Genomic DNA, 72089 nt, shown 5'->3' with positions numbered 1-72089 from the left:
TATCTTAATATTGTATAAGTTATGTAATTCGATATTTTATCTTAACATTATATAAGTTATGTAATATTATATAAGTTATGTAATTAGAAATTTTATCTTAATATTATATAAGTTATCTTAATATTATATAAGTTAAGAAATTTTAACTTTAATTTATGTATGTTATGTGAATTTTAACTTTAAAACAAATAAAAAATAACTTTGAATTAAATTATGAATGTTATGTTAGTTTTAACTAAATTTTTGTAAGTTATCTAAAATTAAACTTAAAAATAAATTAAAAGTTTGAAATTTTTTCCATGATTCAAATTAAATAAAAGAAAACAAAACAAACTAAATTTCCGTGATTAAATAGCAACTAAAGGAAAAACAAAAATTTGGAGGAAAACATATAAATATTTGCAAACTATACAGCCTTTTAACCAAATGTTTATATTATTTAGACATAAATAACCTTCATTTTCGAAATAATTTACTTGCGATATAGAATAATATGTATACAACAATTAAGCATATTTGATATCAATGAAACTGAAATGTGAAAAGAAAGTGGACTAATTTGTTATTGAATGTAACGTATAGTTCCGAAATTTCGAATAATTTTAAAATAAAATATTTTAATCCAATTCTCAGTACAATTTATTAAATTGCTGATGTTCAAGTGTTGTAATTTGAGGTGTTTAAATGCTATAAATTGAAGTGTTTAATTATTGCTAATTGAGGTGCTCAAATGATGTAAGTTGAAGTGTTTAAGTGCTGCAAATTGAATTTTTTAGTTGCAGGAAATTGAGATGTTTATCGCTGTAATTGAGGTGTATAAATGTTGTTAATTGGGATGTTAAAGTGTTGTAAGTTGAGTTGTTTAAATGCTGTCAATTGAATTGTTTAATTGTTGTAATTTGATGTGCTCAAATGATGTAAATTGAAGTGTAATTGCTGCAAATTGAATTGTTTAGTTGCTAGAAATTGAGATGTTTATCGCTGTAATTGAGGTGTATTAATGTTGTTAATTGGGATGGTAAAGTGTTGTAAGTTGAGGTGTTTAAATGCTATAAATTGAAGTGTTTAATTGTTGTAAACTGAGGTGCTCAAATGATGTAAATTAAAGTGTTTAAGTTCTGCAAATTGAATTGTTTAGTTGCCAGAAATTGAGATGTTTATCGTTGTAATTGAGGTGTATTAATGTTGTTAATTGGGATGTTAAAGTGTTGTAAGATGAGGTGTTTAAATGCTATAAATTGAAGTGTGTAATTGTTATAAATTAAGGAGCTCAAATGATGTAAATTGAAGTGTTTAAGTGATAAAAATTGAATTGTTTAGTTCCTGGAAATTGAGATGTTTATCGCTGTAATTAAGGTGTATAAATGTTGTTAATTGGGATGTTCAAGTGTTGTAATTTGAGGTGTTTAAATGCTATAAATTGAAGTGTTTAATTGTTGCTAATTGAGGTGTTCAAATTATGTAAGTTGAAGTGTTTAAGTGCTGCAAATTGAATTTTTTAGTTGCCAGAAATTGAGATGTTTATCGCTGTTATTGAGGTGTATAAATGTTGTTAATTGAGATGTTAAAGTGTTGTAAGTTGAAGTGTTTAAATGCTATAAATTGAAGTGTTTAATTGTTGTAAATTGAGGTGCTCAAATGATGTAAATTAAAGTGTGTAAGTGTTGCAAATTGAGTTGTTTAGTTGCTGGAATTTTAAATGTTTATCGCTGTAATTGAGGTGTATAAATGTTGTTATTTGGGGTGTTAAAGTGTTGGAAGTTGAGGTGTTTAAATGCTATAAATTGAAGTGTTTAATTGATGTAAATTTAGGTGCTCAAATGAAGTAAATTGAAGTGTTCAAGTGCTGCAAATTGAATAGTTTAGTTGCTTGAAATTGAGATGTTTATCGCTGTAATAGAGTTGTATAAATGTTGTTAATTGGGATGTTAAAGTGTTGTAAGTTGAGGTGTTTAAATGCTGTAAATTGAAGTGTTTAATTGTTGTAAATTGAGGTGCTCAATTGATGTAAATTGAAGTGTTTAAGTGCTGGAAACTATGTTATTTGGATTTGGATGTATTAAATGGGTTTTTTTAAAAAAATTTATTAAACATCAGTCATCAATTAATGAAATCCACAAAAACATATTTTTTTCTTTTCTTTCTTTTTTTTTAGTTTTTAGGGTGATTGATAAAGAAATGAATTTCAAGTTTTTTTACTTGCAAAGATAGTTGTAATTTCTATTTTGTGCTTTGTAAAGATCCTTAATATGTATTGTTCATTTTTTGTTGATAGTGTGTTATTGCTTCCTTTTTTTTCTTTAGCTTGTTTGATTACTTCCTCCACCCACAGTTGAGCGTCCTGTATTCACTGAATAATTATAAGTTCTTTAGCAATTAAATTCTTTGATTTTATTTTACTGTTATTGATATTAGTATTAGAGAAATGTGACATTTTTACTACGAATTGAAGATATGTAACACTTTAATATCTTGCAGTAACGGCTCATCTATCTTTAATAGTACAAAGTGTGAGGCGTAAAAGAATTGGTCTTACATTGACAATATGGTTGCAAATGTGTACAGTTGCGAGTTGGTTCTTAGTTACATTGGGTGTCATCCATAGCCTACATACTTATAGACCAAGGATTAGATCCTATATTTTAGATTTTTATGCAAAACGAGATTATGTGAAAAGAGTTTTATATGGTAGTGATGAGACCAGTATTGAACAAGTTAGGATGAATAGAATTACCTTTTTTAAACTATGTGAGATGTTACAAACTTTAGGGGAATTGAAGTTGTCAAGGAACTTGCTTGTTGATGAGCAAGTGGCAATATTTTTACATATCATTTCTCATCACCTTAAAAATCGAGTTATCGAGCATCACTTTAATAGGTCCGAGGAAACTGTTAGTAGATCATTTCACAATGTTTTAAATGTTGTCATACGCTTACAAGATGTGTTATTTAAAAAGGCAGAGCCAATTACAACTAATTCTACAGACCCAAGGTGAAAATGGTTTAAGGTATTGGAGTGAGTTCTATATATAGCTTGTACATAATTTAGTTGATTTAGATTTAAATATAGTATCCTAACTCAAGGTTTTATACATGTGATGTAGAATTGCTTAGGTGCTTTAGATGGAACCCACATCAAGATTAGGGTTCCAATAGTTGATAAACCTAGATATCGAACGCAAAAATGTGACATAGCAACAAATATGTTAGGTATTTGTACACCTGATATGCATTTTGTTTATGTTCTTCCTGGTTGGGAAGGTTCTGTTGCTGATGGATGGGTTCTTCGAGATGCCATTAGTAGGAGACATGGACTAAAAGTTTCTCATGGTAAAGTGCAAAATTAGAGGACTTTGAATTAATCTTTAAGATCATACTTTTTTGGGAAAATAACCATGACAAATAGCTTTTTTTTATAGGTTGTTATTATCTAGTTGATGCTAGATACACAAATTGTGAGAGATTTCTTACACCTTTTAGAGGACAAAGATATCATTTGAATGAGTGGAGTCAGGGTTACCAACCAAGTACTCCAGAAGATTTTTTCAATATGAAACATGCTTCAGCACGTAATGTTATTGAAAGATGCTTTGGGTTATTAAAACTTAGATGGGGAATACTTAGGAGTCCATCATTCTATCCTGTGAGGGTGCACAATAGAATCATTATTGCATGTTGTTTGCTCCATAATTTTTTTCGAACCTATATGAGTCTTGATCCTATTGAAGCGGAGTTGGGAGAAGGATTACCTAGTAATGTGATAGATGACGATGAGCCGAATATCGTAAATATTCATCCATCGGATGCATGGGCTACTTGGAGGATGGAACTAGCCAACCAAATGTTTGATGAATGGCAAGCATCTAGAAATTAGTTAGGTTTAGGGTAAAAATAGTAAACGGTAATTTGTTTATGTTATTTCATGTATCTAGTTTATGAAACTTTGGTGGTGTTTGAATTATTTTTGTATTGTACTAGACTTGTTGAATTATAATTTATTTTCTTTTGATTCATCATGTGTTATAATTTATAAAGTGTTGACCTTTTGATTCATAATATTGAACTTAATTTTAATTTGTTTTTTCTTAAGATAGTTATGTCAGGTTTTTCACAATCAAGTGTTTCTTCCCAAAATTCTCGAGGAACCAAAAGGAAATGGGTTCCAGAAGAAGATGTTGCGTTGGTTGCCTGTATGGTCGACTTGCACAATGTTGGAACCTTTAATGCTGATACGGGATTCAAAGCTTATTATTTAAATGAGTTGGAAAAAATGTTAGAAAAATTTTTATCCAATGCCATGTTGAAGGCTAAACCTAATCTTGAATCGAGGATTAGGACATTGAAAAGGGATTGGTCAATCGTTTATGACATGCTTAGTGGAAAAAACAATAGCGGTTTTGGTTGGGATGAGCATAGGCAACTTATTGTTGCTGAAGATGCGTTGTGGAACTCATATATAAATGTAAGAATTATTTCAAGTCTTTATTATCTTATTTTGACCAAACTTATATCTAATATGAATTTCTCATTTTTATAGAGTCATATAGAAGCCGGTCAATTCAAACATCGTAGTTTCCCTTATTATGACCAACTTACTGCCATCTACGCAAAAGATCGAGCCACTGGGAAGATGCTCAAACAGCCACTGATATTATTAAAGAAATAGATGTTGAGGATGTAGCTACTACAAATACTCATGAAGAAAGAAACGATTTCTATGGATGCGAAGCTGATGTTTCTTTGGATGACATGGATCTTTCAGCTACACAACCGCAACCAGCTAGAAACCAAGGTGATTCCACATTTTCAAAGAAGAAAAAAAAAGATTTTTTATGCAAGTGATCATATTTCTTCTACTTCATTACATTATGCTGCCACTTTATTGGCTGAAAACATATGGGTTGTTAGCATTGAAATCAGTAGGAGTATTGCCCCCGAAGTGCTAATTCAACAAAAGTAAGAAATGACCTTTCAAGAAAGAGCTCTAAAATTATATCCAATATTATGTGAAGTAGAATGTTCAACTGAGGATGAGCGCAATCGTGCATTGAGCCAAATTCTAGATCCTCCAACGCAAATACTCATTTTCTTTAGTTTACCTTCTTTTATGCGATTGGAATGGGTCAGAAGATTTCTTGCTGACCATTAAAAATCATGGTTGTGTTGATGATATTTTGGTAATTTTTTGTGTTTGTAATATTTGGATGGTATAATGACATGATAGAATGTCATTACAATGTTGTAACTTTTTTATGTTGAAAATTTTATAACATATGGATTATGACATATAAACTAATTAAATCATGTAAATTTTTGTTGATATATGAATATTATGTTTGAATGTGAAATATAATTCTTAAGTTATTTATTACTTCTAATATTTTATTTTTTATTGTAGAATAATTAAATTATTTGTTTCACTAATGATATTTTAAGATATTAAATATGTATTGTAGTTTAAAAATAATAAAGTAGATTATATATTATTTTTATAGTATTATATATTATGATTTTTTAATTCATATAATAATTATATGAAGAATTTTATTAAATTATATATTATTTTATTAAATTATATTTAATAATAATTATATTAAAATATGGTTAAATTATTTATTATTTTTATTAAATTATTTTTAATAATAATCTCATTAAAATTTAATAACAATAACAGTAATCATCTACCTAAAAAAATTCTGCTAAGGGTATTCTAGTCATTTTAGTTTTTTTTCTTATGCTATTACAACATCATTCCATTCAACCAAACACAAGAATACTATTACAGTTCTATTCCATTTCATTCAACCAAACAATTGAATTACTAATTACAGTTTTATTCCATTACAGCTCTATTCCATTACAGTGAACCAAACGTACCCTAATTTGTTTTCCTATCTGACTTTTATTGGGTGTTGTCTTGCTTTTGTTTGGTTTGGGTTTTGTCTTAACATTTGTTCTGTTTGGGTTTTGTTTGTTATTTGTTTTGGACTTCCAAGTCCAGTTGAATCAAAATGGATCTATTTCTCAAAAAAATTATTTAAAGCTATTAAAAACAATTTAAATGTGTTTAAACCAACTTAAATTTGGTTTTTCTAAATTTGTCTAAAAATTATTTAATTTTTCAATATATTCTTAAAGCTACTAAAATATTTTTTTAAATATATTCTTAAAGGATTTAAATATATTTAAAAAGATGGAAGGGATTCATATTATGCCAAATGTCATAAACATGAAGTGTCAATACTAAATTTTTTCAAAGAAAGTTCATTAGTTCTATGAATGAGATTATACAATTTGATAAAAAGAAAAAGAAATCTGACATTGTTATCTTTTCATCACAATTTTTGAAAACAACAAATAAATATACCCACAAAACAAATCTGTAAACTGAGAGAGAGAGACATACCGAATGAATGAGTAAAACAAACAAAAGGAGAAAGTTGGTGAAAAGGAGAAGAAAAAAAGGGTGGACAGTAACTAATCCAAATACTAGCATCGCAGCTAAACGAAATAAGGGAAAAAAGTATATTGATTGGAGAAAAAAAGTATTTTTGTGAATACTATTATTTATCTAAAATCTTGTAATAATATAGGCTAATTTACCAAAAAAAGCCCTTTTTTCTAAATTTACCGAAATGGGCCGATTTTTTGATTATTTACCGGAATGGTTTATTTTCCGAGAAATCGCGTCCACGTTAGCGCGATGTCAGGGTACATGTCAGGACATCGCGTCCAGGTCAGCGCGACCTGCTGACGTGGACGCTATGTCCTGAAAGGTAGCGCGTTCCCGGGGACGCGATTTTGACGTTGATTTTACGTTTGGGTTTTCTGGCTTTTAGGATTTAGGGTGCAGGATTTTTAAGGTTTAGGGGTCCCTGAATAAATTATTTCGAGTTGACGTTTCTGGTCAAATAGTATAAAATCGCTTCTACCAGGATGCTATTTGAGAAGAAATTGTGAAATCGTGCCCTCGTGGACACGATTTCGCTACAGTTGGTCATGTAAGAAATAATTTTTTTGACATTTGTGAGCAAATAGTATAAAATCGCTTCAACTAGGATGTTATTTGAGAAGAAATTGTGAAATCGTGCCCTCGTGGACGCGATTTCGCTACAGTTGGTCATGTAAGAAATAATTTTTTTTGACATTTCTAAGCAAATAGTATAAAATCGCACCATCGTGGACGCGATTTTGCTACAGTAGCAAGTTTGGGCTGAGGCTATAAATTAGGCAGAAAATGTTCTTAGAATGCATAAGTCATAGTAGAAACATTTTAGAGAGGCTAAGAAAGTTAGAGTTTCAAAATGAGTGAACGTATTAGTGTTGTTATTTACTACGATGGTGAGGTTTGCCACACCGAGAATGGTGTTGTTTTTTCTCGGAGAATACGGTGCGACTGTCATTTAACCAGAACATAGATTTGACAGAACTTCGTAAAAGAATTAGGCGTAAAATATTTGGAACGACGCCAATGAAAGTTCTGTCAATCACGTATCGATTTTGTTCTTGTGTTGATCCGGTGACATATGACTGTTCGACATAAAAGGTGCTCGTAGCTTGGAGGCAATGGTGCAGACTCATCTTGCTAGCGGAGTAACTTATATTGAGTTATATGTACAATTTACGTCGCCAACTGATGTACTTCCGTCTGGTGTTTGAGATGTATACACGACCCCTGGCTGACACTCGGTTAGCGGGTTACAAAATACGGAACAACCCATGTTCGGTAGCGGTGTCGAATTCACATCCCCCGCAAGACACTCTATCGGTGGATGGGACATGTACGTCAGTGGCTCGACGTTTGACGCTGGAAATACGTACTGGGGAACTGTGACAGCCCAAAATTGACCCTAGTCGGGAAGTGGTTTCGGGACCGCTAAACCGAGTCACCGAAAGGTTTGAATGTGATGTTTATTGTCTAGAATATGTAATCATGAATGTGTGAAAATTTCAAGCTTCGATTTAGTCGATTGCATGTGAATTTAGTCAATAGGACTTATATGAGAAAATTTTAAAATGTGATAGGTCAATGCATGAGGACCTATTAGTGCATGTGGAAGAAAAAAGGGACTTGCATGTCAAATTCCCCTTCCCTAATATGTAGTGGCCGGCCATGCTATGGGTGGAAACATGTCACCAACATGTTGTGTTAGTGATGTATGGTAAGGAAAATAAAATAATAGCATGATAATTAAATAATGAAAGGAAGGGTGATGAAAAAAAAAAGAAAAAAAAATAATAATGGTCTCATGCATACACCCCATTGCCGTGAGCTAAAGGAAGGAAAAAGAAAGGTTTTGTTCATCCTTTTTCAACCTCTTTTGACCAAAAATCCTAAGGAAGAGGATTAGGAGGAAGTTTGGCCATGCATGTAACTAGATTGAGGTATGTTTAATGTTATTCTTTGAGATTCATGTATATTTTAAGTTGTAAGTTCAAAATCTACCTAGCCATGGTTCAAACTTTGTTAAATGATGGAGATGACATTCGGCCATGAATGTTACGTTCTTGGTTGGTATTTTGATGTCTTTGGTGATGAGGTAAGGAGATGGTTGACTTTGGGTGTTTAATAAAAGGGTTTGGATGTGAGAGTGTGTGAGAAGTAGAAATGAGGAGTCTTAGCAACTCCATGAAGGTTCGGCCATGGTAGTTTGAGGATTAGAGATTTTATTTCTTGTTAAAAATTTGATGAATCCTAGTGTGTGAAGTGTTTGAACCAACTAAGGATTAATAGATGCATGGGTACAAAGTAGGAAGAATCGGCTACTATGGTTGACACCAATGCCGAATGTAAAGATGTTATAGTAAATAATGTATGTGATTTGAGTTGATAATGTGAAAAAGGATAATTAGATGTATTATAAATGATATAAAGATTTTAGAAATTATTTTGGTTAGGTGTGTGTATGATTAAGTATATTCGGCAATATACTTAAAGTGAGTACTTGATATTATATGGGAGTATGTATATTCGGCCACATGAGTAAATATATATATGATGTTAAATTTGATTATGTATAATGGGCATTAAGATGTGGAACTTAAGAAATGTAGTCATATGTGGAATTACATGATGTTATAGTTGACATTGTACACACATACATCCATTCGGCCATCAACATGAGTAATTAGTGAGGATGGTTGCCGAATATACAAACATACATAAGCATGTGTAATTGAATTATGAATGTTTAACAAGATGGTTAAACTAGTGAATTATTGATTAAGCTCAAGGAGCTAAAGGAGGAGAATCAAGCAAAGGCAAAGAAAAGATCACTGAGTAGCCGAGTTGGAACCGTCTTACCCAACACAAGGTAAGTCATTAAGCATGTAGTTGGTATTATTTCAAATGGTCATAATGTTTATGTATTGATGCTGAATGGAATGAATAAATATACATATATATATATGCATGTACGTATGTGATGATGAAATTGTTGAATGAAAAGAAAAGAGGTAAGATGTACTGAGTTGTTGATCTCGGCACTAAACGTGCGGGTATAACCATTTATGACCATGAGATTGGCGCTAAGTGCGCGGGATTAAATTGTACAGCACTAAGTGTGCGATTTGACTATGTTGCACTAAGTGTGCGAAATGAATATGATGCACTAAGTGTGCGAATTGACCATGCGGCACTAAGTGTGCGAGTTTGACTATGTAGCACTAAGTGTGCGATTTGATTTCGTAGCACTAAGTGTGCGAGTTGATTATATAGCACTGTGTGTGCGGACTCAATATACATTCGTGAATCATTATGGACACTATGTGTGCAACACTATTGAGTCGATCGCGGACAGCGGATCGGGTAAGTGTCTTGAGTACATGGCTAATAGGTGCTATGCTTATACTTGGTGTTGAGCTCGGTAAGTTTGAACCTATGTGACAAATATACTTGAAGTCACGTACATAAAATTTATCGTAGGATGGGTGAAAGGCCGTTTAGTCGTTTGATTGTAACGAAAATAAATTGATTTATGAAAATGCTTCAATGTCCTATTGATGAGTATATGGAATGTGAATGCATGAATTGATATGAAACTGAATCGATAGGTTGGAGGAACTATGGTATGGTTCGGTATGGATGGAGTAAATTGTCTCGTTCCATTTTGTTTCCTCTTGTGATAATGTTATTGATGGATGGTAGTGCATTGCTTATGACTTACTGAGTTATAAACTCACTCGGTGTTTCCTTGTCACCCATTATAGGTTGCTTGGACTCATCTATTTTTGCGGGGTCAGGCCGTCATCGAAGTCATCACACCGGATAGCAAGTTTTGGTACTTTCTTCTTAGTTGGCTAGAAGAACATTTTGGCATGTATAAGCTATTACGTTGTGTTTGAACTTTGGCATGTAAACTTTAAGCCATGCGAAAATGGCACGAATGTTCGATTGAGTTGGATCAAGGGTAGGCATGAAATGGACCTAGTTACTTTCGTAACAGATGCTGGCAGCAGCAGTGTCATGAGATTGAAAAATCACTAAAAATAGTAGGAGTGGAATTAATTGATGAATAAATTATGTAATCGAAGCTCGATGAGTCTGTTTTCATGAGGAAGTAACGAAAAGATCATATGGGCAGTATATTAAGAGATAATCAGATTTTTGTGGGACAGGGCCAGAACGGTTTCTGGATTCCCTGCTCCGACTTTGGAAATTCATTATAAATTAACCAGAGATAATTAGGGGTGGTACCATATATGTACAGATTCCTCTCTGAGTCTAGTTTTCATAGAAACAAATGGCATCAGTATTGAAGCCCCGTGTAGGGAGATATCCAAGTCGTAATGGGCAAAGGTCAGTGTAGTCGACCCCTGCAACATGGGAGACTTTGACTAATAAACTGTACTAATTGGCCTGACCAAAAATTCTAGAAAAAAATACATAGATGGGCACATGAGTCTAGTTTTGGGAAAAATTACGAAACTGATTTTTGAGTTACGAAACTCAAGATATGATTTTTAAAACGACTAGTACACAGATTGGGCAGTGTCTGGAAAATAAATTTTATAAGGGGTTAAAGTCAGTTAACACCTCGTGTTCGACTCCGGTGTAGGTTTCGGGTTCGGGGTGTTACATTTGATTGGTATCAGAGCTATGGTTTAGTCGGTTCTAGGACTACCATAGCGCGTATGAGTCTAGCTATACATGCCGAATGTTAATGTTTAAATGTGTGATGACTTCTGACGGTTGAAATGTTTTTGTTTTGATTAGTAAATGGACCCCGGTGAAGAAAGAACCCTAGCGGATGACGTTGAGAGCATAGCGGCTGCTCCTGCACAAGGGACGCCGCCTGTTGAACCTCAGTCATCTGCGAATAATCAAGGTGAGGGGGCTAAACAAGCCTTCTTTACCATGATGAATGAGTGGGTCGCGCAATATGCCCGAACCAACCCGGCTGTCCAACAATTCCCAAATTTGAATAATCCACCCCAAGAGCCTGTAATGCCATCAGTCGCTGATCCTGTGAGGCTGAGTAAGCCACCTGTAGACTTGATTAGGAAGCGTGGGGCCGAGGAGTTCAAGGCCATAGTAACTGATGATGCCGAAAGGGCCGAGTTCTGGCTTGATAACACCATTCGGGTGTTCGATGAATTGTCATGCACACCCGACGAATGTCTAAAATGTGCTGTATCTTTGTTACAAGACTCAGCCTACTATTGGTGGAGGACCTTGATTTCCATAGTCCCGAACGAGCGAGTAACTTGGGACTTCTTTCAAACGGAATTCCGAAAGAAATTTATTAGCCAACGGTTCATTGATCAGAAGCGTAAGGAGTTCTTGGAACTCAAGCAAGGCCGTATGACTGTATCTGAATACGAACATGAATTCGTAAGACTCAGTAGGTATGCCCGGGAGTGTGTAGCTGATGAGGTTGCTATGTGCAAAAGATTCGAGGAAGGATTGAATGAAGATTTAAAGCTACTAATGGGTATTTTGGAAATAAAAGAATTCGTAACACTAGTCGAACGAGCCTGCAAGGCGGAAGAACTTGGAAAGGAGAAGAGGAAGGCTGAATTTGAAGCTAGAGATTATCGTAAAAGATCGACAGGTAAAGCTCCGTTCTCAGCTGTAAAGAAGTTCAGGGAGGACATTAATAAGTCGAGGGCGACTGCGGGAATTTCCATCAGGGCAAGACCATCGATGGGCTCCCGAGCTACTTCGGTAGCTAGTGTGGGCAATAATCGTCACGAGAAACCTGAATGTCCCCAATGTGGAAGACGACACCTAGGTGAATGTTAGGGCAAGTCTACTAGCGGGGCCTGTTACGGATGCGGTTCGAAGGACCACTTCATTAGAGATTGCACGGAGCTGGATGAGAAGAATAAGATTCAAGGTGCAAGACCTAGTGGAGTGACATCTAGAGGTAGACCACCGAGAATTTTAGGAGGCAGGGGTGGTAGTCAGAGGGGGGCCTCTGATATGGCCGATCGAGCTGAGAACCGTACTCCTGCTAGAGCATATGCCATTCGCGCACGAGAGGAGGCATCCTCCCCCGACGTCATCACTGGTACCTTCACTCTCTTTGATACTAATGTGATTGCATTGATTGACCCTGGTTCTACTCATTCATATGTATGCGAAACCTTAGCAACCAGTAAGACTCTACCTGTTGAGTCTACTGAGCTCGTAATTCGAGTATCAAACCCTTTGGGTCAATGCGTACTTGTTGATAAAGTGTGTAAGAGATGCCCTCTAATAATCCGAGAATCCTGTTTTTCGGCCGATTTGATGCTTTTGCCGTTTGACGAGTTTGATGTTATTCTTGGTTTGGATTGGTTAACCGCGCATGATGCGGTTGTGAATTGCAAAAGCAAGACTATCGATTTGAGGTGCGCAAATAACGAAATAATCCGAGTTGAGTCTGCGGACTTAAGGGAGTTGCCAGCTGTAATATCAGCAATGTTGGCCCAGAAATATGTAAGGAAAGGGTGCGAAGCATACCTCGCGTATGTACTTGATGACAAGGAGTTAGAAAAGAAACTCGAATCGGTGCCGGTGGTTTGTGAATACCCAGATGTTTTTCCTGAAGAGTTACCGGGTTTGCCACCTATTCGGGAGGTAGAGTTTGGTATTGAGCTTGTACCTGGAACTACGCCAATTTCGATCACTTCGTATCGTATGGCACTAATCGAGTTAAAAGAGTTGAAAGCTCAGTTGCAGGAATTGACGGATAGAGGTTTCGCTCGATCGAGTTTCTCACCTTGGGGTGCACCAGTATTGTTCGTGAAAAAGAAGGACGGAACCATGAGGTTGTGCATTGACTATCGACAACTGAATAAAATGACGATAAAGAATAAGTATCCGTTACCGCGTATTGATGATCTGTTCGATCAATTAAAGGGAGCATCGGTGTTTTCAAAGATAGATTTGAGATCGGGTTATTATCAGTTGCGGATTCGAGATTCGGACGTACCCAAAACTGCTTTCAGAACGAGGTACGGTCACTACGAGTTCTTAGTGATGCCATTTGGGCTCACTAATGCCCCTGCGGTGTTTATGGATTTGATGAATCGGATCTTCAGGCCGTATTTGGATCGGTTCGTAGTTGTGTTTATTGATGACATCTTGGTCTATTCAAGAGATGAGACCGAACATGCTGAGCATCTGAGGCTAGTGTTGCAAATTTTGCGGGATAAGCAGTTATATGCTAAGTTCAGTAAGTGTGAGTTCTGGTTAAGAGAGGTTAGCTTCTTGGGTCATGTGGTATCTGCATCGGGTATTCGAGTTGACCCGAGCAAAATTTCAGCCATACTTAACTGGAAGCCTCCGAGAAATGTTACCGAAGTCCGGAGCTTTCTAGGGCTCGCCGGTTATTACCGACGATTTTTCAAAGGTTTCTCGATGATAGCCACACCAATGACGAAGCTACTTCAAAAGGATGTTAAGTTCGAATGGACGGAGAAATGTCAGAAAAGCTTCGATCAACTGAAAACTCATTTGACTGAAGCTCCAATTTTGGTGCAACCCGAATCGGGTAAAGAGTTTGTCATTTATAGTGACGCATCCCTACTTGGGTTGGGTTGCGTATTGATGCAAGAAGGTCGAGTTGTGGCCTATGCGTCGAGACAATTGAAGCCACACGAGAGAAATTATCCGACCCATGATCTCGAACTAGCCGCCATTGTGTTTGCATTGAAAATATGGCGACATTATTTGTTTGGTGAGAAGTGCCATGTGTTTTCGGATCACAAAAGTCTCAAATATTTGATGACTCAACAAGACTTGAATCTGCGACAAAGACATTGGCTTGAGTTGTTGAAAGATTACGAGCTTGTCATTGATTACCACCCGGGAAAGGCTAATGTGGTTGCGGACGCCTTAAGCCGGAAATCACTGTTTGCTTTGCGAGCAATGAATGTACACTTGTCTGTTCTACCTGACAATGTGTTAGTAGCTGAATTAAAAGCCAAACCATTATTGACTCATCAAATTCGTGAAGCTCAGAAAGTCGATAATGAATTGGTTGCAAAACGAGCTGAGTGTGTTCCGAACAAGGAATCGGAGTTTCAGATTGATGATGATGGTTGTTTGAGGTTTAGAAGTCGTTTGTGTGTTCCAAGGAATTCGAAACTCATTTCGATGATTCTGAACGAAGCCCATTGTAGCCGAATGTCAATTCACCCGGGGAGCACGAAAATGTACAACGACTTGAAACGTCGGTTTTGGTGGCATGGTATGAAACGAGACATCTCCGACTTTGTTTCGAGATGTTTAATATGTCAACAAGTGAAAGCGGAACATCAAGTGCCTTCAGGGTTGCTTCAGCCGATCATGATACCCGAGTGGAAATGGGACCGAGTCACAATGGACTTTGTGTCCGGACTGCCATTGTCCGCAAGTAAGGATGCGATTTGGGTTGTTGTTGATAGGCTGACTAAGTCGGCTCAATTTATCCCCGTGCGTACGGATCTTTCATTGGATAAACTAGCCGAATTGTATGTCTCTCAGATTGTGAGATTACATGGAGTACCTATTTCTATCGTGTCGGATAGAGATCCGAGATTCACCTCACGATTTTGGAAGAAATTGCAAGAAGCTTTGGGTACCAAGCTGCATTTTAGCACCACTTTTCACCCCCAAACCGATGGTCAATCCGAGCGGATAATTCAGATACTTGAGGATATGTTGAGATGTTGCATCCTCGAGTTCAGTAGTTCATGGGAACGGTATTTACCTTTGATTGAATTCGCTTACAACAATAGTTTTCAATCAAGTATTAAGATGGCACCTTATGAGGCTTTGTACGGTCGTAAATGCCGTATGCCATTGTTTTGGACCGAGCTTGGTGAAAGTAAAATTTTCGGAGTTGATTTGATTAAAGATGCCGAACAAAAAGTAAAGGTAATCCGCGAAAGTCTGAAGGTAGCCACAGATCGTCAAAAATCGTATGCGGATTTAAAACGAAAGGACATTGAATATCAGGTGGGAGATAAAGTGTTTCTTAAAGTGTCACCTTGGAAGAAGGTACTCAGATTTGGCCGTAAAGGCAAGTTGAGCCCGAGATTCATTGGGCCGTACGAAATTTCCGAACGAGTGGGGCCGGTTGCATATAGATTGATTTTGCCCCCTGAACTTGAAAGGATGCACGACGTCTTCCATGTTTCAATGCTTCGACGTTATAGATCCGATCCGTCACATGTGATTAATCCCTCGGAAGTTGAAATTCAATCTGACTTAAGCTATGAAGAAGAACCGATTCGTATCCTAGCTCGTGAAGTGAAAGAGTTGCGAAATAAAAGGGTTCCGTTGGTTAAGGTGTTGTGGCTCAAACACGGGATCGAGGAAGCAACCTGGGAACCCGAGAGCTCGATGAAAGAACGATATCCAAACCTATTTACCGGTAAGATTTTTGAGGACGAAAATTTCTTAAGTGAGGGAGAGTTGTGACAGCCCAAAATTGACCCTAGTCGGGAAGTGGTTTCGGGACCGCTAAACTGAGTCACCGAAAGGTTTGAATGTGATGTTTATTGTCTAGAATATGTAATCATGAATGTGTGAAAATTTCAAGCTTCGATTTAGTCGATTGCATGTGAATTTAGTCAATAGGACTTATATGAGAAAATTTTAAAATGTGATAGGTCAATGCATGAGGACCTATTAGTGCATGTGGAAGAAAAAGGGGACTTGCATGTCAAATTCCCCTTCCCTAATATGTAGTGGCCGGCCATGCTATGGGTGGAAACATGTCACCAACATGTTGTGTTAGTGCTGTATGGTAAGGAAAATAAAATAATAAGCATGATAATTAAATAATGAAAGGAAGGGTGATGAAAAAAAAAAGAAAAAAAAATAATAATGGTCTCATGCATACACCCCATTGCCGTGAGCTAAAGGAAGGAAAAAGAAAGGTTTTGTTCATCCTTTTTCAACCTCTTTTGACCAAAAATCCTAAGGAAGAGGATTAGGAGGAAGTTTGGCCATGCATGTAACTAGATTGAGGTATGTTTAATGTTATTCTTTGAGATTCATGTATATTTTAAGTTGTAAGTTCAAAATCTACCTAGCCATGGTTCAAACTTTGTTAAATGATGGAGATGACATTCGGCCATGAATGTTACGTTCTTGGTTGGTATTTTGATGTCTTTGGTGATGAGGTAAGGAGATGGTTGACTTTGGGTGTTTAATAAAAGGGTTTGGATGTGAGAGTGTGTGAGAAGTAGAAATGAGGAGTCTTAGCAACTCCATGAAGGTTCGGCCATGGTAGTTTGAGGATTAGAGATTTTATTTCTTGTTAAAAATTTGATGAATCCTAGTGTGTGAAGTGTTTGAACCAACTAAGGATTAATAGATGCATGGGTACAAAGTAGGAAGAATCGGCTACTATGGTTGACACCAATGCCGAATGTAAAGATGTTATAGTAAATAATGTATGTGATTTGAGTTGATAATGTGAAAAAGGATAATTAGATGTATTATAAATGATATAAAGATTTTAGAAATTATTTTGGTTAGGTGTGTGTATGATTAAGTATATTCGGCAATATACTTAAAGTGAGTACTTGATATTATATGGGAGTATGTATATTCGGCCACATGAGTAAATATATATATGATGTTAAATTTGATTATGTATAATGGGCATTAAGATGTGGAACTTAAGAAATGTAGTCATATGTGGAATTACATGATGTTATAGTTGACATTGTACACACATACATCCATTCGGCCATCAACATGAGTAATTAGTGAGGATGGTTGCCGAATATACAAACATACATAAGCATGTGTAATTGAATTATGAATGTTTAACAAGATGGTTAAACTAGTGAATTATTGATTAAGCTCAAGGAGCTAAAGGAGGAGAATCAAGCAAAGGCAAAGAAAAGATCACTGAGTAGCCGAGTTGGAACCGTCTTACCCAACACAAGGTAAGTCATTAAGCATGTAGTTGGTATTATTTCAAATGGTCATAATGTTTATGTATTGATGCTGAATGGAATGAATAAATATACATATATATACATATGCATGTACGTATGTGATGATGAAATTGTTGAATGAAAAAAAAAGAGGTAAGATGTACTGAGTTGTTGATCTCGGCACTAAACGTGCGGGTATAACCATTTATGACCATGAGATTGGCGCTAAGTGCGCGGGATTAAATTGTACAGCACTAAGTGTGCGATTTGACTATGTTGCACTAAGTGTGCGAAATGAATATGATGCACTAAGTGTGCGAATTGACCATGCGGCACTAACCGTCTTACCCAACACAAGGTAAGTCATTAAGCATGTAGTTGGTATTATTTCAAATGGTCATAATGTTTATGTATTGATGCTGAATGGAATGAATAAATATACATATATATATATGCATGTACGTATGTGATGATGAAATTGTTGAATGAAAAAAAAAGAGGTAAGATGTACTGAGTTGTTGATCTCGGCACTAAACGTGCGGGTATAACCATTTATGACCATGAGATTGGCGCTAAGTGCGCGGGATTAAATTGTACAGCACTAAGTGTGCGATTTGATTTCGTAGCACTAAGTGTGCGAGTTGATTATATAGCACTGTGTGTGCGGACTCAATATACATTCGTGAATCATTATGGACACTATGTGTGCAACACTATTGAGTCGATCGCGGACAGCGGATCGGGTAAGTGTCTTGAGTACATGGCTAATAGGTGCTATGCTTATACTTGGTGTTGAGCTCGGTAAGTTTGAACCTATGTGACAAATATACTTGAAGTCACGTACATAAAATTTATCGTAGGATGGGTGAAAGGCCGTTTAGTCGTTTGATTGTAACGAAAATAAATTGATTTATGAAAATGCTTCAATGTCCTATTGATGAGTATATGGAATGTGAATGCATGAATTGATATGAAACTGAATCGATAGGTTGGAGGAACTATGGTATGGTTCGGTATGGATGGAGTAAATTGTCTCGTTCCATTTTGTTTCCTCTTGTGATAATGTTATTGATGGATGGTAGTGCATTGCTTATGACTTACTGAGTTATAAACTCACTCGGTGTTTCCTTGTCACCCATTATAGGTTGCTTGGACTCATCTATTTTTGCGGGGTCAGGCCGTCATCGAAGTCATCACACCGGATAGCAAGTTTTGGTACTTTCTTCTTAGTTGGCTAGAAGAACATTTTGGCATGTATAAGCTATTACGTTGTGTTTGAACTTTGGCATGTAAACTTTAAGCCATGCGAAAATGGCACGAATGTTCGATTGAGTTGGATCAAGGGTAGGCATGAAATGGACCTAGTTACTTTCGTAACAGATGCTGGCAGCAGCAGTGTCATGAGATTGAAAAATCACTAAAAATAGTAGGAGTGGAATTAATTGATGAATAAATTATGTAATCGAAGCTCGATGAGTCTGTTTTCATGAGGAAGTAACGAAAAGATCATATGGGCAGTATATTAAGAGATAATCAGATTTTTGTGGGACAGGGCCAGAACGGTTTCTGGATTCCCTGCTCCGACTTTGGAAATTCATTATAAATTAACCAGAGATAATTAGGGGTCATACCATATATGTACAGATTCCTCTCTGAGTCTAGTTTTTATAGAAACAAACGACATCAGTATTGAAGCCCCGTGCAGGGAGATATCCAAGTCGTAATGGGCAAAGGTCAGTGTAGTCGACCCCTGCAACATGGGAGACTTTGACTAATAAACTGTACTAATTGGCCCGACCAAAAATTCTAGAAAACAATACATAGATGGGCACATGAGTCTAGTTTCTGGGAAAAATTACGAAACTGATTTTTGAGTTACGAAACTCAAGATATGATTTTTAAAACGACTAGTACACAGATTGGGCAGTGTCCGGAAAATAAATTTTATAAGGGGTTAAAGTCAGTTAACACCTCGTGTTCGACTCCGGTGTCGGTTTCGGGTTCGGGGTGTTACAGGAACTGCATCAAGTTCTAGTGGATGGAAATCTACATCCAATTGGGGACGTTATCAAATGCCCAGAAGAAGGGATGACGTACTACCTACGACATCAACCGATGAGGGGATGTCGTACGCTGCAGATGATTGTGGGTTAGAAGATGACTCCGATGTGGATCCACCTCGAGAGCCCGGGCCGGATGGTACAGAGGTGGGATTATTTTCTGAACCGAAGCCTATTCCAACAGAAGGTGAAGATGGTGAAAGGAGTTCAGATGATGAAGAAAATCCACGATTCAGAGCATACTCACCTCCAACCCACATGCATAATGTCAATCTATCAGCGGATGATGCGTTAGAGTTTCCATATCTACCACACTGGATGCGCGATCGTACAAGTTCGGGGGTAGATTTCGATGAACTAGAAGTTGGTAATCAGTTTACCAATAATGATAGTTTTATTGGTGCTTTGAAACAGCATAGCATCAAAAATGGTGTTAATTACCACGTCGTTAAATAAATATCTGATAAGTTTGAAGCGAAGTGTGCGGTGCAAGACGGCACATGTTCATGGAAAATCGTCGCCTTGTTAAGGAAAATGACAGGGTTGTGGGAGATAAAAAAGTACAAAGGTCCACATACATGTGCTGTAGGTACAGTATTGAATGTATCTGAATAATAATTTTATTTTGCAATGTTGCATTATTTAATGTACTCCCTCTGTAGGTGTTTCACAAGATCATCCCAAAATGGATTCAGCTATGTTGGCTAGCTTAATACTGCCCACGATAAAAGCAGATCCTAGGACTTCAGTGCCGGTGATAATTGCCAATATCTGTAGCCAAATGGGGTACACGCCCTCTTACCGTAAGGCTTGGATAGCTAAGCAAAAGGAGTTGGAGAAGCTGCATAGTGGGTGGGACGCCTCATATAATGAAATATGGCAGTGGTGTCAGGTGCTAGAGAGATACGTCCCAGGTGCCATCACAGACCTTAAAACGGAACATGCGTACTGCAACGGCCGATTGCTACGAGGATGCCAAGTGTTCAAACGCCTATTTTGGACCTTTAAGGAATGCCGAGATGCATTTCCATACTGCAAGCCGTTGATACAAATTGACGGTACTTTCATGTTCGGTAGGTATACTCATCGGCTATTGGTTGCAGTGGCACAGGACGGCGGTGGGAGAATTCTTCCAATTGCATTTACAATAACACCGGGGGAGTCATCTGATGACTGGGATTTCTTTCTCTCTAGGTTAAGGAGGCATGTGTGCCCCCAACCTGATATCTGTGTTATTTCAGATTGGGGCACCGGTATACTAGCTGCATTTGATCGAGAGGGAAGCTTGTGGTAGCACAGACACCATAGATATTGCCTAAGACACGTTGCTTCGAACTACTACAGGCAATATCCATCTAAGAGTGAACGACGACAAGTCACCAACATGGGTATTTACTTTATATCTGTATTATTTCATTTGTCAATTTGAATTAGTTTTATTGGTAGAAGTGATATAAAATATTCGCTATGAACTTATATTGGCAGGGTATGAAATAAATAAAGATCGTTTTCACGAGATGTTGACAATTTTACGATCCCAAAACGAAGAAGGGGCGGACTACCTTTGTAACATACGTTTCGAACAGTGGGCACAAACATACGACGAAGGCCTACGATATGGCCATATGACGTCGAACCTGGCAGAATGCATAAATTCTATTCTTAAAGGAACGCGCCATCTACCGATAACATCGGTTGTGCGAGAGACATATTTCTGTTTGGCGGCGCTATTTCCAAAGCGAGCAGCAACTTATGCAGGCCAGATGCAGGGTGGCCATGTATGGTGCAGTAAGGTAGTTCAAGAAATTAACAAGGTGAAGGCGAGGGCAAACATCATGCACACAGTGTGTCACGATCGAGACAATTTATGGTTTCGCGTGACGGAGTTTGACAGACCGCACCAAGGTGTTGTTGGCGGGCAATATTGTGTACACTTGCGAAACAGGACTTGTGACTATGGGAAGTTTGATGCACTTCGTTATCCATGCGCTCATGTTATTGCATCTTGTCAGAAACTCCGTCTGATCCGCTGAGTTATGTGGACGAAGTGTACAAATTAGAAAACATGTACAACGTATGGAGACACGTTTTCCCATCGGTCCTAGATGAACATAAGTGGCCGCCCGTATCTCTTGCTCCTTTTAAGCTGTTACCGGATAGAGAATTGCGTTGCAAACCAAAGGGTCGACCTTGCTCCATTAGAATATGGAACAATATGGATATCCGAGAAACAACCAGTCAACAGAAGTTGTGCGGATGGTGTAGAAACCCAGGCCATACAAGTCGATCATGCCCTAATCGCAATAGTTGAATGTAATTTTAGAAAAAATTATCAAATTAGTTTAATTTCTTAATTGTTAGTACCAGTCAAAACATTTTACCAAATCTAACATTATGTAAAACTATGTAAAATTATTAAGCCCAAAAACTTTTGTTAATGGTTAGTAAAATTATCAAACTATGTAAAATTATTAAGCCCAAAAACTTTTGTTAATGGTTAGAGTTTTTAATTAAATTAAGTTAGGGTTTTAGGGTTTTTAATTAAATTAGGTTAGGGTTAGGGTTTTTAATTAAATCAAGTTAGGGTTAGGGTTTTTAATTAAATTAGGTTAGGGTTAGGGTTTTTAATTAAATTAAGTTAGGGTTAGGGTTTTTAATTAAATTAGGTTAGGGTTAGGGTTTTTACTTAAATTAGGTTAGGGTTAGGGTTTTTAATTAAATTAGGTTAGGGTTAGGGTTAGGGTTAGGGTTTTTAATTAAATTAGGTTAGGGTTAGGGTTTTTAATTAAATTAGGTTAGGGTTAGGGTTTTTAATTAAATTAGGTTAGGGTTAGGGTTTTTAATTAAATTAGGTTAGGGTTTAAGGTTTTTAATTAAATTAGGTTAGTGTTTAGGGTTTTTAATTAAATTAGGATTTTTTTTACATCAAATAGAACTTCTATTTAATTATATCAAATAATATCAAAATAACTCGGAAAAATTTTTATGCGTATTACATAAAATAAACTTCTATTTCATTACATAAAATAATAAATTTTAATACGGTAATCAATGTCTATGCCCGGGGGATTCGGTTCCACATGGCGGCCGTCGACAGTTACGCGCTGGATTCCTCCTTCCTCTAGCTTCAGGCGACGGTTGTTCTTCCTCTGGCGCTGATTATTGTTCTTCCGGTTCGGCATCTGGTTGTCGGACTTGGGACGATGATCCACCTTCAAAGAATAGTGTATGTGGAGGTGTTTGCATCATGAACGTCGACTGTGTTTGAAAGCCATGCGTTGCTGGCGATTGTTAAAAAGGAGAGCTCTACGACGACCCCCCTTACGACTCCTCCTACGCCACTGGCCTAATTATCGGTGGTCCGCTTGACATAACAGGAAATGGAGCTGATCCGGGCATTTGGCTCCAACCTGCCATAGGATTCGGAAAAGGATACATGTACAGGTTAGGGTACATATAAGGGCTAGGAAACACACCTGGCATCATAGGGAAAGGCGATTGCGTGGGTATCATCTATTGAATTGCTGCGTCAGGTGACTGCGTCGCGCCTTTCCCTTCCGCCACGTATTTGTCGTTGCCTCTCCTCTGGCGTAAGTAAATACGGCTTGCCATGGATCCTAAACCATGGCATGTATTCTGGAACGCACGCTAACTCCAGAACGATGATTTCTTCCCGAGTAGGTAGATATTCATGCCGATTTTCCCACATTTCCGTGTACTCTGACCAGTATCTAGGCCAATCCGTACCTAATAGCCGAAGGTCGATTTTGTGGTGATCGTCAAACACCTCAGGGTCCTCAGGAATTGGTTGTCTACATCCAAATTGTCGTAGCACTCTGTCTGTCTGGTGGGGCTCCACGGTTGCATAGTTGATCAACACCACTTTCGCGTGCCAAGCGTTCGGATTTTGTAAAAACTTTTCCGGGATTACTGTCCGGATTGTCGGATCCTCGTATGGTGTCCATTGAAACTACATGAACATGATAGAAATATTAGTTATATACATAATACAAAATACAAAATACTAAATACTAAATACTAAATATCAATCCACTAGCGAATGTATGGAAATATCTATTTGCAATAATACTTACTTCTGCTTCCGACCGTTGCTCCAATAGAAGCTGTATATCTTCAAGTTCAGACGGTAATCCACGATAACTTGCCGGATGGTTCCACCTAATTAAATAAATTTTTAGCATACTTTTATTATTACAAAATCTACATAAGAATTCCAAAATGTAATATAAAATTTACCTCGTTACGAGTGAGAATGTATATGGGTGGTTCACTCGAGGACATAGAAATGGAAAGCGAAACCATGCCCATGATTGCAGTAGTGACAGGCAACCTCCGATGTTTGCTCTCCTCGGTCGCGTCGCCCCGCACATCTCCCAATATAATGTTGCCAAGACGGCAGACCCCCAACTAAATTCACCAGCTCCTCTAAAATCAACGAGTTTTAGCAGCCACCTTAGATGTACACGGCTCCGTGATGTGTCGGGCATCAGATAACCTCCAATTATTTGAAGAATGTATGATCAAGCATATCGGATTCTTTCAATTTCGGTTGAATTTGCATTCGGATCGGGGAAGGTGGCACGTAACCAGCCCATCTTCACCTTACCTCCATCCATTTTATCCGGAACAGCGCCCAAAAGCTCGTAGCACACCGCCTCCCAATTGCTAGATTGGGCAGACCCAGTGACTGGGTGTCCATCCAACGACAATCCCAATTGCAAATGGACATCTTCTAGAGTGATAGTGTACTCTCCACATGGAAGATGAAATGTGTGCGTCTCGGGTTTCCACCTCTCGATCAACGCACTGATCAGTTTCGGCTCCAACTTGCATCCTCGGCCTACCGTCGCCACATGCCAAAAACGCGCTTCCCGCAGGTAGTTCTCTACTAACGGTGATGGAGGAGCATGCATATTCTGGATATTGCATTCCAATACCCGATCTTCAGACTTTTATAACAAATAATAAATTAATAATTATCTAAAAATACATAAATAAAAATATCTTAAATAATATTTAAAATTTAAATTTAATACTTACCATTTTCATTTGGTCCACCGATATGTGATTGCTATCAAGATGAATCAATGATCCGGCCATTGATGAAAATATAAAAAAATTTAAAATTATTTTAAAAAAATAAAAAAATTTAAAATTATTTTAAAAAATGAAATTGAGGGGAAATTGAAATTTAATATGGATTTGAGAGATTTTTGGAAGGAAATTGAAAGGATTTTGGAAGGAAATTGAGAGTTTGAGAGGATTTTGGAAGGAAATTGAGAGAATTTTGGAAGGAAATTGAGATAGGATTTGTTTGTGGAAAAAAAAGGGGTGAGGAGGGTTTTATAGTTTTGTTTTTGACCGTTGGGGTGGGGGGCAACGGTCAAATTTTTGACCGTTGGGGTACTGTTCACGCGCGGGGGACATCGCGTCCACGTCAGCGCGACCTGCTGACGTGGACGCGATGTCCTGACACGTACCCTGACATCGCGCTGACGTGGACGCGATTTCTCGGAAAATGGACCATTCCGGTAAATAATCAAAAAATCGGCCCATTTTAGTAAATTTAGAAAAAAAAAGGGCTTTTTTAGTAAATTAGCCAATAATATATATCATAAGAAAGAAAAAAACAAATATCATAAACATAAAACAATAAATTTTTTTTAAAAAAAGCATTAAATTAAACATTTATTCAGTTCTCAATAATAATAATAATAATAATAATAAAAGAAGTAGTAAATCACTCATCTAGAAACTAAGGAAATTATTTCAAAGACCTTAATTTTTTTCGTAATTATAAGTAAAAGGTCCAAGTCTAACACCAATTTTCCCGTTACAATGCTTTCAAAAACCAAATAAACTAGAAAACAAACCCTCAAAGCCGAAGTCATTAATTAAAAAACAGGACGAACAATGACATCATCCAGAACAGGACCGCAGATATGGCCATAATCATCCAACTTTGTATGGTAATAGGCACTGAAAAACGTAATCCTGGTCCTAGCAGAGATGGCTTGGAATCTAAAACTTGCAGTCTTGAATCCACCTTTCCCTTGGGATACGTATGGGACCTGGAGAGTTTCCTTGCCTGCAAATGCTTGAACCATCATGGATCCATGGCAGCCGTTCTTGGCATCTCCGACGGTGAATGTGAGAGTGTAGAATTTTTTGGGAACGGTTCTGATGATTTGGGCAATGGCACTCTCTCTTCCGGCAACCAGTTCAACGGCGAAGAGTCCCGAAGGAACGGAGAAGTGCTTTTTGTCGATGTATTTTACTGGTTTTAGGGACTCAATTATCCAGCCAACGAGTGGGGAGATTCTGTCTAACTTCTTTGGAGGCAGGAGGACCCCTGTTGAGAAGTTCTTGAAGGTATGGGGACCAGTCTCAAATCCACCATTTTTAACAAGGTTACCTGCTTTCAGTGGAGGCAGTATGTTAATACTGGGTTAAGTTAAAAATTAATATAAAGCAGTATTTCAACATATAAACAATCAAATTAAAATAAGCAATATTTTAATATTACAGTTCATTTAAACATAAAAACAATAGATTTAAAAAAATCAATATTTTTAAAAAATTATAAAAATATTAAACTTTGATAGACCTACTTATATTTTTTGGAGGGTCATAGTATATCTAGAAAGGGTTAAAATGTAAAAATTTTAAACCTAGTCCCGGGCCTCTACTAGGCTCCCCCATTACCTGCTTTCAAAGACTAAAACCATAGTTAAAACGACCCCCAGCAATGTTGTTCCAACAGTACTGCACCGTCGATCGGAGCATAAGTTAAAAAGTTTGGGGTTGGGGTATAAGTTAATAATTACCTCTGGTATATGTTGCGGGAGGCATTAGTTTGATTGCTATGGCATCCAATAGAGGTCCGCATGTAGGATCTTCTTGAATCCCAGGGTTATGAAATGTGACCCTCACAATTGGAGCTATTGCCTTGAAAGCCAAAGCAATGGTGTTGCCTCCATCAGTGCTATAGAGGGTCTGAATGGAGATGTCGGTGGTCTGACCAGGGACAGAAATCCGCAGCACCTCATCTTGAGCACAAGTCCTTGTGGCACCAAAGGTGAGAGAGTAGACGTACCCTGCTTTCACTTCCACCTTCTGAGAGATGGAAGCCTCGTTGCCAAGCCTCGCAGCATGGGCTCCACGAGGGATGGCAAAGTAAAATCCTCCAGGTTGAGGACCCCCTGACACAAACTCCACCAGCCCCTTCATTTCCCAGCCTGGCAGTGAGTATTTTCCCACTATCACTGTTTTGTTTAGATTCTCTTTTTTGGGTGCTTGTTCAAAGTTACCATTGTTTAAAAATCCTGACCATTGTTACCAAGAGAATAATATAGTTAGTTACACTAGTGGTACAGAACTACAGTGTGTAAAATAGAAGAAGAAGAAGTAAATGTGTTTTAGGTATACTATTTACCATCATTGTATGGCCGCCGAGTGAGTGGAGTAGGAGAGCCATTGCACAGAGAGAAAATGACAACGAAGCAAATAGAGAGTAGCCAAGCCATTGAGTTGGTCTAGAATTGTTTAAAGTAAAGTAGGCATTGAAAAGGGTCAGCGACTGTTATTTTTATACGCAAAAGTAGAAAGGAGTACGAGGTGAGAAACACAGAATGGGAAGGGGTTAAGGGGTAAGGGTACCATGTTAAAGTGGCACCAATTTAGCCGTAAGTGGTGTTGCTTTGTCTCTCTATTTAAAAACCTAACAGCACGATTGGTTCGCTGTAATAGAATAGAGGCGTAATGGAATAGAGGCGTAATAGGTAATTCTTTTGTTTGGTTGAATGTAATGGAATAGAGGCGTAATGGTATTCTTGTGTTTGGTTGAATGGAATAGAGGTGTAATAGCATAAGGAAAAAAGTTAAAATGACTATAATACCCTTAGCAGAAATTTTTTAAAGTAGATGATTATTGTTATTGTTATTAAATTTTAATAAGATTATTAATATAAATAATAAATAATTTAATCATATTTTAACATAATTGTTATAAAATATAATTTAATAAAATATATAATTTAATAAAATTGTTAATAAATATTCTTATATAAATTTACTAATAAAATCATAATATATAATACTAAAATATAATTTAAAATAATTATTATTAAATATAATTTAATAATAATAAATAATTAAATAAAATTCTTATTCTTATATGAATTTTTAAATATAATTTATAATATACTTTATTATTATTAAACTGCAATACATATTTAATGTGCTAAAATATCATTTGTGGAACAAATAAGTTAATTATTCTACAATAAAAAAATATTAGCAGTAATAAATAACTTTAGAATTGTATTTTGCATAAACATAATAACAATGAATATTAACGAAAGGTTAAATGAGATTCATGAAATTCTATGTCACAATCCAAATGTTATACAGTTTTGCCACATCAAAAAGTTATATGACATACCATCCCAAATATTACAAACAGAAAAAGTTACGAAAATGTCATCAACAAAACCATAAATTTTAATGGTTAGCAAGAAATCTTCTGACCCATTCCAACCGTACATCAGAAGGTAAACTAAAGAAAACTACCATTTGAGTTGGATGATCTGGAATTTTAGTCAATGCTTGAAACCGTTCATCCACAGTTAAACCTTCTATTTCACATAAGATTGGATATAAATTTGCCGCTTTTTCTTGGATGCCCTGGTGAACTACCACATCGGAGGCAATACTCCTACTAATTTGTTCGCCAATGGCCCGCATGTTTTCAGCCAATAAAGTGGCAGCATCAGTAACTGAAGAAGAAAAATGACCAGTTGCATCAGAATTCTTTTTTTTTCCTCTTTGAAGATGAGGAACCCCCTTGGTTTTTGTCTGTTTGCGGCTCCGTGGCAGAAACATTCATGTCATCCAAAGAGACATTAGCATCGCAATCATAGTATTTGTTTCTGTCTTCATTAATATCTGCAGAAGGTACATCCTCAACATTTATTTCTTCAAAAACGTTAGCGGCTGTTTGATCGTCTTTCCCAGTCCCTCGATCTTTTGCGTATATGGCAGTAAGTTGGTCGTAGTAGGGGAAACTAGGATGTCTGAACTGACTGGCTTCTTTATGACTCTATAAAAACGAGGAAATCATATTAGTTATAAGTTTGGTAAGAATAGGATAATCAAGAGTTGAACTCATTCTTACCTTTAAATAAGAGTCCCAAACCGCATCTTCAGCAACAACGACCTGCCTATGGTCGTCCCAACCAAAACCGCTATTGTTTTGGCCATTAAGCATGTCATACACTATTGACCAATCTCTTTTCAGTAACCTAATCCTTGACTCGATATTAGGTCTTGCCTTCAACATCGCATTGGGTAAAGCCTTCTCTAACATTTTTTCTAACTCGTTTAAGTAACCGGCTTTGAACCCCGTATCAGCGTTAAATGTCCCAACATTGTGCAAGTCCACCATGCAGGAAACCAGTGCTGCATCTTCTTCTGGAACCCATTTCCTTTTGGATCCTCGAGATGATTGGGAAGGAACATTTGATTCTGAAACACCTGACATAATTATCTTAAGAAAAAAAACAAATTAAAATTAAGTTTAATATCATGAATCAAAAGGTGAACACTTTATAAAATTAAAATTGAGTTCAATATCATGAATAAAAAACTCAAGACTGTATAAAATTATAACACATGATGAATGAAAAGAAATCAAATTATATTTCAACAAGTTTAGTACAATACAAAAAACTCAAAAACACCACCAAAGTTTCGCAAACTAGATACATAAAATAACATAAACAAATGAACTCAAACTAATTTTCTCCCTAAACCTAACTAGTTTCTAGATGCTTGCCATTCATCGAACATTTGGTTGGCTAGTTCCATCCCCAAGTAGCCCAAGCATCCGATGGATGAATATTGACGATATTCGGTTCATCGTCATCTACCACATTAGTAGGTAATCCTTCTCCCACCTCCGCTTCAATAGGATCAATACTCATATGGGTTCGAATAAAATTATGGAGCAAACAACATGCAATAATTATCCTATTGTGCACCATTACAGGATAGAATGATGGACTCCTAAGTATTCCCCATCTCATTTTTAATAACCCAAAGCATCTTTCAATAACATTACGTGCTGAGGCATGTTTCATATTAAAAAATTCTTGCGGAGTACTTGGCTGATAACCTGACGCCAATCATTCAAATGATAACGTTGTCCTTTAAAAGGTGCAAGAAATCCCTCACAATTTGTGTATCCAGCATCAATTAGATAATAACAACCTATAAAAAAAATTCTTAATTATTAATTCCCAAGAAAGTTTAATCTTAATGAATAATTCAAAGTCCTCTAACTATCCACTTTACCGTGAGGAACTTTTAGTCCATGCCTCCTACTAATGGCATCTCGAAGAACTCGTCCATCAGCAACAGAACCTTCCCAACCAGGAAGAACATAAACAAATTGCATTTCGGGTGTACAAACACCTAGCATATTTGTTGCTATGTCACCTTTTCGCGTTCGATATCTAGGTTTATCAACTGCTGGAACCCTAATCTTTATGTGGGTTCCATCAAGAGCACCTAAGCAATTCTATATCACATGTTATAAAACCTTAAGTTAGGATACTAAATTTAAATCTAAATAAACTAAATTATGTACAAGCTATATATAAAACTTATTCCAATACCTTAAACCATTTCCACCTTGTGTCTGAAGAATCTGCTGTAATTGGCTCTGGCTTTTTAAATAACACATCTTGTAAGCGTATGACAGCATTTAAAACACTATGAAATGATCTGCTAACAGTTTCCTCGGACCTATTGAAGTGATGCTTGATAACTCGATTTTTAAGGTGATGGGAAATGATATGTAAAAACATTGCAACTTGCTCATCAACAAGCATGTGCCTTGACGACTTCAATCCCCCTAACGTTTGTAACATCTCACATAGTTTGAAAAAGGCAAATCTATTCATCCTAACTTGTTCAATACAGGTCTCGTCACTAGCATGTACAAGCCTTTTCACATAATCCCGTTGTGCATAAAAATCTAAAATATAGGACCTAATCCTTGGTCTATAAGTATGAAGGCTATCGATGGCACCTAATGTAAGTATAAACCAACTGACAATGTTACAAATTTCCAACCATATTGTCACTGCAATTCCAATTCTTTTACGCCTCACAGTTTGTGCAATTAAAGGCAGACGAGCCATTACTTCAAGATATTAATGTGTTCCATATTGTCAAATTTATTTAAAAGGGTCACATTTCTCCAATCATAATTTCAATAACAGTAAACTAAAATTAAATAATTTAATTGCCAAAGAACTTACAGTGATTGCGTGAAAAGAAGACGCTCAACTGTGGGTGGAGGAAGCAATCAAACAAGCCGCTTCAATAGAAAGCAATATCACACTATCAAAGAAAAATGAACAATACTAGTTTAGAATCTTAACCGTATTTTTTGACAACAATGTTACAAATTTAACATTAACAAATCACATTTTTCTTTTAAGAATTTTTAGAAGCACTGTCAATCATAATAACAATGAATATTTGTTTTTCTTTCAATCATAATTTTTAGAAGCACTTTCAAGCATTCAACCCCTTCATTTAATTACGATTTTAACGGATTCACCTTTAAGTTGGTAATAGTTTAAAATTATGGAATAATTAACGTAATTAGATTTTCAGAAAAAAGTTATAATTTAAGTTATAAATTTTGTTTAGTATATTACTTAAAACTACATAGTGAATATAATTAGATTATTTGATAAGATAATATAATCTTAAATGAAATATAATAAAGAAATGGAATTTACTCTCTATTAAATACCTATAAAAATTATCCAAAATAAAAATATTCTTTCATTTAACACATAGAACTTAATTAATGAAATATCTTATTTCAAAGATATAGACGAGAAACATGCAGGTATGTCCAATGATATGATGTTAACTCAAATATATGTCATTGTTGTGAAATATTGAGAGTTGAGAAAAGATTTTCCAATGAGAGTATATAAATGGGAATCATATAAGACCTTTTGAACCAACGGCCGTGTTTTTGACACTAGAGATTGGGAATTGTTTCAAATGTAGATTACTCGAAAACCAAAACTCTATTACCACATTTGGGTGTTGGATAAATAAATACGAATAAAAATAAATAATAATTTATATTATAATTAAATTAATTTTAAAATTTATAAATAATTAGAAATTATTTATTTGTATTAATTCTATAAAAAAAGATTATTTCATTTTTACTTGATATAAATAATAATACTTTTATACTAATTTAAAATTTTTTAGTAAATAATTTATTAAAGTATATTCATTTTGCAAAATTCTTTTTATTTTTTAATAATGTACGAAAAAAACAATTCTATAAAACATAAATTATTTATGGAATATAAAAGCTTGTTGACCTTACTTAATTAAGCAAATATAGAATCTTATTTTTAATAAGGAAATTATTGCAAATAAATGTTATCATTTGTTTATATTTATGTATAAATAGGTAACACAAGAAGAAGAAGAAGAGGAGTTTTTATTATTAAGAAAGGAAGTTACGCGGCAAACCTCTCATTAAAAGAAATACATCACTTTTTTCACAAAACATTACTATGGAGTAAACCATAAAAAAAACAGTCCAATTTACTAGAATTGCAACTATAAAATACCTCTTGAAATGCAACTAGAGATTCAGCTTGCCAACGATTTATGTCTCGAGCAAATCGGTAGGTAACAGTCCAATACCTACAAAGGAATCACAGTCAATCAGCCAATCCACCTAGTGACAGACAGCCGCATTTTAAGCAAAAGAACGAGCCAAAAAACGAGCAAAAGAAAATAAATAACAAATAACAAGGGCATAAGCATGCAATTCATTCAACAATATGAGGTCCAATTTTTACATGGAACGAATTTTAAGTACAGTTTTACAACTAAATAGAAATTGATGAAGGTAATACATGGATTTCATAACATAGACAACGCCAAAGCACATTGATATATACCAAGCCACAAGCAGAATAAAATAATTAAGAAAGGAAGTTCGAGTGAGTTTGAGAGAATAAATGGACTCCATTTTCTTTTCATATGACTCCTGCCGAAACCACGCTAGCAATAATTATTTGAAGGAAGATCTTCCTACATTTTAAGGATGTTATTAATTATTATCTCACATCAGTATTAGATTGAATCAACTATTACTATAGTATGGCATTTAAAACTATATATGCTAGTCTGTCTCAATTGTAGTCTGTAATTCATATTAGTAAATTCATAGTTAACAAGAAGGAAAGAAATGTTAGAAGCTCTGAACATTCGTTGTCACCATTCTGCACCAAAATAACCACACTAAAGCAGCTTAAACTGTAATCATCAGAATGGCATGTAAATATTTGTTCAGTATTACTGAAGTAGAACTAATGAAAGGGGGAAAGACGGTGTGGAGCTCAATTGAAAGGGGAAATAAATTGTGATGAAGAAAAGAGGTGTGATAATTGGGTGGTGTTCGTGTGTGAAAAGGGCAATAGTGTTTTTCTTTTTAAAGGCCGTAACTCGACTCACCAACTCCAGCAGAGAAGGGCAGAACGCTACAAAGGGAGTGACTTTGGTCGAATTGTTTAGTTTTCAGAAACCTTTGATGCCAATTGAGCTTTTAAAAGTGAATCATGATACTGCAGCAATTGAGCTTTCCAAACAGAAACTCAATGCTCCAATAGCAGACAAAGAAAAAGCAAACATACCTCTCATTCTTGCCAAATGAAAATCGTGCACCAAAATAGAAAGCAACTTGGTTGACATTGCCAGTGAGATTGACATAGTTCATAAGATAAGACCCATACACAATTTGGTTGAGATCATACAACTATTCGATAGCATTACAACTCCATACTGCACTGGAGTTACTAAGGGCCAATTAACAGCCAAAAATACAATCCCATTGCAGAAAACTGCTAATAACAATGCATTCAGCTAAGGGTACGCATGAGTATAATCAAGATGCAAATCACATGAGAAAAAAAAACAGAATGATAATCCTTCAATCAAAATGTTCAACAAAGCCCTCAGATCTCATAGCTATATCTGTGTCAATAAGAAGATAAATATAATTATAGATAGAAAGAATAGAGAAAGAGAACAGGGAAAGAGGAGAGAGTTATCGACAGGAACCAGAAAGGGTAGAGAAACAGAAGGTGAGGAAGAGGAAGAGGAGAAAGAATTGAAAAACAGATGATGATAGTAAATGCTCTAAAGCGAAAATTGGGCAAAATCCAGTAAACCAAATCAGTTCTAAAAATAAACAACATTCGGCCGGTGGGAATAATCGGTGGGAATAATCGGTGGGAATATAAACAAATAAAAAAGAAAATCATGAGGAAGAAAATAATCCGAGATGAAAAAAAGAGAAGAACAACTTACCGAAACAGTTGGGCTGGAGATCTGAGACGATGGAGTGAAACGGGAGCGGCGATTTCGGGAGGGACGGAGAGGGAGAGGGTGGAGGTGATTTTGCAGAAACAGCTTCTGTTGATGTTGGTCGATTTCAGCGATTTCGGAAGGGAGGGAGAGGGAGAGGCTGCAGGTCGATTTTGGAGAGGGTAAAACAGAGAAGGTTTTCGGGAATGCATCCGTAATAGGCCATTCAGCGTTTTTGGAAGGGAATGCAAATCGGCCAGGAAGCGGAGAATATTGCGTTTACATCCGTAACCGCATAAGCCCGTAATAGGGCTTTACAGTGAACCAAACGCAGGAATGGGTGGGGCGCGCGTAATAGAGGCGTAATCGCATACCCAACACGGTGAACCAAACAAGCAGTAAGTTTCAATTATTGTACGCTTGCATGGATGCGTTGGACCTCCTATGATATGTTTTTTTTTAAGAAATTCTGTATTAAGAGTTTGATTATATTTTATCTTTTTTACTAAAAAAATAAGTAAATTAGTTCATATACATTAATCAAAAAGCAAAAAACAAATCAGTCATTTTGTTAAAAAATTTATCTATTTATATTATTAAAAATTGGTCCATGTACGTTAGCATAAAATACATGTGGCACGTCATATGTCATTACTTGGTAATTCCTTTAGCCATGCTAATTTTTAAAAGTACAAATAGATTAAATTTTTTAAAAAAATGATTAATTTACTCTTTAGTCTAATACACCAGAATTAATTTATTCATTCTTTTAATAAAAAAATAAAATACAATTTAATTCTTAATATTTTTCTCATAATTCAATTTTGTTTCAAACATTACACAAATTCTTAAATAGAGTAGACAATGTAATAACCAAAATTCAAACCCTAAAGCTTAAAAAGTCACTTTAGTATATTATTTTTAAAGGAATCACTTACTCCTTAAGAATAGTGAAAAATTAGGGTGCGTTTGATTCGCTGTATTGGATTAGAGGTGTAATAGCTAATCCACTGTTTGGTTGAATGTAATGGAATAGAGGCGTAATAGTAATCTTGTGTTTGGTTGAATGGAATAGAGGTGTAATAGCATAATGGAAAAAACTAAAATGACTAGAATACCCTTAGCATAAAATTGTTTTGGTAAATGATTATTGTTATTGTTATTTAAATTTTAATAAGATTATTATTATCAGTAATAAATATTTTAATCATATTTAAACATAATTATTATTAAATATATTTTAATTAAAATATATAATTTAATAAAATTCTTATAATTAGCATAAATTTGTTTTGGTAAATGATTATTGTTATTGTTATTTAAATTTAATAAGATTATTATTATCAATAATAAATAATTTAATCATATTTAAACATATTTTTTATTAAATATATTTTAATTAAAATATATAATTTAATAAAATTCTTAATAATTAATATTCTTATATTAAATTACTCAAATCATAATATATGATACTATAATTAATATTAATATATTTTAATTAAAATATATGATTAAATACAATTTAAAATAATTATTATTAAATATAATTTCATAAAATGTTCTTATGAATTTACTAAAATCAATATAATTTGAGAATTATATTCTGCATAAACATAATTAACTTATACTAAGAAAAAGTTAGATGAAAATGAAATTGTACATCATAATCCATATGTTATATAGTTTTACAACATCAAAAAGTTTGAACATTGATATTTAATGGTGAGAAAGAAATCTTCTGACCCATTCCAATCGGGCAACAGAAGGTAAACTGAAGAAAACGATCATTTGAGCTGGATGATCGGGAATTTTACTCAAAGCATCATACAGCTGATCGTCGGTTAAACCTTCAATTGACCATAAGGCTGAATATAAATTTGAAGCATTCTCTTCCATCTTTTCTTCTGACTTCTGTTGAACTACCACCTCGGAGGCAATACTCATACTGATTTTATCGCCAACGGCCTCGATTTTTTCCCCCAACAAGGTGGCAGCCTCCTCAAATGAAGAATACACATTATCACGAGCATCAGATTTCTTCTTTCTCTTGTTTGAAGATGAGGAACCCCCTTGGTCTCTATATCCTCGCGGATCTGTATCAGAAACATCCATGTCGTCTAAAGAGACGTCAGCTTCGCAGTCATAGAATGTGTTTCTCTCTTCATTCATATCTGTAGTACGTTCATCCTCAGTATGTATTTCTTCAAGAACATCAGCAGCTGTTTGAGCGTCTTTCCCAGTCGCCCGATCTCTTGCGTATATCGCAGTAAGCTGGTTGTAGTAAGGGAAAGAACGATGTCTGAACTGAGAGGCTTCTTTGTGACTCTAAAAAAATGAGGAAATCATTTAAGCTATAAGTTTTGTAAAAAAACAAACAAATACTTGATTCACAACTTACCTTTACATATGATTCCCAAACTGCATCTTCAGCAACAACGAGCTGCCTATGCTCGTCCCAACCAAAACCACTGTTGTTTTGGCCATTAAGCATGTCGTAGACAACTGACCATTCCCTTTTTAGGCACCTAATCTGAGATTCAATATTTGGTTTTGCCTTCAACATTGCTCTTGGTAAAGCCTTTTCTAGCATTTTCTCTAGCTCGTTCAAATAACCGGCTTTGAACCCGGTATCAGCATTAAATGTTCCTACATTGTGCAAATCCACCATGCAAGAAACCAAGGCTGCATCCTCCTCTGGAACCCATTTTCTTTTGCTTCCTCGAGAAGCTTGAGAAGAAGCATCCGTTGGTGGAACACCTGACATATTGTTCTTAAGAAAAAAAAATAAAGTAACATTATTTACTATTTTGAATATCATTTAATTGTTGGGTGAACAATTTATAATATTATATCGGTAGTTCAATACTAAATTTAAATTTATAACACATGCTGAATGAAAAGATAATTAAATTATAATTCAACAAAGTTTAGTACAATACAGAATTTTAATCAAAGACCACCAAAGTTTCATAAACTAGTTACATAAAATAACATCAACAAATTAATTCAAACTGAATTTGTCCCTAAACCTAACTAATTTCTAGATGCTTGTCATTCATCGAACATTTGGTTGGCTAGTTCCATCCTCCAAGTTGCCCAAGCATCTGATGGATGAATATTTGTGATAGTCGGTTCATCGTCATCCACCACATTAGTAAGTAATCCTTCTCCCACCTCCGCTTCAATGGGATCAATACTCATATGGGTTCGAATAAAACTATGGAGCAAACAACATGCAATAATAATTCTATTGTGCACCCGTACAGGATAAAACGATGGACTCCTAAGTATTCCCCATCTAAGTTTTAATAAGCCAAAGCATTTTTCAATGACATTACGTGCTGAGGCATGTTTCATATTAAAAAACTCTTGCGGAGAACTTGGCTAATAGCCCTGACGCCACTCGTTTAGATGATATCGCTGTCCTCTAAATGGTGCAAGAAATCCCTCACAATTTGTGTATCCAGCATCAACTAGATAATAAAAACCTATAATATAAATTGGCTAAAAAATGATTAATTCAGCAAACAAAGTTTGATCTTAATGAATAATTCAAATTCCTCTAAGTATACACTGTACCATGAGGAACTTTTAGTCCATGTCTTCTACTAATGGCATATCAGAGCACGCGTCCATCGGCAACTGAACCTTCCCAACCAGGAAGAACATAAACAAATTGCATCTCAGGTGTACAAACACCTAGCATATTTGTTGCTAGTCACCTTTTCGGGTTCGATATCTAGGTTTATCAACTGTTGGCACCCTAATCTTTATGTGGGTTCCATCAAGAGCACCTAAGCAATTCTATATCACATGATATAAAACCTTCTGTTAGAATACTAATTTAAATCTAAGTCAACTAAATGTTGTACAAGCTATATATAAAACTCAGTCTACTACCTTAAACCATTTCCACCTTGTGTCAGAAGAATTGGCTGTAATTGGCTCCGGCTTTTTAAATAAGACATCTTCTAAGCGTATGACAACATTTAAAACACTATGAAATGCTCTGCTAACAGTTTCCCCGGATCTTCTAAAGTGATGCTTGATAACTCGATTTTTAAGGTGATGGGAGATGATATGTAGAAACATTGCCACTTGCTCATCAACAAGCATGTTTCTTGACGACTTCAATCCCCCTAACGATTCTAACATCTCACATAGTTTAAAAAAGGCAGTTCTATTCATCCTAGTTTGTTCAATACAGGTCTCGTCACTAGCATATACAAGTCTTTTCACATAATCCCGTTTTGCATAAAAATCTAAGGTATAGGACCTAATCATTGGTCTATAAGTATGTAGGCTAAGGCTGGCACCCATTCTAAATAAGAACCAAATCGCAATTCTACAGATTTCCAACCATATTGTCACTGCAATACCAATTCTTTTACGCCTCACACTTTGTGCAATTAAAGGCAGACGGGCCATTACTGCAATATATTAATGTGTTCCATATTGTCAAATCGCAGTAAAAGGGTCACATTTCTCTAATCATAATTTCAATAACAGTAAAATACAATTAAATAATTTAATTGCCAAAGAACTTACAGTGATTGTGTGAAAAGAAGACGGTACACTGTGGGTGGAGGAAGCAATCAAACAAGCCGCTTCAGTAGGAAGCAATATCACACTATCAAAGAAAAATGAACAATACAAATTTAGAATCTTAATGAGTACATTGCAACAAAGCGTAACTTCAACAACACAGATGTGTATAAAAACAAGGCTATTCAATAGAATAGAATACCATAAAAGAGACTAACAGGCAATGATTAAATAGAAAAATAAATATAGTTAAATAGACTAAGTTAGAAACAAAGCAGTATTCCAACATTATTTATAATCTATTTAAATAAATATATTTAATAAATGATATAATTATATAATTATATACCATAAAAGAGACTAAGCAGGCAATGTACCGTGGATGAACTTATGACTTGTAAGAAACAAAAAGGCAGAAAATAGAAGAGGCATTATGGTCAAGTTGAATAATGTTGGAATACTGCTTTGTGACAAAGGTGACAAATAGGTAACTGTGGTTTTCAAGTATAATTATATAATTATAGGTAACTGTGCTTATAATTGTTTCAAGTATAATTATATAACTAGTATATATTTCAATTATTTCTTTTGTTAAAAAAAAGGGGGAATTGGTTGTTTTCAAGTATAAAAAATATGTATAGAAACATATTTGACTTTTTTATTTAAATTTATATGTATTATATATTTATTATATTATAAATATATTTTTAAAAAATTACAAATAATATATATTAAAAGTCATTTAAGTTCATCAATTTGGTTATGAAAATTTATATTTTGATAACTGACCAACTTAACTTTTTTTAATACAATACTGCAATATATTAAAACCTTTCCCGACTTTTAAATTAGAGAAAAAAGAATTTAATTAAACACGTTCAAATTAACTACCTATAAAAGAGACTAACAGGCAATGACTAAATCAAAAACTTACACATACTTGAACAACTAATGATGTAGTTTAACCAAAATAAATTGCTATAAAAAAAGTACATGGATACAGGGTAATGTCAAAACTCAAAACAGCACACCATATTCCTTTCTTTCCCTTCTTCCTTAACTAGCTGCCCTTATCTGTCACTTTTCAGGTTTGGTTACTGCTTGCTTAAGACTAAATAAGGTTGATTCAGCTGGATAATAGATAGCTAATAACTAAATATGTAAAACAAAATTACATCTCCTCAAATCATTCCAATTAATAAACAACAATACAATTTCAAGCATTGAATGAGGAACAAAATGATCACATAGTTTAAGCAACAAAATCCAGAAGGTAAACAAAATGATGAGCAAAATAAGCACCATCATTTGCAGCCTACGGAACAAAATGAGGAGCAACAAAACAGAGAAACATTGGATTCCAAATATGCAAATCCAGAAGGTAATTAAAGAGCATCATCATTTAAGGATGTATAATAGAAGTAAGAAATTTCAAGCATATACCATCTATATCATATGATAAGTCCACACAGTAAGTGGATGCATAGCCAAAGAACCATAAAATATCAAGACTCTTGTCTCTCATCTGGAACTATACTACCCATCAAGGGGACACCCACACATCCCCACACCCATTTTCAATTACTACACAACAAAGCTGTTGTTTTCATTACTCTTTTTACTAAAAAAAAACACTTTTTCCCTTTATGCTGTAAAAATCTGTTGAATGATTGAACCAACCCGGATGAGCTACATATTCCAAGTTCCAGACTCCACCCTGCACCATTTTTCTACCCACGTTGGCCCAACAAAATTTATATATAACTCAACAATACAATAGAATATCACATGGTTTTCTTGGCCAAGAAAATCTGGGCCATGCTTCCTTTTTTAATTAAATATTAACATATGTTCCTCCACAACACTCTTCCCCTAACCAAACAATGCATTGTTGGGAGGGGCTTTTGGAGCCCACTGTACATCGCTTTCTATCTCCACTGTCGGCAATCAATTGTATAATATGGTTTAGCCCAGACTTTGAGGACATTTTCTTGTATGTTGTGGAGTTTAAGTGTTGAAGTCTGATTGGAGAGCAACATTATTTTTGGGTATCAAAAGTTATGATCCTGATTCAAGCACGGATAGCAGTGAGTAGTTTATATACATGTAGAAAGGGAAAATGAAAAGGGAATATTTTCTTTGTTCAATCGTTGGGTGAGTCTGTGAATAGAGAAAAGTTAAGTTGAATGTTGGAGGTGGTCTACTTCAGCAATTTTAGGAATCTTCCCTACCAGAGGCAGAGAATACCCAAATTTATGGTGAAAAGAGAAACCATGATAAGTTCAGGTATGCAATTAGTTTAACAGAAAAGTTAGAAAAATATGTTACTGGGAAATTGGGCAGAACAACATAGATGCCAGATTTTGGCCTTATTCGACGGGCAGAATCTGTAAACAAATTAACATTATTCTCATATAAATATTGAACTGCATGTGGAACGTGCATCAGGGAGCAAAAAAATTTGAGAACAACGAGCAGGTACGGTACCGAGAAGAAAAGCCTAAACTGGGTCTAAACTTTGAGTACAAAGTTCGACACCAGTAGAGTTACATGATTAAACTTTCTAAAACCTCATGTTAAAGGTAAATGCATGATTCAATTTCTAGAAATGTTGAATCTTTCGTCATAAAAAAACATAAAAGGGAAAACATGTTGAAAGAATGTTAGGGCAGACAATTTTTACCTTGATTGAATTGGAAAGCTTTTCTTAAGGGTTTATTTGGAGATACTTGTTATTGATCTCTACTCACTGCATTTGAAGAACACAAGTCTGTTTTGATGGCCAAAACAGTGCTCTGAAAAGGTGCAAGAAATCGGGAAGAGAAATCGGGAAGAGAAACAGTGCTCTGAAAGTGAAACAGGAAGAGGCCGATGGATGAAACATGAAGAGAAATCGGGAGCTTCTTGATCTTGAGAGGGAGAGGCTGGAGATGGCTCTTGTATTGGAAGGGTAAAACAGGCCAAATCACAATCGAGAGAGTTAAGCGGAGCTAATCTGAACTTTTTGAAGGGAATAGAAATGGGTCTTTCATTAGTAATACACCCGGAATGTATTAGACCCGTAATAGGGCAATACATTCAACCAAACATATGCATAGGTGGGGCCCACTGATTATGGGTGTATTGGCATAGCCAATACACCCAACCAAACATGTTGTTAGTATTTGTTTACATCGGGTGCACATGTACGTGGGATTATGGCGGGATGATTCCATTCTCGCATTTGAAAAACCAATCAAATGGATTTTGATTAATCCAAATATAAAGTAAGCAGTACAGGTTTTCGTACAAGCTTTGACTTTTTGTAAGCCATGTGCCGATCTCCGAGCTCCCGTAAGGCCACACTAATGATTTCTTTTGTTTATCCAATTAATCACCAGTTCTTTATTGCTTTTGAGAAGTATTTTTCAGAAATATTTTTGAGAAATTTGAGTGTTTGGCATTGCTATCAAAAAATACTTTTGAATAATAAAATGTTCATTTTAGACATGAGATTATAAAGTAACAAATATGTATTTAAATAATGTTCAAATTAGTTAATATTATGATATTTTAGCAAAAATATAAAAAAATAATTTATTATAACTTATTGTTAATATTTTAATATATAATATTAATTTTAAAAATTTCTAAGTAATTAATATTAATTATTTATAAAAATTAATTAGAATATATAAACTATATTTAAATATTTAAATATAAAAATTAAATATTTGTAATTAGATATTGACACAATTATATTATTATAAAAAGTATTTTTTATTTTTAATTAATTCTTTTAACACATTTTATTATTTTATTTTAAAATGTATATGAATATATAACTCATATATTTACTAACATAACATAGAAAACATAAACCTAACGAATTAAAATATTACATATATTTGGATAAAAGTTTTAAAAAGGGGTAATATTTATATAATATAAATACTAAAAATCAAGAAATCTATCATAGAATATAGCCAATACAATGTTCCAATTTCCAATGATAGGCTGATTCAAATTCAAAGACATTAAATATAGAAATAAGCTAATTTTAATAGTAAAAATATATATTCGAAAGGTCCTTAGAAGATATTATCCCAAATCCATGTCCAAATACACCTCAACATGGTTCAACCAGACATGGAGTAGTAAAAGTAACAATAGTAAGGAAAACTGCAATTGAACCAGCTTTAACCATAAAGACCATCTGCATTACTATGAAACTATGGCTTTTGGATATCAGTAGTTGAAGAATCTTTCTGCGTGGTTTGCGAGCATCAGAATTGGAACTTAAGTTACTATTGGTTCCAGTCTTTGAATTGGAGGATTCCCCTGCCTTAAAGGAAGAACTACTGCTTTTTGAAGTGTTGCTAGATGTGGACATTTTCGTTCTTCGTATTGATGAATTTCGGCTAGATGAAGATCCAAACCTTGATTTTGCATGTACTGAGTTTGAAAAAGAATTACTTGATGGCCTCGGAGGCGGCATTAAAGCTCTCGTAGATACCTGTTTCTGTTATAAGTTCCAGCATGCAAGAGAAAAACGGAACACAAATATGTTAAAACAGTTAAAAATAATTTATTTTCTTAAAACCACGACAATTCTATTCGATTCTGAACCTGATTCCTTTCAGCGCTAGACATGCCGAATGTCGCTATGCTAGAAGCACGTTCCCTGCACAGAAATAGAAAAATATGTTTAACTGCACTTTTCCTTGCAACAAAAGAGGTGGAATAGAGATTCCCAACTCTAACCAACTACAAAACTTACTCCAACTCTTTAATTTGCAAAATTTTTTGAAGTACTCATGTCTAACACACTTTCGGATACGAGTCCATTTAACCCTCCAAATACACAAAAAAAACTTGGAAAATACACAATATACCTCTGTAGCATGCATAACCATATCAGACACACCCGAGTCTAAGTAACATAGCTACAAAAAACTTGCAGTGAAAGACTGAAGTTAAATACAAACAGAACCTACTGCTTCTGCAAACCAGAGTCCAGGTCCACAGTGACCATGAGTCAATGTTCATGTAAAACGAAGTTCTAATGGCAGTTATATCAGTCATATCAGTACTAATAATACGAAGGAACAAAAATATCATCAACTAAGACTTTCCATCTATGAAGCATAAACACTTTGTCAAGGGTGCGTCCAAGTCCGTGCTTCCCTTCCCATCAAGAGAAGAAGCAAAGTTCAATGGAGCAGTTCAACTCATAGATACAATACGTACCTTGTACTTTCTGTCCATTCATCATCTGCATCAGCTTCCTCACTCGAGCTTCCAGTCAAAAAGAAATCTTCATCGCTCAAATCCAACAGCCCATCATCCTCACTCCCTGTCTCTGTTAAGGGAAGTCCAAATGAAAGACATCATTCTTTTGAGTATGACAATAGAAGTTAATAAGAACAAAATAAACATGTAAAACAACACCCGATACAAAAACACATGATACATCCATGACCATTCTCTTTGGTTATTGATTATTGGGGAAGTTCAACAAACAGAAGGAGAGCAAAATAAGATAATGAGAGAAAGGAAGATTGAAACAAGAAAATAAGCCATAGTTGAAATCATTTGTCTCAAGAAATACCAGGAAATCAACAGCTTCAAACTCTTAATCAACAGCAAATCAACTGCAAATCAACAGCTTCAAAATATTAAACTGAAGAGGACCTAATAAAATAGAAGAAGAAATATAAAAGAAACTCTCACCTGCTGCGGAAGAGGAACAAAGAACGGAAAATAGAGTTTTGAAAGTCGAAAATGGGGAAAAGAAATCGGGTATAAAGCTCCAATTTCACCAGCAGAGGGGAAAGAACATTTAGGGAACCAGCAGAGGGGAAAAACGTTTGGGGGAGAAGACAGGGGTATTTGGTCAATTTTCATCCAAAAGTAGTTACGGCAGAAGAAAAGGAGAATTTTTTAGCTTCTCCATCTAGAGAGAAGCACTTTTTTGATGGAGAAATTTTAAGAGGAAAGGAGGCTGTTCTTGGCTCCTTTTAAGAGAAAAGCACTTTTGGGTAAAAAAGTCATTCTCAAACGGGATAAAGAACGGGGCCTAAACTGTTAGTTGGTTTTTTTTCGATAAATGGAACTCTAAGATTTATACACATTATTTAGAGGCATCAATTGGGCAATTTACCAAAAAAAGTCAATTTTTTTTAAATTTATCAAAATAGGCCCGATACTTTATTATTTACCAGAATGGGCCCCTTTCCCCTAAATCGCCTCCACGTCAGCGCGATGTCAGGGGATGTGTCAGCAAAGCACAGCCACGTCAGCGCACTTTGATGATGTGGCAACAAAGCGCGGCCTTGAGAGCGCGATTTGTTGCCACGTCAGCAAAGCGCTCTAACGTGGCCGCGATTTAGACCGCGCGTGAACAGTGCAACGGTAAAAAATTTGACGTTGCCCCTCCCAACGGTAAAAAAAAACTATAAATACCCCCACCCTTTTTTTCACAAACAAATCCTCTCTCAAATTTCCTCTCAATTTTCTCTCAAATTCCTTCCAAATTTCTCTCAAATTCATATTTAATCTCAATTAGCTCTTAATTTCCTTTTAATTTTCTCTTAAATCCCTATTTTTAAATAATTTTAAATTTTTTAAACCGAAAAAAAATACTCTTAAATCTCTAATTTTTAAACCGAAAAAATTTGTACGATTTTAGTAATGGACGGAGGATTGACTCGTCTTGATAAGCACCACATATCCGTGGAACAAATGAAGATGGTAAGTGTTAAATTTAATTTTTAAATATTATTTAAGATTTTTTTATTTATGCATTTTTAGATAATTATTAATTTATTATTTATTATAAAAGTCTGTAGATCGGGTATTGGAATGCAATATCCGGAATATGCATGCTCCTCCATCACCGTTGGTAGAGAACTACTTGCGGGAAGCGGGTTTTTGGCACGTGGCGACGATAGGCCAGGGATGCAAGGTGGACCCGAAACTAATCAGTGCGTTGATCGAGAGGTAGAGACCCGAGACGCACACATTCCATCTTCCATGTGGAGAGTGCACTGTCACTTTGGAAGACGACAGCCTGCAATTGGGATTGCCGGTGGATGGGTACCCAGTCACGGGGTCTGCCCAATCTAGCGATTGGCCAAAAATGTGCCACGAGCTTTTGGGCGCTATTCAGGAGAAAATGGACGGAGATAAGATCGAGATGGGCTGGTTGCGAGACACATTCCCGGATCCGGATAAAGATTCAACCGAAATAGAAAGAATCCGATATGCTCGGGCATACATTCTTCAGTTAATTGGAGGTTATCTGATGCTGGACTTGTCACGAAGCCGCGTACATCTGAGATGGATGCTGAAACTCGTTGATTTTAGAGCAGTCGATGAATTGAGTTGGGGGTCTGCCGTCTTGGCCACATTATATCGGGAGATGTGCGGGGCGACGCGACCGAGGAGAGCAAAAATCGAAGGTTGTCTGTCACTATTGCAGTCATGAGCACGGTTTCGCTTTTCATTTCTACGTCCTCGAGTGGACCACCCATATACATTCCCACTCATAATGAGATAAATTTTATATTAGATTTTACAATTATTATGCAGATATTTAAAAATAAAAGTATGCTAAAAGTTTATTTAATTAGGTGGAACCATCCGGTAAGTCATGCTCGATTACCTACCGAACTTGAAGATATACAGCTTCTATTAGACCAACAGTCGGAAGCACATGTAAGTATTAAATAAAATTGATATTTCCATCATTCGCTAGTCGATTGGTAATTAGTATTTAGTATTTAGTATTATGTATATAACTAATATTTCTATAATGTTCATATAGTTTCAATGGACACCATACGAGGATTCGGCAATTCGGGCAGTAATTTCGGATGAGTTCTTACAAAATCGAAACGCTTGGCACGTGAAAGTCGCGTTGATCAACTAGGCGACCGTAGAGCTGCACCAGTCAAATAAAGTGCTATGACAGTTTGGATCTAGACAACCGATTCCCATGGAACCCGAGGTGTTTGACGATCAACACAAAGTCGATATTCGGCAATTGAATACGGATTGGCCGAGATACTTGTTCGAGTACATGGAAATGTGGGAAGATCGGTATGAATATATACCTACTCGGGAACCAATCATCGTTCCGGAGTTAGCGTGCGTGCCGGAATACATGCCATGGTTTAGGATCCATTGCAAGCCGTATTTACTGACGCCAGAGGAGAGGCAGCGGTAAATATGTGTCCAAAGGGAAAGGCGCGGGCCTCTAAATCCAAGACGAGGAGACAACGACGCTGGCCCTTCAACGAGGCCCAAACATTCACCCGACCCATCATCAGCGGCCATGCAATCACCAGGCCAACGAGAGCACCGACACAGTCACCCGACCCAGCAGTTCAACTGATGATATCCACGCAACCGCCTTTTCAGATGATGCCAGGTGCGTTTCTTAGCCCTTTTATGTATCCTAACCTTTATATGTATCCTTTTCCGAGTCCTATGGCAGGTTGGAGCCAATGACCCGGTTCAGCTCCATTTCCTATTACGCCGAGTGGACAGCCGATCTATAGGCCAGCGGCGCACGAGGGATCGCAAGAGGGGCTGTCGGGGAGCTATTCTTTTTACCAATCCCCACCACCGTAAGGGTTTCAAACACCATCGCCATTGGTGATGCAAACACCTCCACATTCACTATTCTTTCAAGGTGGATCATCGTCCCAACTCCGACAACAAGATGCCCTACCGGAAGAACCAGAATCCCCGCCGGAAGAACCACAACTATCGCCGGAAGCTGGACAAAGGAGGAATCCAGCGCGTAACCGTCGACGGCCGCCATGTGGCACTGAATCAGGCGGGCACAGAGATTGATTTTTGTATTTAAATTTATTTGTACAAATATTTTGAATATTTTGATATTATTTGATGTAAAAAAATAGAAATTTTTTTGAGTTATTACTTAAAAACCCTAAACTAATTTATTAAAAATTTATAAAATTATAATTCATAATTTATAATTTGTAATTAAATGCATAATTTAATTGACGAACCATAAACCCTTAAACTAGAAACCCTAACCCTTAAATTAAAAACGCTAACCCTTAACTTAAAAACCCCAAACCTTAGACCTAAAAACCCTAAACCCTAAACTTAAAAACCCCAAACCCTAAATCTAAAAACCCTAAACTTAAAAAACCCCAACCCCTAAACCTAAAAACCCTAACCCTTAACTTAAAAACCACAAACCCTAAACCTAAAAACCATAAACCTTAAACTTAAAAACCACAAACCCTAAACTTAAAAACTATAAACCCTAAACTTAAAAACCATAAACCCTAAAACCTTAACTTTAAAACCCTAACCCTTAAGTTAAATATAATTTGATAATTCTACTAACCATTAATACAATTATCAGTTAATATTTTTACATTCACATAATGTTAGATTTGAAACAATGCTTTGACTGGTACTAACAATTAATAATTTGATATAATTTGATAATTTTAGTAACAATTAATACAATTATCAATAAATAATTGAAAAAATATAATTTATTTACATTCAACTATTCTGATTAGGGTATGATCGACTTGTATGGCCTGGATTCCTACACCATCCGCACAACTTCTATTGACTGGCTGTTTCTCGGATATCCATATTGTTACGTACTCTAGTCGAGCAAGGTCGACCCTTTGGTTTATGACGCAATTCTCTATCCGGTAACATCTTAAAAGGAGCAAGAGATACGGGCAGCGACTTATGTTCATCTGGGACTGGTGGGAAAACGTGTCTCCAAACGCTGTACACGTTTTCTAATTTGTTCACTTCGTCCACATAGCTCATCAGATCTAGACGGAGATTTTGACAAGCTGCAATAACATGTGCGCATGGATAACGAGGTGCATCAAACATCCCACAGTCACAAGTCCTATTTTGCAAGTGTACACGATATTGCCCGCCAACAACACCTTGGTGCGGTCTGTCAAACTCTATCACGCGAAACCATAAATTGTATCGATCGTGACACACTATGTGCATGGTGTTTGCCCTCGCCTTAGCCTTGTTAATATCTTGAACTACCTTACTGCACCATACATGGCCTCCCTGCATTTGGCTTGCATAACTTGCTGCTCGCTTTGGAAATAGCACCGCCAAACGAAAATATGTCTCTCGTACAACCGATGTTATCGGTAGATGGCGCGTTCCTTTAAGAACAGAATTTATGCATTCAGCTAGGTTCGACGTCATATGGCCATATCGTAGGCCGCTGTCGTATGCTTGTGCCCACTGTTCGAAACGTATGTTACAAAGGTAGTCCGCCCCTTCTCCATTAATTGAACGTAAAATTGCCAACATCTCGTGAAAACGGTCTTTATTTATTTCATACCCTGCCAATATAAGTTTATAGCTAATATTACATACCACTTCTACCAATAAAACTAATTTAAATTGACAAACGAAATAACACAGGTATAGACTAAATACCCATGTTGGTCACTTGTCGTCGTTCGCTCTTAGATGGATATTGCCTGTAGTAGTTTGAAGCAACGTGTCTTAGGCAATATCTATGGTGTGTGCACTGCCATAAGCTTCCTTGTCGATCAAATGCAGCTAGTATAACGGCGCCCCGATTTGAAATAATACAGATATTAGTTGGGGGCACACATGCCTCCTTAACCTAGAGAGAAAGAAATCCCAGTCATCAGACGACTCCCCCGGTGTTATTGCAAATGCAATTGGAAGAATTCTCCCACCGCCATCCTGTGCCACTGCAAGCAATAGTCGATCAGTATACCTACCAAACATAAAGGTACCGTCAATTTGTACCAATGGCTTGCAGTATGGAAATGCATCTCGGCATTGCTTAAAGGTCCAAAACAGGCGTTTGAGCACTTGGCATCCACGTAGCAATCGGCTGTTGTAGTACGCATGTTCCGTTTCAAGGTCTGTGATGGCACCTAGGACGTATCTCTCTAGCACCTGACACCACTGCCATATTTCATTATATGAGGCGTCCCACCCATTATGCATCTTCTCCAACGCCTTTTGGTTAGCTATCCAAGCCTTGCGGTAAGAGGGCGTGTACCCCATTTGGCTACGAATATTGGCAATTAACACCGGTATTCAAGTCTTAGGATATACTTTTACCGTAGGCAGTATCAAGCTAGCTAACATAGTTGAATCCATCTTGGTATGATCTTGTGAAACACCTATAAACGGAGTACATTAAATAATGTAACATTGCATAATAAAAGTATTATTCAGAAACCGTCAATACTGTACCTGCAGCACATGTATGTGGACTTTTATACTTTTTAATCTCCCACAACCCTGTCTTTTTCCTTAACGAGGGTAGATTTTCCATGAACATGTGCCATCTTGCACCGCACACTTTGCCTTAAACTTATCAGATTTGGATTTAACGACGTTTTTGATGCTATGTTGTTTCAAAGCACCAAAAAAACTATCCTTGTTAGTAAACTGATTACCAACTTCAAATTCACCCAAATCTACCCCCCGAACTTGTACGATCATGCAATCGGTATGGTAGATCTGGAAACTCTAACGCATCATCTGCAGACAGATCGACATTATGCATATGGGCTGGAGGTGAGTATGCTCTGAATCGTGGATTTTTTTCTTCATCTGTACTTCTTTCAGCATCTTTAGGTTCTGTTGGAATAGGCTCCGGTTCAGAAAATAAGCCAACTTCTGCACCATCAGGCCCGGGCTCTCGAGGTAGATCCACATCGGAGTCATCTTCTAACCCACAATCATCTGTAGTGTACGAGGTCCCCTCACCAATTGACGTCGTAGGGAGTACATCATCCCTTCTTCTGGGCATTTCATAACATCCCCAATTAGATGTAGATTGCCACCTACTAGAACTTGATGCCGTTCCCCAGTACGTATTTCCAGCATCAAACATTGAGCCACCAACGTACATGGCCTATCCACCGACAGAGTGTCTTGCAGGGGATGTGCATTCGACACCACTACCAAACATGGGTTGTTCCATATTTTGTAACCCTTTAACCGAGTGTCGGCCAGGGGTCGCGTATACATCTTGAACACCGGTCGCAAGTACATCATTTGGCGATGTAAATTGTACATATAACTCAATATAAGGTGCTCCACTAGCAAGATGAGTCTGCATCATTGCCTTCAAGCTACGAGCATCTTTTATGTCGAACGAGTCATATGTCACCAGATCAACAGAAGAACAAAATCGATACGTGATAGACAGAACTTTTATTGGCGTCGTTCCGAAAAGTTTACACCTAATTCTTTTACGAAGTTTTGTCAAATCTATGTTCTAGTTAAAAACCAGTCGCACCGTATTCTCCGACAAAAAAATAACACCATTCTCGGTGTGGCCAACCTTACCATCGTAGTAAATAACATCACTAATACGTTCACTCATATTTGAAACTCTAACCTTATTAGCCTCTCTAAATTGTTTCTACTGTGACTTATGCATTTTGAGAACATTTTTTTCCTCATTTATAGCCTCAGCCCAAACATGCTACTGTAGCAAAAGCGCGTCCACGTGGGCGCGATTTCATAAATTCTTCTCATAAAGCATCCTGCTAGAAGCGATTTTATACTATTTGCTCAGAAACTTCAACTCGAAATTATTTCTTCCAAGACCAACTATAGCAAAAGCGCACGAGGGCACGATTTCAGAAATTCTTCTCAAATAGCATCCTGCTTAAAGCGTTTTTTATACTATTTGCTCAGAAACGTCAACTCGAAATAATTTTTTCAGGACCTACTATAGCAAAAGCGCGTCCACGTGGGCTCGATTTCACAAATTCTTCTCATAAAGGATCCTGGTAGAAGAGATTTTATACTATTTGCTTAGAAATGTCAACTCGAAATTATTTCTTCCAGGACCAATTGTAGCCCAAGGTGAAACACTCGGTCGAATGAAACCGCAATCTAACAATTCATGCAACTGTGCTTTCAAATCCTTCTACTCAGTTGGAGCCATTCTATACAGAGCTATTGAAATTGGAGCTGTTCCCGGCACAAATTCTATTGCAAATTCAACTTCTCTATTTGATTGTAGCCTTGGTAATTCTTCGGGGAAAACATCAGCATACTCTTTGACTATCAATACCTGATCGATTTTTGATTTTGTCACTCTCGAATCGAAGATATATGCTAGATAAGCTTCACACCCTTTCTAATCAACTCTTCAGCTGACAAAGCCAAAATTACATTTGTTGTACTATCTGTCCCATTAGCCTTTACACAAATGCATTCACCACTCGGATGTTTCAAACCTACCTGCTTCCTTGTACAAATCATTATTTCCTCATGCTCAAACAACAAATCCATTCCCAAAATAAGATTAAAATCATCAAATGATAATAACTTCAAATTAGCAAGAAAGTCATAACCCCGAACTTTTAATGGACATAACTTACAAATCTGGTTAACTAAAACACATTGACTAAGTGGATTTGTTACCTTAACAGTATAATCAGTTGACACAACCATTATATTCTGTTTGTTTACTAATGCAGTGCATATATATGAGTGTGTTGACCCCGGGTCAATCAATGCATATATATATCAATATAAAAAATAGAGAAAGTACCAGCAATAACGTCTAGAGCAGAAGCTTCTTCTTGAGCTCTAATTACATATTCTCTAGTAGGTGCTCTAGCTTCAGATAGTTCAGTTGTATCACCAGTTTTTTCTCGACCAGCTACAACATTTCTTCTGTTTCTAGGTTGTCTATCTCTCTGTAGAGTAGCTTTAGACTTTACAGTCTGATTTTCTGAGTTATTATGCCATTTTGGACAATCTCCGAGTAAATGATTAGGAGATCCACATAGAAACAACTCTCAGCTTAGCTCGACATTCACTAAAATAAATTTTACTACATATTCACAAAATGTCTTCTCTACATTTCTCTCACTACCTATACTAGCGTTCGATGAATTTACAAACCTCAAATTACTCTATCTAGGTCTATCTCTACCGGTAAATGTTGAAGGAGTGGTAGACCGGCTAGAATCATTTTGAAAATTCTTCGACGGAAAAGTTTGAGCTGATTTGGATGGTCCTCTTTTATTGAAATCTCAAGATCTCATACCTAATTTTGTTTTACTTTTGTAGATTTCTTCCATTTTCTAAGCACGTTCCGAGAGCTCCACAAATTCACGTGATTTAAATACTACAGCGACATTCAGATTTCATCATTAGACCTGTATTCAAATCTAATGCACATCTCATCTTCAGTTGATACAATATTTCAGGCATACTTGCTTAACTGTACAAACTATTGTTCATACTCGGCTACTGATCGATTCCCCTGTTTCAATTCGAGAAACTCTTTCTTTCTCTTCTCAAGATATAACCGGCTAACTTATTTCTTCCTGAATTCTGTTTGAAAGAAGTCTTAGTTAATACGGTCATTAGAAGTCATTATGGTTAAAGCATCCCACTGTGAGTGTGTTTTGTCTTTTAACAACGAAACTCCACATCTTAAATAGTCTTCAGGTGTACACATCAATTTTGTGAAAACCCTCTTCATATTCTTCTAACTAGTATTCAGCTTTTGAAGGATCATCATCAACCTTACCCCTGAATTCTTCAACTCCACACTTCCGAATTTTATCAACTGAAAGGTAAAAACTATAGTAGGCATAGGGTTTTAAGGACATGAAGGTGCTGGAGGAAGCGCAGTAGGTGGTGGAGGTTGTGGAGTCACAAGGTCTCCTCGCTTAAAATCATTGAACCATTGGTTCATTATGCCATAAGATACACTTTTCATTTCGTCACCAAAAGATTGAGGAGTTGATGCACTTTGGCTGGCTTCTGAGTCGGAAGCTTGAACATTACTTTTTGGTTCATTAAGTACGGCCCGGTTTGATTCGGCCGACATCTTTTACCTATAAGAAAATACAGCGTTAGAACAAATCAAAAGAATAACACTATCGCAGCCATATATGTGGAATGCATATTCTAGACTCATTACACGCTATGTTAGTCCTAGAATTGACTAAATCATAGTTCTGATACCACTAAATTCACACCCCTATCCTATCTCTGTTGCTAGATTAAGGTTACAGAGTATTACCGACTAAAATAGAACATTTAACTTCACAACATAAACAATTATACAAATTAAATGCTAACATATAAAAATTGAATCTAATCATGGCAAAAAAATACACTTTTGGGCCATAAATCGAGCATACAGGGCCCTAAAAATAGTTTGGGAACAATCTAAGATAAAATTGAAACAGATCAAAAAATTCTAGAAAAACATGAAAATTTGAGATACAAGGGTCGCACGACCATGTGGCCAAGCCGTGTGACATAGCCCAAACCGTATGAACATTCGAAGTCTAGACACACGACCATGTCCCAACCCATGTGTTTATCTATATGTATATTTGAAATAGGGCCACACGATTGTGTCATAAGTTGTGTGCCAAACTGTGTGTGCATTAGATGTTGGGTCACGCGACATGTCATAAACCTAACCCTAAAATTATAATGACACGCAACCGTGTGGAGTGACTGTGTGTGGCACACGACCATGTGACAGCTTGTGTCCCAAGCCGTGTGCTCCATTTTTAACCCCTTAATTAAGCCAATTCAAGCACTGTTTCTTGTACAATAAGACATCCCATAACTAGCCTATTTCACATGGTTAAAATCACATTCAAAACACCAAATACATGCCAAATATTCATCGGTCCTATGTCTAATCAATATTCCATCAAAAGACACCTCAATTCACACACCAATTCAATTCAAGAACAAAGTTACGATTAAGAATTAAGCTTTATCATTAGTTAACCATTCATGCCTAAAATCGTTAGTCAAAAATTTACCAAACATATGGTCATTCACAAAAAAACTACCATTTCGAAAACATCATCATTTAACATATATATAAGCCACTAAAGAGCAACTTGACCAAAATCAACACAAGTACACACTCAAATTCAACCACATTAACTAGTTATAACAAGTTAACTTATCACTTTACATATCAACAACTTAACACCTATATATATGTCACATCAGTGATAAACAAGAACTACCAACAAGGCTAGATAGTTTGAGCTCCAAATCGATCCGTCCGGTCAATCTGCAAAATGCCAACTACAAAAGAAACACAAATGAAACAAATAAAATTAACAAGCCTAATAAGTCCATAGTCTAAACTTCATTTAACTTACCTTAACCAAGACAAATAAACGAGTAGATAATTTATAACTCATGATAATAAAATACAAGTTCACACCATATTAGTATTTATTAATATAAATATATAAATAACATAATAACACCTTCTCAAAAGACTTAACCAATTCCACCAAAAAAATTCCCTCAATGTAACCATCCACATATATAAACAAGAAATTCATAGTAACATTTTTCACTTAACAACACCATAGATATGCAATAGAATTAAGCAAGTAGATAAGTTGTAAATCAATTAACACATAGCCCAATGAATTATAGTAATTTGACTTAGATACTCAGGTAACTACACAATACCAAAGGTATCATAGATATGTAATAGAGGCACCGAAGTACAGACAAAGGGACAAATGTGCAATCAGAGGCACCGAAGTGAAATCTCGTAGAAGTGCGAATACTAACCTTATTGGAATGTCAATCGTATCCTAATCGAATACTACGTTCAAACGGGCATTTAACAGAATCCTTAACATTATAAATTAGAGGTACTTCTACAATATCCATACACATGCTATAAATCAATTACATTCATTTCAATGTCAACTAACCATATTATTCACCAACTATGGAATAATCAATTCTCATATGTACTTAATTGTAAACATTTTATAATTTCAATTTAATACCATAATTCAATCTGGATACAGTTTAACCAAATCATAATATCACAAATTATATAAACATATAAACATATTTATATATACAATGAACTTATCTACAGTTCACTTTCGGTTAATTCACAGGAACTACTCCGTAATTTTCCCCTTTCCATGGTTATTGTCTTTTTGACTCGATTATTGATCTATATAGCAATTAAATTAAATTTATTAAATTCAAATACATCACAAACTCAATTCAATGCATGAGACCCTTAATTTTTCATTATTTACACATTCTCCCTAAACTTTTACATTTCTCACTAATTAGTCCCTAAACCCGAAATTCTAAATTTATCAAAATTTCACAATTTCCCCCACTAGCTGAATTTCTTCCTATAATAAAACAGTTCATAATTATTCACAATTCACAAAAATTCCATGTAAATTTTAATACTTTAACAAATTAATCCTTTAACTAAAAACTAACAAAAATTACTTTACAAAGTAATATTAATCAACAACTAAGACTACAAATTCACCATTTAACATAAAGAATAACTAAGATTCAAAAATGGTGAAATCCAATATCTTTAACAGTTTAAAAAATGAAGGTACGTGTAACACCCCGAACCCGAAACCGACACCGGAGTCGAACACGAGGTGTTAACTGACTTTAACCCCTTATAAAATTTATTTTCCAGACACTGTCCAATCTGTGTACTAGTCGTTTTAAAAATCATATCTTGAGTTTCGTAACTCAAAAATCAGTTTCGTAATTTTTCCCAGAAACTAGACTCATGTGCCCATCTATGTATTTTTTCCTAGAATTTTTGGTCAGGCCAATTAGTACAGTTTATTAGTCAAAGTCTCCCATGTTGCAGGGGTCGACTACACTGAACTTTGCCCATTACGACTTGGATATCTCCCTGCACGGGGGTTCAATACTGATGCCGTTTGTTTCTATAAAACTAGACTCAGAGAGGAATCTGTACATATATGGTACGACCCCTAATTATCTCTGGTTAATTTATAATGAATTTCCAAAGTCGGAGCAGGGAATCCAGAAACCGTTCTGGCCCTGTCCCACAAAAATCTGATTATCTCTTAATATACTGCCCATATGATCTTTTCGTTACTTCCTCATGAAAACAGACTCATCGAGCTTCGATTACATAATTTATTCATCAATTAATTCCACTCCTACTATTTTTAGTGATTTTTCAATCTCATGACACTGCTGCTGCCAGCATCTGTTACGAAAGTAACTAGGTCCATTTCATGCCTACCCTTGATCCAACTCAATCGAACATTCGTGCCATTTTCGCATGGCTTAAAGTTTACATGCCAAAGTTCAAACACAACGTAATAGCTTATACATGCCAAAATGTTCTTCTAGCCAACTAAGAAGAAAGTACAAAAACTTGCTATCCGGTGTGATGACTTCGATGACGGCCTGACCCCGCAAAAATAGATGAGTCCAAGCAACCTATAATGGGTGACAAGGAAACACCGAGTGAGTTTATAACTCAGTAAGTCATAAGCAATGCACTACCATCCATCAATAACATTATCACAAGAGGAAACAAAATGGAACGAGACAATTTACTCCATCCATACCGAACCATACCATAGTTCCTCCAACCTATCGATTCAGTTTCATATCAATTCATGCATTCACATTCCATATACTCATCAATAGGACATTGAAGCATTTTCATAAATCAATTTATTTTCGTTACAATCAAACGACTAAACGGCCTTTCACCCATCCTACGATAAATTTTATGTACGTGACTTCAAGTATATTTGTCACATAGGTTCAAACTTACCGAGCTCAACACCAAGTATAAGCATAGCACCTATTAGCCATGTACTCAAGACACTTACCCGATCCGCTGTCCGCGATCGACTCAATAGTGTTGCACACATAGTGTCCATAATGATTCACGAATGTATATTGAGTCCGCACACACAGTGCTATATAATCAACTCGCACACTTAGTGCTACGAAATCAAATCGCACACTTAGTGCTACATAGTCAAACTCGCACACTTAGTGCCGCATGGTCAATTCGCACACTTAGTGCATCATATTCATTTCGCACACTTAGTGCAACATAGTCAAATCGCACACTTAGTGCTGTACAATTTAATCCCGCGCACTTAGCGCCAATCTCATGGTCATAAATGGTTATACCCGCACGTTTAGTGCCGAGATCAACAACTCAGTACATCTTACCTCTTTTCTTTTCATTCAACAATTTCATCATCACATACGTACATGCATATATATATGTATATTTATTCATTCCATTCAGCATCAATACATAAACATTATGACCATTTGAAATAATACCAACTACATGCTTAATGACTTACCTTGTGTTGGGTAAGACGGTTCCAACTCGACTACTCAGTGATCTTTTCTTTGCCTTTGCTTGATTCTCCTCCTTTAGCTCCTTGAGCTTAATCAATAATTCACTAGTTTAACCATCTTGTTAAACATTCATAATTCAATTACACATGCTTATGTATGTTTGTATATTCGGCAACCATCCTCACTAATTACTCATGTTGATGGTCGAATGGATGTATGTGTGTACAATGTCAACTATAACATCATGTAATTCCACATATGACTACATTTCTTAAGTTCCACATCTTAATGCCCATTATACATAATCAAATTTAACATCATATATATATTTACTCATGTGGCCGAATATACATACTCCCATATAATATCAAGTACTCACTTTAAGTATATTGCCGAATATACTTAATCATACACACACCTAACCAAAATAATTTCTAAAATCTTTATATCATTTATAATACATCTAATTATCCTTTTTCACATTATCAACTCAAATCACATACATTATTTACTATAACATCTTTACATTCGGCATTGGTGTCAACCATAGTAGCCGATTCTTCCTACTTTGTACCCATGCATCTATTAATCCTTAGTTGGTTCAAACACTTCACACACTAGGATTCATCAAATTTTTAACAAGAAATAAAATCTCTAATCCTCAAACTACCATGGCCGAACCTTCATGGAGTTGCTAAGACTCCTCATTTCTACTTCTCACACACTCTCACATCCAAACCCTTTTATTAAACACCCAAAGTCAACCATCTCCTTACCTCATCACCAAAGACATCAAAATACCAACCAAGAACGTAACATTCATGGCCGAATGTCATCTCCATCATTTAACAAAGTTTGAACCATGGCTAGGTAGATTTTGAACTTACAACTTAAAATATACATGAATCTCAAAGAATAACATTAAACATACCTCAATCTAGTTACATGCATGGCCAAACTTCCTCCTAATCCTCTTCCTTAGGATTTTTGGTCAAAAGAGGTTGAAAAAGGATGAACAAAACCTTTCTTTTTCCTTCCTTTAGCTCACGGCAATGGGGTGTATGCATGAGACCATTATTATTTTTTTTTCTTTTTTTTTCATCACCCTTCCTTTCATTATTTAATTATCATGCTTATTATTTTATTTTCCTTACCATACATCACTAACACAACATGTTGGTGACATGTTTCCACCCATAGCATGGCCGGCCACTACATATTAGGGAAGGGGAATTTGACATGCAAGTCCCATTTTTCTTCCACATGCACTAATAGGTCCTCATGCATTGACCTATCACATTTTAAAATTTTCTCATATAAGTCCTATTGACTAAATTCACATGCAATCGACTAAATCGAAGCTTGAAATTTTCACACATTCATGATTACATATTCTAGACAATAAACATCACATTCAAACCTTTCGGTGACTCGGTTTAGCGGTCCCGAAACCACTTCCCGACTAGGGTCAATTTTGGGCTGTCACAACTCTCCCTCACTTAAGAAATTTTCGTCCTCGAAAATCTTACCGGTAAATAGGTTTGGATATCGTTCTTTCATCGAGCTCTCGGGTTCCCAGGTTACTTCCTCGATCCCGTGTTTGAGCCACAACACCTTAACCAACGGAACCCTTTTATTTCGCAACTCTTTCACTTCACGAGCTAGGATACGAATCGGTTCTTCTTCATAGCTCAAGTCAGATTGAATTTCAACTTCTGAGGGATTAATCACATGTGACGGATCGGATCTATAACGTCGAAGCATTGAAACATGGAAGACATCGTGCATCCTTTCAAGTTCAGGGGGCAAAATCAATCTATATGCAACCGGCCCCACTCGTTCAGAAATTTCGTACGGCCCAATGAATCTCGGGCTCAACTTGCCTTTACGGCCAAATCTGAGTACCTTCTTCCAAGGTGACACTTTAAGAAACACTTTATCTCCCACCTGATATTCAATGTCCTTTCGTTTTAAATCCGCATACGATTTTTGACGATCTGTGGCTACCTTCAGATTTTCGCGGATTACCTTTACTTTTTGTTCGGCATCTTTAATCAAATCAACTCCGAAAATTTTACTTTCACCAAGCTCGGTCCAAAACAATGGCGTACGGCATTTACGACCGTACAAAGCCTCATAAGGTGCCATCTTAATACTTGATTGAAAACTATTGTTGTAAGCGAATTCAATCAAAGGTAAATACCGTTCCCATGAACTACTGAACTCGAGGATGCAACATCTCAACATATCCTCAAGTATCTGAATTATCCGCTCGGATTGACCATCGGTTTGGGGGTGAAAAGCGGTGCTAAAATGCAGCTTGGTACCCAAAGCTTCTTGCAATTTCTTCCAAAATCGTGAGGTGAATCTCGGATCTCTATCCGACACGATAGAAATAGGTACTCTATGTAATCTCACAATCTGAGAGACATACAATTCGGCTAGTTTATCCAATGAAAGATTCGTACGCACGGGGATAAAGTGAGCCGACTTAGTCAGCCTATCAACAACAACCCAAATCGCATCCTTACTTGCGGACAATGGCAGTCCGGACACAAAGTCCATTGTGACTCGGTCCTATTTCCACTCGGGTATCATGATCGGCTGAAGTAACCCTGAAGGCACTTGATGTTCCGCTTTCACTTGTTGACATATTAAACATCTCGAAACAAAGTCGGAGATGTCTCGTTTCATACCATGCCACCAAAACCGACGTTTCAAGTCGTTGTACATTTTCGTGCTTCCCGGGTGAATTGACATTCGGCTACAATGGGCTTCGTTCAGAATCATCGAAATGAGTTCCGAATTCCTTGGAACACACAAACGACTTCTAAACCTCAAACAACCATCATCATCAATCTGAAACTCCGATTCCTTGTTCGGAACACACTCAGCTCGTTTTGCAACCAATTCATCATCGACTTTCTGAGCTTCACGAATTTGATGAGTCAATAATGGTTTGGCTTTTAATTCAGCTACTAACACATTGTCAGGTAGAACAGACAAGTGTACATTCATCGCTCGCAAAGCAAACAGTGATTTCCGGCTTAAGGCGTCCGCAACCACATTAGCCTTTCCCGGGTGGTAATCAATGACAAGCTCGTAATCTTTCAACAACTCAAGCCAACGTCTTTGTCACAGATTCAAGTCTCGTTGAGTCATCAAATATTTGAGACTTTTGTGATCCGAAAACACATGGCACTTCTCACCAAACAAATAATGTCGCCATATTTTCAATGCAAACACAATGGCGGCTAGTTCGAGATCATGGGTCGGATAATTTCTCTCGTGTGGCTTCAATTGTCTCGACGCATAGGCCACAACTCTTCCTTCTTGCATCAATACGCAACCCAACCCAAGTAGGGATGCGTCACTATAAATGACAAACTCTTTACCCGATTCGGGTTGCACCAAAATTGGAGCTTCAGTCAAATGAGTTTTCAGTTGATCGAAGCTTTTCTGACATTTCTCCGTCCATTCGAACTTAACATCCTTTTGAAGTAGCTTCGTCATTGGTGTGGCTATCATCGAGAAACCTTTGACAAATCGTCGGTAATAACCGGCGAGCCCTAGAAAGCTCCGGACTTTGGTAACATTTCTCGGAGGCTTCCAGTTAAGTATGGCTGAAATTTTGCTCGGGTCAACTCGAATACCCGATGCGGATACCACATGACCCAAGAAGCTAACCTCTCTTAACCAGAACTCACACTTACTGAACTTAGCATATAACTGCTTATCCCGCAAAATTTGCAACACTAGCCTCAGATGCTCAGCATGTTCGGTCTCATCTCTTGAATAGACCAAGATGTCATCAATAAACACAACTACGAACCGATCCCAATACGGCCTGAAGATCCGATTCATCAAATCCATAAACACCGCAGGGGCATTAGTGAGCCCAAACGGCATCACTAAGAACTCGTAGTGACCGTACCTCGTTCTGAAAGCAGTTTTGGGTACGTCCGAATCTCGAATCCGCAACTGATAATAACCCGATCTCAAATCTATCTTTGAAAACACCGATGCTCCCTTTAATTGATCGAACAGATCATCAATACGCGGTAACGGATACTTATTCTTTATCGTCATTTTATTCAGTTGTCGATAGTCAATGCACAACCTCATGGTTCCGTCCTTCTTTTTCACGAACAATACTGGTGCACCCCAAGGTGAGAAACTCGGTCGAGCGAAACCTCTGTCCGTCAATTCCTGCAACTGAGCTTTCAACTCTTTTAACTCGGTTAGTGCCATACGATACGGAGCGATCGAAATTGGCGTAGTTCCAGGTACAAGCTCAATACCAAACTCTACCTCCCGAACAGGTGGCAAACCCGGTAACTCTTCAGGAAAAACATCCGGGTATTCACAAACCACCGGCACCGATTCGGGTTTCTTTTCTAACTCCTTGTCATCAAGTACATACGCGAGGTATTCTTCGCACCCTTTCCTTACATATTTCTGGGCCAACATTACTGATATTACAGCTGGCAACTCCCTTAAGTCCGCAGACTCAACTCGGATTATTTCGTTATTTGCGCACCTCAAATCGATAGTCTTGCTTTTGCAATTCACAACCGCATCATGCGCGGTTAACCAATCCAAACCAAGAATAACATCAAACTCGTCGAACGGAAAAAGCATCAAATCGGCCGGAAAACAGGATTCTCAGATTATTAGAGGGCATCTCTTACACACTTTATCAACAAGTACGCATTGACCCAAAGGGTTTGATACTCGAATTACGAGCTCAGTAGACTCAACAGGTAGAGTCTTACTGGTTGCTAAGGTTTCGCATACATATGAATGAGTAGAACCAGGGTCAATCAATGCAATCACATTAGTATCAAAGAGAGTGAAGGTACCAGTGATGACGTCGGGGGAGGATGCCTCCTCTCGTGCGCGAATGGCATATGCTCTAGCAGGAGTACGGTTCTCGGCTCGATCGGCCGTATCAGAGGCCCCCCTCTGACTACCACCCCTGCCTCCTAAAATTCTCGGTGGTCTACCTCTAGATGTCACTCCACTAGGTCTTGCACCTTGAATCTTATTCTTCTCATCCAGCTCCGTGCAATCTCTAATGAAGTGGTCCTTCGAACCGCATCCGTAACAGGCCCTGCTAGTAGACTTGCCCCAACATTCACCTAGGTGTCGTCTTCCACATTGGGGACATTCAGGTTTCTCGTGACGATTATTGCCCACACTAGCTACCGAAGTAGCTCGGGAGCCCATCGATGGTCTTGCCCTGATGGAAATTCCCGCAGTCGCCCTCGACTTATTAATGTCCTCCCTGAACTTCTTTACAACTGAGAACGGAGCTTTACCCGTCGATCTTTTACGATAATCTCTAGCTTCAAATTCAACCTTCCTCTTCTCCTTTCCAAGTTCTTCCGCCTTGCAGGCTCGTTCGACTAGTGTTACGAATTCTTTTATTTCCAAAATACCCATTAGTAGCTTTAAATCTTCATTCAATCCTTCCTCGAATCTTTTGCACATAGCAACCTCATCAGCTACACACTCCCGGGCATACCTACTGAGTCTTACGAATTCATGTTCGTATTCAGATACAGTCATACGGCCTTGCTTGAGTTCCAAGAACTCCTTACGCTTCTGATCAATGAACAAATTGGCTAATAAATTTCTTTCGGAATTCCGTTTGAAAGAAGTCCCAAGTTACTCGCTCGTTCGGGACTATGGAAATCAAGGTCCTCCACCAATAGTAGGCTGAGTCTCGCAACAAAGATACAACACATTTTAGACATTCGTCGGGTGTGCATGACAATTCATCGAACACCCGAATGGTGTTATCAAGCCAGAACTCGGCCCTTTCGGCATCATCAGTTACTATGGCCTTGAACTCCTCGGCCCCACGCTTCCTAATCAAGTCTACAGGTGGCTTACTCAGCCTCACAGGATCAGCGACTGATGGCATTACAGGCTCTTGGGGTGGATTATTCAAATTTGGGAATTGTTGGACAGCCGGGTTGGTTCGGGCATATTGCGCGACCCACTCATTCATCATGGTAAAGAAGGCTTGTTTAGCCCCCTCACCTTGATTATTCGCAGATGACTGAGGTTTAACAGGCGGCGTCCCTTGTGCAGGAGCAGCCGCTACGCTCTCAACGTCATCCGCTAGGGTTCTTTCTTCACCGGGGTCCATTTACTAATCAAAACAAAAACATTTCAACCGTCAGAAGTCATCACACATTTAAACATTAACATTCGGCATGTATAGCTAGACTCATACGCGCTATGGTAGTCCTAGAACCGACTAAACCATAGCTCTGATACCAATCAAATGTAACACCCCGAACCCGAAACCGACACCGGAGTCGAACACGAGGTGTTAAATGACTTTAACCCCTTATAAAATTTATTTTCCAGACACTGCCCAATCTGTGTACTAGTCGTTTTAAAAATCATATCTTGAGTTTCGTAACTCAAAAATCAGTTTCGTAATTTTTCCCAGAAACTAGACTCATGTGCCCACCTATGTATTTTTTCCTAGAATTTTTGGTCAGGCCAATTAGTACAGTTTATTAGTCAAAGTCTCCCATGTTGCAGGGGTCGACTACACTGAACTTTGCCCATTACGACTTGGATATCTCCCTGCACGGGGCTTCAATACTGATGCCGTTTGTTTCTATGAAAACTATACTCAGAGAGGAATCTGTACATATATGGTACGACCCCTAATTATCTCTGGTTAATTTATAATGAATTTCCAAAGTCGGAGCAGGGAGTCCAGAAACCGTTCTGGCCCTGTCCCACAAAAATCTGATTATCTCTTAATATACTGCCCATATGATCTTTTTGTTACTTCCTCATGAAAACAGACTCATCGAGCTTCGATTACATAATTTATTCATCAATTAATTCCACTCCTACTATTTTTAGTGATTTTTCAATCTCATGACACTGCTGCTGCCAGCATCTGTTACGAAAGTAACTAGGTCCATTTCATGCCTACCCTTGATCCAACTCAATCGAACATTCGTGCCATTTTCGCATGGCTTAAAGTTTACATGCCAAAGTTCAAACACAACGTAATAGCTTATACATGCCAAAATGTTCCTCTAGCCAACTAAGAAGATAGTACAAAAACTTGCTATCCGGTGTGATGACTTCGATGACGGCCTGACCCCGCAAAAATAGATGAGTCCAAGCAACCTATAATGGGTGACAAGGAAACACCGAGTGAGTTTATAACTCAGTAAGTCATAAGCAATGCACTACCATCCATCAATAACATTATCACAAGAGGAAACAAAATGGAACGAGACAATTTACTCCATCCATACCGAACCATACCATAGTTCCTCCAACCTATCGATTCAGTTTCATATCAATTCATGCATTCACATTCCATATACTCATCAATAGGACATTGAAGCATTTTCATAAATCAATTTATTTTCGTTACAATCAAACGACTAAACGGCCTTTCACCCATCCTACTATAAATTTTATGTACGTGACTTCAAGTATATTTGTCACATAGGTTCAAACTTACCGAGCTCAACACCAAGTATAAGCATAGCACCTATTAGCCATGTACTCAAGACACTTACCCGATCCGCTGTCTGCGATCGACTCAATAGTGTTGCACACATAGTGTCCATAATGATTCACGAATGTATATTGAGTCCGCACACACAGTGCTATATAATCAACTCGCACACTTAGTGCTACAAAATCAAATCGCACACTTAGTGCTACATAGTCAAACTCGCACACTTAGTGCCGCATGGTCAATTCGCACACTTAGTGCATCATATTCATTTCGCACACTTAGTGCAACATAGTCAAATCGCACACTTAGTGCTGTACAATTTAATCCCGCGCACTTAGCGCCAATCTCATGGTCATAAATGGTTATACCCGCACGTTTAGTGCCGAGATCAACAACTCAGTACATCTTACCTCTTTTCTTTTCATTCAACAATTTCATCATCACATACGTACATGCATATATATATGTATATTTATTCATTCCATTCAGCATCAATACATAAACATTATGACCATTTGAAATAATACCAACTACATGCTTAATGACTTACCTTGTGTTGGGTAAGACGGTTCCAACTCGGCTACTCAGTGATCTTTTCTTTGCCTTTGCTTGATTCTCCTCCTTTAGCTCCTTAAGCTTAATCAATAATTCACTAGTTTAACCATCTTGTTAAACATTCATAATTCAATTACACATGCTTATGTATGTTTGTATATTCGGCAACCATCCTCACTAATTACTCATGTTGATGGCCGAATGGATGTATGTGTGTACAATGTCAACTATAACATCATGTAATTCCACATATGACTACATTTCTTAAGTTCCACATCTTAATGCCCATTATACATAATCAAATTTAACATCATATATATATTTACTCATGTGGCCGAATATACATACTCCCATATAATATCAAGTACTCACTTTAAGTATATTGCCGAATATACTTAATCATACACACACCTAACCAAAATAATTTCTAAAATCTTTATATCATTTATAATACATCTAATTATCCTTTTTCACATTATCAACTCAAATCACATACATTATTTACTATAACATCTTTACATTCGGCATTGGTGTCAACCATAGTAGCCGATTCTTCCTACTTTGTACCCATGCATCTATTAATCCTTAGTTGGTTCAAACACTTCACACACTAGGATTCATCAAATTTTTAACAAGAAATAAAATCTCTAATCCTCAAACTACCATGGCCGAACCTTCATGGAGTTGCTAAGACTCCTCATTTCTACTTCTCACACACTCTCACATCCAAACCCTTTTATTAAACACCCAAAGTCAACCATCTCCTTACCTCATCACCAAAGACATCAAAATACCAACCAAGAACGTAACATTCATGGCCGAATGTCATCTCCATCATTTAACAAAGTTTGAACCATGGCTAGGTAGATTTTGAACTTACAACTTAAAATATACATGAATCTCAAAGAATAACATTAAACATACCTCAATCTAGTTACATGCATGGCCAAACTTCCTCCTAATCCTCTTCCTTAGGATTTTTGGTCAAAAGAGGTTGAAAAAGGATGAACAAAACCTTTCTTTTTCCTTCCTTTAGCTCACGGCAATGGGGTGTATGCATGAGACCATTATTATTTTTTTTTCTTTTTTTTTCATCACCCTTCCTTTCATTATTTAATTATCATGCTTATTATTTTATTTTCCTTACCATACATCACTAACACAACATGTTGGTGACATGTTTCCACCCATAGCATGGCCGGCCACTACATATTAGGAAAGGGGAATTTGACATGCAAGTCCCCTTTTTCTTCCACATGCACTAATAGGTCCTCATGCATTGACCTATCACATTTTAAAATTTTCTCATATAAGTCCTATTGACTAAATTCACATGCAATCGACTAAATCGAAGCTTGAAATTTTCACACATTCATGATTACATATTCTAGACAATAAACATCACATTCAAACCTTTCGGTGACTCGGTTTAGCGGTCCCGAAACCACTTCCCGACTAGGGTCAATTTTGGGTTGTCACAGTACGGGGTTAGCTGGGCCTAGTTACAATGATCTCAAAAACATAAAAATTACTAAAAATGGGTGAAAAATTCACTTACATGCAAAGAATTCTTGATGGTCAAATATAAAGATAAAAAATATGGTGTTTATTCTTTCAATATTCAGTGAAGAAAAAAAAATTAGGAAAATGATATTTATTTTACTTAATTTACTTTAAGTTCATTATTAAATTACTATTTCGTCCTTTAATAAAACATTCAATTAAACTTAAACACTAGCCCCTTACCATCCATTAACCTTTAACATGGTATAATTACATTATAAAACCTCCCATATTTACTAAATAATTCATTTAATCATATAATTTAATAATAAGTAAGTTTTACATATATTACAATTTAGTCCTTTTTAATTAACTAACTAATCAAACATTAAAATTTCAAAACCAAACCTTCACATGCCAAAGTAGTAACTCTATAAATGTTTAATAGTAATATTAAATGGCTCAATTTTTAGAAATGAGGTCTTGTTATCTCATTTTCCAAAACCACTTGACTTTTGGGACAATCACTTATACCTAACTTATTTATTCAATTAGATAAAAATTATCACATCAAATTTCTATAAAATTATAATTGACTTACATTAATTAAATAATAATTATTACAAACTTACTCATCAGATTTTTGATCCTAAAACCTCTGTCTTCGACACCATTGAAAATGGGTTGTTTCACAAAAGTTGGTGCGTTGGGTGTACGACTTCTACAGTACATAGCGTCATTCATAGTAGTGGAATTCATAGCCCGAGATATGGGTAAATGATATCCTCTCATTGGCATTACATGGTTGATGAAAAGTAAAGTGGCCAAGGGTCGTTCGTCTTTGTGATTAACAACTTGATTACTATTTAATAGTAATTGACTTTTCATGAAGGAAGATGTAATCGTTACCATGAGATGAAATAGAACCATATTGGGAGAGCAGATGTTATCCCAAAGAGATCAAGGATATACTATGAGGGTAACATACGTATGACAAGGTCATTGGACGAGCACTAAGTAGTTGCTTCCGTAATGGTATGTCGTTAGGGAAAGCTCAGTCACAATACTATAGTGGAATGACTTCGTGACTAAATGAATTTATAATTAATAGGAAAAAATCTGAAACTTAATTATAAATCATTTGAGCCCTAATTACATATGCTCAATCAATCCCTCCGCTAGCTCGTTGAAACTAGAAATGAATTGCATGTTTGAATTAAAATGAATAGAATGAATAAAAATATATAGATGGAAAACATTCAAAAATGGTTATGGTTTTTTCTAAAATGGAGAAATTGAATCATTTGAAAATGAACTTGGTTTTCTCAAAATGGAAATGGGAATGAAAATGAGAAATGATTCATTCGCAAATGTAGATGAATTAGTTAAAAATGATCGGGAGAATGAGTTTATGTTTTTAGCTATTTTAAAGCCCAAAAATGAAAATAAACTATTCGATCATAGTGAACAGGTTGAATTGTGAAATATTAAATATATTTTTTCAAAATTTTAGTAGGGGTAAAATCATCTTAATTTTATTAGGGGTAAAATTGGGATGAGAAAATTATGTAATTGAAAAATTATTTTTTATTTTGAAAAATAGAAAAAAATGTATTGGGTTGAATTAAAAATATAAAAAGTACATATAATTGGGCCCAATACAACGGCTCAAGTCCCTATCATATTACATATGAAGGGATAATGGTGGAGCCTAGTAAAGGCCTAGGGGGCCATAGCCCTTCCAAGGTTTAAAATTTTTGCAATTTAGCCCTTTGTAGATATATTATGGCCCTCCCAAAAATATAAGTAGGCCCCCAAGGTTTAAAATTTTTGAAATTTCTCAAAAATATTGCTTCTTTTGGATCAATTCTTTTTTATGTTTAAATCAATTGCCATGTTGGAATACTGCTTCTTTTGAATCGATTGTTTATACGTTTAAATTGACTATCATTTTGCAATACTTCTTCGAAATCAATTGTTTATATGTTTAAATCAATTGTTATAGTGGAATACTGCTTCTTCTTAATTTGAATAGATTGTTTATATGTTTAAATCGATTGTTACGTAGCATGTCTAATTTTAGCTTGCCCCTCCAAGAGTAACATCCTGGCTCCGCCACTGTGAAGGGAAGCACACCCTATTAGCCCCTCTCCCTCTCCTAGTTGGACTAGAAAGTTATTTTTTTCTATTTGAAATAAACTTCTACAATTCAACAAAGGTTCTACTTTCTCTCTCTATAAATAGATGACACCAATAGAGCTATTCAAAACAAGTTTGGAACATTGTTACTTTGCTAAAAATAGAGAGAATTATTCTCAACTATTAAATATATTTATCCAGAATAACAATTATATCGGTTTCTATTAAAGAAGAAAGAAATTTCATTTTCACCCAAAAAGAAAAGAAAAATTTTTCTAGTTCTGTGTTTTAATTCAATTGGTTCGAGCCCACACTCGAAGTAGTTCGTGGTACGAGAATAGCGGAGAAGATCGTTTGGTTGAAAGTTGGAAAACATCAAGGATCTGCTTATCCAAAAAACACAGGTACAATTTCAGTCTAAGGTTTATTATTATAAATATCACAAATCGGGCCGATTTTAAAATTTTAATTTTTCGCTATACAGGAAAACCATTTTTCAATCTGGTTTTTTCCAATAGAGTCTGGGAAGGTATGTCATTTGAAGAAATCCCTTTATGGATTGAAGCAAAGCCCTCATACCTAGTTCAGAAAGTTTGGTGAGATAGTTCAATAGTTTGGATTACAAAAAAGCAGTTGCAGTTATTCAGTGTTTCACAAATGATTTGAGGTTCGTGTTATTATTCTTTTAGTATATGTTGATGATATCGTTTTTACAAGAAATGATGATGTAGGTATATCTTCTCTCATGTCTTTCTTACATACTGGATTTTATACAAAAGAGTTGGGTCAGTTGAAGTACTTTTTGGGGGTAGAAGTAACAAGAAGCAAAAAAGGAATTGTTGGTCTAAAAAAAATATGTTCTTGATCTACTTGCAGGAAATGGAAAATTGGCAGCTAAACCGTGTAGTATTATAACGGTTCCTAATGTGCATATTAGAAAAGAGAATGGTGATCCTTTTGATGATCCTAAGAGATATAGAAGGGTGGTTGGGAAATTAAACTACCTCATTGTAACTTGTTTGGATATTGAGTTCACTGTAAGTAAATTTAACTAGTTTATGTCTACACCAACAGTCAAACATTGGTCAGTGCTAGAGCAAATCTTATGTTACTTAAAAGGATCTATTGGGCATGGCATACTATACAACAATCATGGGCATACTCATATTGAGTGTTTTGTGGATGCTAACTGGACCGAACCTAAGATGGATAGTAGATCTACTATTGAGTATTATGCTTTTGTTGGTGGAAACTCAATATCATGGATGAGTAAGAAGTAAAATGTTGTATCTCGATCTAGTGTAGAATTGAAATATAGAGCTACAACACAGTCCATGTGTGAAATCATGCAGATACAACATATGTTAATTGAAATTGGGTTGGAGAATTTGTCACCAAAGCTCTTGAGTGATAATCAAGAAGCTCTTCATATCGCCTCAAATCCGGTTTATCATGAAAGAACCAAACACATCGAGGTTGATTATCACTTCATTCGGGAGAAAATTTTGGACAAGTCAATTTCCACAGGTTATGTGAAGGTAGGAGAACAACTTGTTAATCTGTTTACTAAGGCGCTTAAAAGGAATCGGGATGACTATCTATGTAGCAAGGTGGACATGATCAATATCTATGCTCTAGCTTGAGAGGGAGTGTTACAAATTCTTATTGTTCATTTTAAGGTTTTAATTTATTTTTATTTTTTCTTTCCTTACTTAGGCTATATAGACTTGTATATATAAATACATTAACTCTAGAGAGATGTAATACAAGAAATTTTCTCTCCATTCTATTCTCGTATATTTTCTTTTCCCATAAATGCGATAACAATAATGTCAAGGCTAAGATCCAAGGAAAGGAAGGAATTCCCTCCAGACCAACAAAGGCTTATTTTTGCTGAGAAACAACTTGGAGATGGTCGTACCCTTGCATACTATAACATCCAAAAGGAGTCTACCCTGCACTTGGTGCTTCATCTTATAGGTAGCATACAAATCTTTGTCAAAACTCTCACAGGCAGGGATTTAAATTGCGGTCGCGACCGCGTTTTTGGTCGTATTGCGTTTATCACGGTTACGAACATAACGGATGCTATTGCAATCATTGTGGGTATCGCGGTCGTGAATTTTAAAAAAAATTCACACAACTTATTGTAAAATATAATAACGGTTCCAGTAGTAGCGGTTTCAGACGGTGCCGCTATCGCTATATAACGGCCGCTATTTTGGTAACAGACTGCTATTTAAATCCCTGCTCACAGGAAAGACCATTACCCTCGAGGTTGAGACTTTCAGACACCATTGACAATGTGAAAGACAAGATCCAAGAGAAGGGATCCCACTAGATCAACAAAGGCTTATTTTTGCTGGAAAGCAACTCAAAGATGGTCGCACCCTAACTAACAACAACATTCAGTAGGAATCTACCCTCTAACTAGTGCTTCGTCTTCGAGGTGGCATCCAAATATTTGTCCAGATCCTTACTGGAAAAACAATTACATTGGAAGTTGAGAGTTCAAATACTATTGATATTGTGAAAGACAAAATTCAGGAAAAAGAGGGTATCTCCCCTTGCCCAAACCAGCAAAGATTAATTTTTGCAGGAGAACAACTTGAGGATGGAAGGACTCTTACTGATTATAATATTCAAAAAGAGTCAACTCTTCATTTGGTTCTTCGACTTCTTAGTTCAGGTATTTGTGAAGACTCTAACAGGAAAGACAATCACATTGGAGTTTGAAAGTTCAGACACCACTGACAACGTGAAGGTGAAGATCCAAGACAAGGAAGCTA

The 72089-nt window shown here is 36.4% G+C and overlaps 4 protein-coding genes across 4 annotated transcripts in view; 1 reads left to right on the top strand and 3 right to left on the bottom strand.

Annotated features, from left to right (window-relative positions):
* Positions 1 to 25111: 25111 nt before the first annotated feature.
* LOC107945376 (uncharacterized) lies at positions 25112 to 27132 on the bottom strand. The gene is made up of 3 exons (XM_016879350.2): positions 26881 to 27132; positions 26273 to 26770; positions 25112 to 25860 (listed from the first exon to the last, which is right to left on the bottom strand). The coding sequence occupies exons 1-3, from the start codon at positions 26969 to 26971 to the stop codon at positions 25340 to 25342; spliced, it is 1110 nt and encodes a 369-aa protein (XP_016734839.1). The 5' UTR covers positions 26972 to 27132; the 3' UTR covers positions 25112 to 25339.
* An 8527-nt stretch (positions 27133 to 35659) lies between these two features.
* On the bottom strand, positions 35660 to 41128 carry LOC121215367 (uncharacterized). Its single transcript, XM_041089781.1, has 3 exons — positions 41098 to 41128; positions 38418 to 38499; positions 35660 to 36639 (listed from the first exon to the last, which is right to left on the bottom strand). The coding sequence occupies exon 3, from the start codon at positions 36631 to 36633 to the stop codon at positions 36082 to 36084; it is 552 nt and encodes a 183-aa protein (XP_040945715.1). The 5' UTR covers positions 36634 to 36639; positions 38418 to 38499; positions 41098 to 41128; the 3' UTR covers positions 35660 to 36081.
* Positions 41129 to 42435: 1307 nt separating this feature from the next.
* On the bottom strand, positions 42436 to 44211 carry LOC107945375 (uncharacterized). Its single transcript, XM_016879349.2, has 4 exons — positions 44127 to 44211; positions 43644 to 43755; positions 43023 to 43077; positions 42436 to 42915 (listed from the first exon to the last, which is right to left on the bottom strand). Exons 3-4 carry the CDS (start codon positions 43044 to 43046, stop codon positions 42523 to 42525), a joined length of 417 nt encoding a protein of 138 aa, XP_016734838.1. The 5' UTR covers positions 43047 to 43077; positions 43644 to 43755; positions 44127 to 44211; the 3' UTR covers positions 42436 to 42522.
* A 26918-nt stretch (positions 44212 to 71129) lies between these two features.
* The window catches only part of LOC121203405 (polyubiquitin 11-like), a 1097-nt gene continuing 137 nt past the window's right edge, over positions 71130 to 72089 (top strand). Inside the window, exons 1-2 of the mRNA XM_041089873.1 lie at positions 71130 to 71402; positions 71990 to 72089. The exon at positions 71990 to 72089 is cut by the window's right edge and continues 137 nt beyond it. Coding sequence (XP_040945807.1) covers positions 71130 to 71402; positions 71990 to 72089 — 373 coding nt within the window. The remainder of the gene's footprint in view (positions 71403 to 71989) is intronic.

The sequence above is a fragment of the Gossypium hirsutum genome, chromosome D03 (assembly GCF_007990345.1).
Source record: "Gossypium hirsutum isolate 1008001.06 chromosome D03, Gossypium_hirsutum_v2.1, whole genome shotgun sequence".
In the NCBI taxonomy this organism is placed as follows: domain Eukaryota; kingdom Viridiplantae; phylum Streptophyta; class Magnoliopsida; order Malvales; family Malvaceae; genus Gossypium; species Gossypium hirsutum.
Note: the sequence above shows the minus strand (reverse complement) of the source record. Positions and strands in the feature narration are given on the sequence as shown.

What these genes read in the sequence shown, in the direction of transcription:
- LOC107945375 (XM_016879349.2), bottom strand. Translation starts at nt 43,046, where the DNA reads ATGTCTAGCGCTGAAAGGAATCAG. An exon ending in CTAGCGCTGAAAGGAATCAG is followed by an intron (nt 42,916 to 43,022) that starts GTTCAGAATCGA and finishes AACTTATAACAG; the next exon opens with AAACAGGTATCTACGAGAGC.
- LOC107945376 (XM_016879350.2), bottom strand. Translation starts at nt 26,971, where the DNA reads ATGGCTTGGCTACTCTCTATTTGCTTCGTTGTCATTTTCTCTCTGTGC. An exon ending in TCGGCGGCCATACAATGATG is followed by an intron (nt 26,771 to 26,880) that starts GTAAATAGTATA and finishes AACAATGGTCAG; the next exon opens with GATTTTTAAACAATGGTAAC. An exon ending in TCCCGCAACATATACCAGAG is followed by an intron (nt 25,861 to 26,272) that starts GTAATTATTAAC and finishes CACTGAAAGCAG; the next exon opens with GTAACCTTGTTAAAAATGGT.
- LOC121215367 (XM_041089781.1), bottom strand. Translation starts at nt 36,633, where the DNA reads ATGTCAGGTGTTCCACCAACGGATGCTTCTTCTCAAGCTTCTCGAGGA.